General features: G+C 44.6%; 1 protein-coding gene across 3 annotated transcripts; it reads right to left on the bottom strand.

The window, feature by feature from the left end:
• Positions 1–31,514: 31,514 nt before the first annotated feature.
• Positions 31,515–68,607, bottom strand: Bach1 (BTB domain and CNC homolog 1). 3 transcript variants are annotated; one of them, XM_052741085.1, is made up of 5 exons: positions 68,476–68,607; positions 50,049–50,342; positions 45,593–46,939; positions 43,180–43,386; positions 31,515–35,407 (listed from the first exon to the last, which is right to left on the bottom strand). In XM_052741085.1, exons 2-5 carry the CDS (start codon positions 50,280–50,282, stop codon positions 34,961–34,963), a joined length of 2,235 nt encoding a protein of 744 aa, XP_052597045.1. In that variant the 5' UTR covers positions 50,283–50,342; positions 68,476–68,607; the 3' UTR covers positions 31,515–34,960. The 3 variants fall into 3 exon arrangements, with proteins under 3 accessions (XP_052597045.1, XP_052597047.1, XP_052597046.1); XM_052741087.1 differs by lacking the exon at positions 68,476–68,607 and adding an exon at positions 61,203–61,581; XM_052741086.1 differs by lacking the exon at positions 68,476–68,607 and adding an exon at positions 54,199–54,380.
• Positions 68,608–72,089: the final 3,482 nt, after the last annotated feature.

Here is a 72,089-nt window from a genome sequence, read left to right as displayed (position 1 = left end):
GTGTATGTGTGTGTGTGTGTGTGTGTGTGTGTGTGTGTGTGTGTGACTGTCTGTCTGTCTGTCTGTTTACATGTGTGTCACTGCACACATGTGGCAGCCAGAGAACAACTTACTGGAGTCTGCTTTCTCCTGCCAGTCATGTGGATCCTGGGGAGAGAACTCAGGTCATCAGGCCTGCTGGCAGGTGCCTTTCCTGCTGAGCCATCTTGCCCACACCCTCTTATCCCATTACTGCATACAAAGGACTCTTCTTCTTTCTTCCCCTCTATTTTCACCGTTTTGTCGACGGCCTTTATTATTTGGATGATCTGCACAGGACGAAAATACTTTTTGTGGCACGTGTAGCCTTCGCAGCTGCAAAGGAGCCAGTCATCCTCACCGGAGTTCCTCCTGAGGCAAGGGCAGGCGCAGGCATGAGGTGGGCTGCGGAGCGGGGACATGAGTCCTGTGCACACTCTCATTGGAGGCCATGTCCAGGGGACGCTGGAGGCACCCCACTGGGTACCAACTGGGCACCCCACTTTCTTTGGTGGCCCAGAGTTGGAAGTAGCAATAAATTCCCGAATTTTTAAACTCAGAGGAAGATACTTACCTCTGTGGGCATAGGTCCCAAACCCAGAGAACCTTTCACATCATCCCCCTTGTGTGAGGACCTGTACAAGTGGAGACAAGCTGAAAAAACTGAGACTGATAGTCCCTGGACAGGAAAAAAAAAAGGTGAGGGGAGGTGGGGGGCTGTAAACCACTAAGCATACAGATGGTCTTCACTAGCAAGGGGATCAAGCAAACAAGGTCCACCAGCTCTAGGAAAAGAAGATAACAGGGCTGGGGACAAGAGAGTGCTCTTACTGTGAAGGAATCCCGGCACAGAGGCAAAACCACTGTGAGCACCAAACGAAAACGTTTTCCAAGGAATCTGATCCGGGAGCCAGGATATTCATGGCCCCGGCCACTCTGCCATTCAGTCAGTAAGCAACGGTCAGGCCACACCGGCCGGAGAGTCACCAATTTTATCGTGATGCCCAAGGCACAGACTTGTGAAATATGCTCTCTTGACGTCACCTCACTCTAAATTGGGAGAGTTGGGATGCTCACAATTCGTGGCTGCCAAGAATGAGGGATTGAAATGTAGTTTTGTAGACATGCCGATATTTACTTCCAGGATGGTCACTGGCTAAGCTGGGTCAAGCTTTATCTGAGCGCATGAGAACCTTAGAGAGGTGAAAGTGCTCCTGGTGGGACAAGGATCTGCTTTCCCTGACAAACAGATCATCAAGGAGCTGTGGCTCCAAGTCTTAGTCCACATCAGGCACCCAGGCAGACCTCAGGAAGGAAAGTCTCTCAATGCATGTCTTCTGCTCTAACAAAATGCCACCTGGAGCGGTACGTGTACAAACCACAGACATCTATTTGTTACCATTCTGAAGGCTGAGAAGTCCAAGTCCAAGGTGCTGGCAGATGTAGTGATATTGCATCCCCCAAAATATTGTGTTACCCTAATAAATTTATCTGGGGTCAGAGAACAGAACAGCCACTAGATATAGAGGCCAGAAAATGGTGGCGCACACACCTTTAATCCTATGTGGATCTCTGTAAGTTTAAAGTCACACTGGAAACAGCCAGGCATGGTGACTCACGCCTTTAATACCACGAAGTGATGGCAGAAAGAAGGAATGTATACAAGGCGTGAGGATGAGGAACTAGAGCCTGGTTAAGCTTTTAGACTTTTGAGCAGCACAGTTCAGCTGAGAGGCATCCAGGCTGATGAACAGGATCAGCTGAGGAATTGGCGAGGTGAGGTGGCTGTGGCTTATTCTGCTTCTCTGATCTTTCAGCGTTCACCCCAATAACTGGCCTTGGGTTTGTTTTTATTAATAAGACTCTTTCAGATTCATGCTACAGGCAGATATGCTACCTGGTGAGGGCCACCTTCCTGTTTCTAAAACAGAGCCTCCCGCCTAGTCCTCACACACTGGAAGGGAGGAGAGAACAGGATGGAAGGCAGAATATCCCCCCTTTTATCTTTCATAAGGGCAACACCCACACATCCTAATAACCCCCGAAAAGCCTCAGTTTCCAACACCCTTGCATTGGGGGTTAAGCTTCAAGGTGAATTCTGGAGGGGACATGGACATTCAAACCACGGCAGAAGGAACTGCCTCAGCATGGGAGTTGGAGACTCTCCAGAGGGACTAGGAAAGACAGAGACAGCCCGTGATGTTTGGTGCTCAAAGGATGGTCAGGGGGATAAAGAAGAGAATCAACTTAATTTCTAGTAAGTTCAGGAAAACGGGCTATTCATTCAGTGTCGGAGCTCCCCCACAGCCCAGCTAAAAGGCCATGAAGAGGAGGTCTCTGGGACCATTTCAGAGCAGGGATACTGTCCTTGACACTTCATGGAGAAGCATTACAAACAAAATGTCTCCTTTTGCTGCCTTCACCGCAGGACAGCTCCTCTCTATCCTGTGCATCTTTAGTTTCCCCTGTTAAACTTGAAGATGTGTCTGCTGGGGAGCAGCAGTCTTACAGCTGGGCTTTAGGCCAGATCGAACCTCTCTCTCCCATCCACTGGGGTCGTCCATCCTGAGAGTGTGCTCAGTGTGTCTGCAGACATTTCTGAGCCTTCTGACCCAAATCTCCCAGGTTTAGATGAAGATAGAGAATATAACTCTCCTGTCCATATGCAGTAATACTGTATGAGAGTTGTTGGAGGCAACAGAGCTGCCGGGGTTCAGTCTACTAAGCTATCTTGGAGATTAGGAGAGAGAGGAAAGACCGCCTGTGTGCCTGCATCATCAGTGGGGTGGAGAGCAAGTGAGAACAGGGACTTCACAGACCTCGGGGTGTAAGGAAAGAGGAGGAGGCATCTGGGTGGAGCCCCGCTCTTGTGTCCTGCTTCCTAACACTATTAAAGTGATGGCTTTACATTCAGTGACTCGGACAGTCACTGTCAGCCTGTCCATTGTGTGATATGTCAGCAGCTGCGTGTGAGAACACTCCTCCGTGAGAAAAGTGGCCAATGAAATCTTGGTCCTGAGGTTTGCAGAATTGGAAAACACCGTAAGGATAGTTGATTAATATCCATTTACACCATCTTGCCACAAGCCTCCCTCCACCCCATGAGAAGGCACTTACCAGTCTGCTATCCCTTGTTCCCTAAATCACTGCTACAGCAAGAAGATTCATTGAGAGTGAGAGTCCCCACCACGTCCCCACCAACTAGTTTGTTGTACTAAAGTCTCTACCACTGCCTTGCCTTTTGAACAATGGGGTCACATCATGTGGGGAGACCACTGAGCCTATGTGCAGTAACACAACCATCTGCTTGTGAAGCAGGCATGTGTTCATCTTCCCACTCCTTATGGCTCCAAGCAGGGGGAATAAGACCTTAGATGGCAGGAAGGACAGCTGAGGGGAAGACAACCCTCCCGGTGTTCGTGCAGTTGGGAATACAGCTTGGGCTCAGGTGCACAGTACACACCACAGCAAGCTTGAGCTATCTTGTACCTGAAACAAGGTCACCTCTAGGGCAGGAGCCTGAGCTACAGGAAACAGCAGGGTATGTTACTGATGTCAACTGCTTTTCAAAGAGTTGACAGAGTAGATCTCCCATGTTAGGGAACTGGATAGAAATGGGAATAAGCCACACTCTGACCCCAAATGGCATATGAAGAGCTCACAATGAACTCCAAGGAGGAGCCACCTGATTTCTCTTCCATTGCTGGGAATTCAATCTAGGTCATCACACATCCTAGGGAAGTGGTGTACCTCTGAGCTACATCCTCAGCACTCTTTTCACATTTTATTTTGAGGCATGGTCTAAGTTGCCCAGATACTCTGTAATCCAGGCAGGGTCTTGTAATCCTCCTGCCTCAGACTCTGAGCCACCAGCTCAAATTTGACTAGTGCTTGCTTTTTTTCAATATGCAGTGGTACATTTTTTAATTATTTCCATTATTGAATTCTATAGATAGAAACTAAAATTTCTACAAAACCTCCCCCATGAATAAACATTTGTCACGCTAAATTTGGGAGAGACTTTCTTCAACAAAGGATGTGGTCCTCAGGTCTGGAAGCACAATCATAAAGCCAAAGCACCTAGGAGGGAGGTCTTGTAAAGAGTGACATTCCAGGACAGTTTTCCCTTCAGGCTCAGAAGAAGTTGAACAAGGGAGATTTGTCAGAATTCATTCTTTTGTAGCTTCTCAGATATGCCAGTATAATTTGTATCAACTTGAAAATAGATAAATTACAAAATAAGAGAGAGAGAAGCTTTCCCACATCCAACCTGCCACCCTACTCCCATCCTCACCTCTGTGACTCTACAGCACCCACTGGATAGGCAGCTAAGTGTTACAGAGCAACCATGTCTCTCCAAAATCCATATTTTGAAGTCTTAATGCCCACAGCAATGATGGTTGGAGATGAATCCTTAGAGATGTAATTGGGTCCTTGGAGTAGATGGCTTATGGTAGGAGAGAACTCTGTCCCATTTTTTCCATGTGAAGGAAAGACACAATAAAGAAATGTCTGTCTGCAACCCAAAAGAAGGCTTTTTGGTTCACCTTTGGTTTGGTCCAGAAGCTGACTCTACTACCATACTGTCCCCTGACCTTGGCTTCCCAGCCTCTAGAGCTATGAGAAATAGTTTCTGTGGCTTATAAGATACTTGGTTTAGGTTACTTTATAATAGCAGCCCAAACCAACTAAAGGAAGGAAAGGCAGCTTGCAAAATCATCTAGCAAGAGGCCAAGCAAGAGCAAGCATGAAAAACCCCATCATAATGAAGACACGGGATCTAGGTTTCCAAGTGCTTGCTACCAAGACCCATAGTAAGAAATATGGCATGCCATGACTCTGTGGGCATGGACAAGTACAATCTATTAAGGTTTCAAAAAGCAGGATTTACTTATGGTGTGTAATCCACATGGATAGTTTATATTCTGTTTTCTCAGTGCTGGTCCATGACCCATATAAATTGATTTCTGGACCCTAGCTGTCTACAAACAGCAGGATAAACAATTCTTATGAAAAGGAGATGACCCATAAGAGGGAGGGAGCATGGGTCTCATATGAACTAACAACATGGCTTCTCTCTATGAAATATGACCCCTGTGCCCACAGTTCCTTCTTTTCCATAGCTGGGAATCATATATCCCTGACAACCTACATGACATAAGAGTTATTACCTCCAAAATTCATACTGCATGGCTTATCTTCTCTACCTCCCATGCACACCTTCCTAACTCTACCCATTTAACAATTACATGAGGAGTGGTGTCTTTATAATTACCCATATGCCACTGTGACCAAAACATTTCCCGAAAACACGGCCAAGAGGGAAAGATTTCTTTGGGCTCACGGATTCAGAAGTTCCAGTCCATCATGGCAGAAAAAGCACACTGGAAAAGCTGAGACCACACAGATGGGGTGTGTGGCAGTGGCTAGTCTCACCACAGTAGACTAATAAGCAAGAAATGTGGTAGGATCCACCCTTCAGTGGCCAGCCACCAGAAACCCACCTCTGTCAGCCAGGCCATCACATCCTAGAGGTTCCACAGCCTCCCAAAATAATAATATCATCTAACAAAACTTAGAAGAGACACCCCATGATGGCATGGGCATTTGTTAACTATCTCCTACCACTTTCGCTTGACTCGTGAAGTTAAGATCTTGGGTCAACTGAAGTATTGCTGAAGGAAGACCTTTCAGAAAGCATGTTCTCATTGGTATGGAGTCCTGGTAGCCAGGTTTGCTAGTTTAATATGAATGAAGTAGTCTTGAGGAAGACATAAATCTTGTAAATGTAACAACTGTAGGACAGTAATGGTATTCTTTTATATCCCACCAGGGGGCACCATGCACAAGGCATTCAATACCAATGACATGGTACAGTTTAGCCAAAGTTGGTGGCTCTGAAAAACGGTCATGCATCAAACCATCTAGCACACCTCAATATCAGACACCAGAGAAAAAGAATTATTTGAATTAATGTTTGTGAGTTCTGAGTGTCTGGGGAGTTCAAGGTCATGCTGGAAACCAACACATCAGGTCTTCCTTCTAAATGAATGAAACGAGCTGTGTTGTCTTTACGCGTTTCTCATTAATCTTTAGGTGAGCATGCGAAGGAATGGCCTTCACTGTGGCATTTCACTCGCTTGTGTCATCTGGTTCTTCTCGTTCGTCTTCCCTCACTGCCCTCCCTGGTGAACTTGCCTCCCCTATTCTCCAGTCGTTACCTCCCTCCCCGCAAATAGTTCCCATTCTTGTTTTCATGTCACATCTATTCCCTTACCTTCTCTTCCCCCGACTCCTTTCAATCTCCTACTTCCTCCTCATAGCCCTCTGTCTAGCTCCATAACCCAGACTCAGGGACACACATACATATTTCAAATCTGGGACCCACAGGAAAGGCCAATAGTGTGATGCATGTGTCTGAGTCATGCTTCTTTCACTTAACATGACTTCCAGTTGCAACAACTTTCCTGTCAATATCATGATTTCATTTTTTTTATCACATAATAAAATACCATTAGTACAAGCACCACATTTTCTTCATCCATTCATCTGTTTACAGACATCTATGTGGGGCCCATCGCCTACCTACTGTGAATAATGAAGCAATAAGGACAGGTATGTAAATATTTCTATATTATGTTGACTTAGGAACTTTCAGGTATATTCCCAAGAGATATCTAGCTGAGTCATAGGGTAGTTCTATTGTTAATTCTTTTCGAAACCTCCACACTGATTTCCACAGTGGCTTCACTGGTTTACATTTCCTCTCGCTGTCCCTCTCACCCCATTCACCGGCATTTATGGTCCTTTGTTTGCTCAAGGACAGCCATTCTGTCTGAGGTGAGGTGACACCACAAAGCAGTATTAATCTTCATTTTCTCATAGACTGAAAATGTTGACCGTATCTCATGTACTTATTGGCCATGTGTACCTCTTTTGAGAACTGTTTATTAAATTCATCTGCCCATTTATTGATGGTTTTGTTGTTTAATTTTTTTATAATTCTTTATATAGTCTAGTTATTTTTAAATTACTTTTGGATTTTTGTAAGTTTGTGCTGATGATTGTGTTACCTCCACATATGTCTGTGCACCACACGTCTGCCTGGTACTGACAGAGGTCAGGAGATCAGAAGAGGGAAATGGATCTCCTGAAACTGGAGGTACGCATAGCTGTAGCTACCTCTCTGTAAATGCCCCCAGGCACATCTCCAAGTCTTGTTTCAGAGGTCATTTTGCTATTGTTGAGTCTGTATTGAGAACTAGCTGATGTCCACCACAACTGTCTTCACTTTGGTATTTTCCTTCTTTGCATACCAGCTCCCTCTGCTATCCACACTTGGCGTTGCAGTCTGCGGGCTAGGCGGACTTCCCTGGTCACACTCCTTTGGGGTAACTCATGTTTTGGCTGGCGGGGAGAGGAGGCCTCCTCCACATGGGTTGGTAGTGTGAGAAGGAGCCAAGTAACTGAGATTGGTACCGGAAGAACCTGTCTACTCATTCCGAAGACTTGCTGAATGTCGGTCACCCTGCAGGAGGGATGAAGCTATAGACGCCGAGTCTACCATCACCGGAACTTGAACTCTCAGGTTCTATAGAGGTGAAAGGCAGGTTGGTAGTTTCAGAGACTGATCCTTGTAGCATGAGTCTTAAAAGTTCTTATTAATAAAATCAAACCTGAAGCCAGTTATTGGGGTGAACACTGGAAGATCAGAGAGACAGAACAAGCCACAGCTATCTCACCTTGCCAATTCCTCAGTTGGTCCTGTTTCCTCAGACTGGAAGCTTCTGTGTCCTCATCCCAATGGCTCTCAGCTGAACTGCTGCTAGAAGCCTGAATGCTTAACCAGCCAAAATGCTTAACCAGGCAAATGCCTCTAGTTTCTGGTCCTCACGCCTTATAAACCTTTCTGCTTTCTACCACCACTCCCTGGGATTAAAGGCTGCTTTCTGGGATTAAAGGTGTGAGTCACCATGCCTGGCTGTTTCCAATGTGGCCTTGAACTCACAGAGATCCAGAGGGATTTCTGTCTGGAATGCTAGAATTAAAGGCATATGCTAACATTTTCTAGCCTAACTATCTTGTGGCTTTTCTGTTCTCTGACCCCAGATAAGTTTATTAAGGTACACAATATTTTGGGGAACACAATACCACTACAGATCCTCCCAATGAACTCAGGCTCAGAGATGTCACACTCCAGGGTTCTTCTCAGTTGATGAAGCCTGTGCCCAACCGTGTACTTCCTTGCCTGAGTCAAGCCTCTTGCCACCTGCAAACTTCAAGCCTCCTGCCACCTGCAAACTTCAGCTTATCCGTGGGCTTTCTGCTCACACTCAGGCTGCAGCCTGCTAAGACGAGATCTGCTGCCCTCTGGTTGTTCTTTCTTCTCAGCCTCCCTTCCCATCACCCCTGCTAGGTCAGTTTTTCACAAGGTATCTCTCAAGATGGCAACCAGAACAGCCAGTGACCTCCAAGGCTTATAGAATGACAAAGGGATTTGTCTCCACTGCTGATCCATCTATCAGATCAGCAACTAGATTTGAGGCCTGTGGGACTGTTCTGAGGGCAAGACAGTTCATGTATCACCTAGTGACTCCTGGTTTGTCCTTCCTGCCCGGGCACTGCACAGCTGATGCTGTCTCAGCCCACCCCTGTGCTGTGCCATCCCCTCCACATGGAAGCATCCTTCTGCTGCCTTCCTCGATTATTGAGTCTCTCTAGTCCATCATCTGCTGGTTCAGCCCATCCCTGTGTCACGTCAGACCCTCCACATGGAAGCATCTTTCCAATGCCTTCCTGGATTACTGAATCTCTTCCTCTAGCCCATCAGCTTACACTAAGGTTTCACAGCCACATTTTCAGTGGTGTGCTTTTCAGGGACTCCCTGGTCTCATTTGCAAAGTGGTGGAGGAGAGGGTCGGACCTGCCTTGAAGGAATGCATTATATAGAATGGAGTGAGTATCCTCTACAGAAATGGACGCAGAGCAATGTTCTTCCTTGTCCTCAGCCACAACTGGACTCCTTTGCCCACCCTGTAAGGGTACAGTCCTCATCTCACACCAGCATCGTAAATACGAGCTGCTAGACCCTGTGATTTCTGAAGTTTCACAAACAGCTTAACAATTTCACAGCAGTAGCAGTTTTGGGGTTTTGCCATGAACCAGTGGGAACAACGTGGCTGTGAGATCTGACAGAGCGGTTTCAAAATCTAGATTGATGAAGTTGGGGAATTCCTATGAAGCCTTCCACACCAGCTGAGAGCATTTGACTTGTCGAAGTCGCTTCTGCGAGCCAGATCAGATTCCCGCTGACACCGGCAGGCCAAGAATAAAAATGGTTGCCTGGAAAATTTAGAGGAAGTTCTCCACGTTACCTGCTACACATCGATTTTGTTTGTTTGTTTGTTTGTTTTTAATTATCTGGGTAACTGCCTTGGTTCCTCTGCTTGCCTTTACCAAGAGGCAGAAGAGGAAGGGACGGTATTTATGGAGGCTGCTTTTCCAGCGCAGCAGCTTCTTCAGGCTGACCTCACAACCCCCTACAGCAACTGTTATCTGTCAGTGGCTCCTGCCCATCAACACCCAGTCGGCTGCAAACTAATGAGGCCTTTCTAATTGATCTGGATTCCTGACCTTGTAGAATTGGAAGGATTGTTTTTCATGCATTTTAAATGGTCAGATCTCCTCTTTTAAAAATACAATAAGCAGATTAGCTTCCTAATGTAAAAACTGGGGAGTCTCTAGGGCTGGAGAGATGCTCAGCGGTTAAGAGCACTGGCTGCTCTTCCAGAGGTCCTGAGTTCGATTCCCAGCAACCACATGGTGGCTCACAACCATCTGTAATGAGATCTGGTGCCTCTTCTGGCCTACAGGGATACATGCAAGCAGAGCACTGTATACATAATAAATAAATAAATCTTAAAAAAAAAAACTGGGGAGTCTCTAAGACAGAGGTTTTCAGGATTCGCCAATGGTACAATTCTTCTCTCAAATACAGTTCTTGATAACCGTGTATAAATCAAGCCAAAGTTCATCAGATAAACTCTCTAAATTGGTGTTCATAAGCCCAAGGGCAGATGTCGCCAGAGTCTCTGGACATGATAGTTTGAAAAATGAAGAGGCAAAAGTTGAGAGTGAGGCTGTTGAGAGAGTTAACGGATATTTATAAGGCAGAAGTGACGTTTCAGAGGACCATAAATGAACTAATTGGCAGCAGCATGAAACCTCCAAGAGCAAGTTCAAGTTTAACAATCCAAAGGGTCCACAGATCTTAAGGAACTCCCTGCTGGGTGTCAGTCAATACAGTGTTTAGTCTTCTGTACTCTGTATCTTCGTATGCTGGGAAATCATGACGTATACATCAAGACAGGTCAAATTACACCACAGTAACAAATGGGCCCAACTCTCAGTTGCTCACAGCTGCACAGGTTTACTAGTGTCCTAGGGTGTTCCAGAAAAAGAGTCAGAAGGCTTTATCGGTTATCAGCACAAAAACTGAGCAAATAGCTCACAGGACTACGGTAACTGGGAAGTCCTTTGATCTGCCACATGCAAGTTGGAAACACAGGGAAACTAGCTGGGTCTGAATCCAAAGGGCTGTGAGCCAGTGGAACCAATGCTGTGTCTGACTGAAAGCAAAAGGCAAACAACGTCTCTATGGAAGTGGAAGGAGGTGAATTCTCCTTCCTCCACTTCCGGTTCAGTTCAGAACATTGGTGGACTGACTGAATGACACCCACTTAACCAGAGAAAGCTGTCAGGTTTACTGAGTCACTCATCCCAATGCTAAGGTCACCTGTAAGTGTCCTCACAGACGTACACAGAAACAAAACACAGCTGCTGATATGGTCAGAACTTGAGCAAATGTAAATGACCCATAAAATTAACCATCATATCCATACCACATGCCAAGTTAAAGTGTCTCTGGCTTGTATAGGTGAGAAAGAGGGGACAGAGAAGGACAGTGTAGTGCTTCTTGGTGTGTCTGCCCAGGATTTTTCCTGCCTACATTTCATTATCGAATTCTAGTCAAATGGCCTTTGTTGGGTTTAGCAGAGTAGGAAAGAATGACCCAACCTATAGCAAAAGATGTTGGAAAATTAAAATGCTGTGGATATCGCTCTGTATGCTGTGAATGTGTTGCTCTGATTGGTTGATAAATAAACGCTGATTGGCCAGTAGCCAGGCATGAAGACAGGTGGGATAAGCAGACAAGGAGAATTCTGGGAGGAAGAAGGCTGAATCAGGAGATGCCAGCCTGCCGTCCAGGGAGCACCATGTAAAGCCACAAGTAAAGCCACAGAACACGTGGTGACATATAGATTAACAGAAATGGGCTGTGTTTAAGTGTAAGAGCTAGTCAGTAGTTAGCCTAAGCAAATGGCTGAGCAGTTTTAATTAATATAAGCCTCTGTGTGTTTATTTGGGTCTGAGTGGCTGTGGGACCTCGGGACTGTGGGACCACAGAAGCCAGGCCGGACCAGGAAAACTTCAGCTACAATAAAATACTCAGCAAGTACAGATATTGTTCACCATACCACTAGTTATTCTTAGTCTGAGCCATTGCTTCAGAGATACCAGGTCACCCCAAATCACTGTTACCACCTGTCTATACAATCCAGGTTCTGGTCTACCTAAGAATAACTGGTCCCTCCCTTTATTCTCAAAGTACAGAAAATACTTGGATGGTCATGTAAAACAGTTAACTAAGGGCTTGATTATAACAAAGAGAATTACAGTAGAGAACAAGATAAAATACGGCACAACCATCGGCCATGCCCCTTTGCTGCCTTTAGAGCCATTACTTCCTCTAGCCCAGTCATGGCCATGTGCCACCACTGCACACTCCCCAATCCTCCTAATAATCCACCATTTTCTCACCCAGAGGCAATTCCATCATAGCAATAGAGATGTGTAATTCTTCACAGAATGTGCTCAGTCCTAGAAGGCTTTCTTCAGTTATTTAACATGTATGGATTAGCTTGATTCTAGGCGGGGACTTTGGCATCATGTAAACAAAGGACTCATTGCACGAAGGATAATTTTGCTGAAAGATAATGAGTGCCTCCTATCTCAAAAAGAACAAATTATGAAATGGTCTAAAATAATATTTTTCTATTTCGCACAAAAAAGAAGGGAGTGATGTGTGTTCTATGTGTGTGTGTGTGTGTGTGTGTGTGTGTGTGTGTGTGTGTATATATATATATAAAATGAGTATGTTTGAGGAAGAATCTCAAGATATAATTTGGCTATTCAGGTAAGTGCTAATTTACATTATGCCATAGGGAGACTTCAATATTTTATGTAATTTCTTAATTAACATAGTTAAAGATGACATCTTAGTTTGCTGACATAATTTGTTACAGCATTCTCTTCAATTGACTGTTTTCCCTTTACTGTAATGAATGAGGCTATGAAACTACTTCATGCATATGGATCTTGCCTCTATTAGATTATTTTACGGAAGCAAATTCTTAAGGATAAAATTCCTGGGTCAAAATTATGATTATTTTTACCTTGTACTAATGTAGTTTATATCTCTAGCCCAATTTATAACAATCATTTATAAATATATAATAACTAAATATTATGTAACATTTTTATTGTAAAATATTAACCCAGTTTAATTGATAACTAATAGGTAAAATATGGGTGATGTTTTCTTCTAACATGAAAAATTATTTCCCCAAATAAACTTAAAAGCTTTGCATTAGGATAAGGAAGCTTCCTTTTAATATCAAAGGGCTATTATCTAGAGGCACAGTATGCATGGGTCATAACCCTTTGTCTGCATTTATGCCAATTTATGAAAAAAATAGTCTCCTTTCATCATTAGCTTCAGCTGTCAAATTGATAGAAACCTAGAGTCATCTAGAAGAGGGAACCTAAACTCAAGAATTTCCTCAATCAGATTGGCCTGTGGGTGTCTGTGAGGTATTCTCTTAATTTCTAATTGATAAAGGAGAACCCAGAGTACTATGAGCAGTGTCATCCCTAGGCAGTGGGCTACATAAGAAAGCTACCTCAGCAAGACAGAAAGAGCAAGCCAGTAAAGCCGCCCTTCTATGGTTTCTGCTCCAGGCTCCTGCCTCATTCCGGTCTTGGCTTCCCTCCATGATGGACGGTAACCTGTAAAATGCAATAAACCTTGTCCTCTCCAGTCTCTTTTGGTCATGTTGTTTAACACAGGAATAGAAGTCAAACTAGGACACCCATCCCAAAGCAAAGAACGGTGATCAATTTATACCTCAGAAGTAGAGCTGACCAACTAGACCTTAGAAGTGAAGCTGTCTGAACTCACCAACAGTGTTCACAGAATTGGAGGATTATCAGGATTACAGTCTCTCCTCCATCTGCTTCTCTCAAGCTTCAGCTTTAGGTTCTCCAACTGCACACAGTATGTATATACAGAGTTCATTCCTTACAGCTCTGGGTCTAAGGAAGGGAGCTACAGAAACTTGGAGGACTGGTACCAATGCCTCCATCCTTCCACAAGGCTACACCCTGGCCAGAGCCTTTGTGTGGGTGCTATGAATGTCTGCCTTGGCATTAAATTTGTCTATATGACTCATGTCAATGACACATGTAGAAGTCATGATATGTCATGGTAGGCTTGGCAAGTTTTCACAGGTTCTCAAGGAACACACCCTAACCAGTCTGCTGTAGGGTAAGAGGACTAGACAACACATACACAAACCTCTAGTGTAGACTACAGGCACAGACAGCCTGGCTTCTGCAATACAGCTAAGCCAACCTACTGTCACCTTAGACACATGTAAGCAGCATTGCTGAGGCTAACTCATCCTGGAGTCTGCTGACAAACCGCTAGACCTGCAGATACAAGGCTGACACCAAGACCAATGTAGTGTGAATGGGAACAGAACCCACGGAAATGAAGGTTCCAGGAGGGAATGAGATGCCAGCCCCCGCCTTAGGAGAGGGCATGTCAGTGAAATCTGAACACCCCAGAGGACTAGGTAGAAAGAGCCTTGGTACAGTAACTACCCTGGCACCCTGAGAAGAAAGTCGGAAGATCCATAACTTTCAGTTAAAAAACGAACAAAAATCATTGCTGCATGTCATTATCTGGCAAGGGGTGTTTTATTGATACACAGTCCCTATAACCTGTTCCTGGTCCCAGAATGATTTTACATCAACCTGAAGATAATTGAGAACTGAGTAGGAACAGCTAGGTTAGATTTATCACAGAACAAAGACTGAAAAATCCTTTAAAATTTAGCTCCTAAGAAATAATGCTACATCTTTATAACTATGGGCATATGTTGATCCAACTTTTTACATCTGTAGTAGGAAATGGGGTTAAGTGTCAAAAATCTTCCCTTGTTTGTCCTGTTAAAAGCACTTAGGGCAACGACAAAGTGATTCTACTTTCTTTGAATTAGTAAGAACAACAGGCAAGTTCCTGTGTGTATAGAAGGCTTAAACCTGCAAAGAGTGTGCAAAAATGCATATTGAATGAGAAAAAATATTATTTGAGAAATGAAGCTCTGTCAGGCTTGGCCACTCTACCAGAAAGTTTTCCATTACTGCCATAAATGCCTAAGATAATCAGTTTATTAAAAAGAAAGAGCTTGAAATCAGGACCTGAAGAGATGGCTCAGTGGTTAAAAGAACTAGCTGATCTTCCAGAGGATCCAGGTTCAATCCCAGCTCACACCCATCCATAATTCTAGTCCTAAGGGATATGATGCCCTCTTCTGGCCTCATGGGTCATTGCACATATGTGGTACACATACATACATATGTATATATCCCCATACATAAAATAATAAAAACAGTTTTGCTTTGTTAAGAGAAAGAAAAGTCTTTGTGCTGAAGAGATGGGTCAACAGATAAAGAACTGCACAGACACCCGAGTCTGAATCCTCAGAACCCACACAAAAGCTGAACGGAGTAGTGGATGTACCTTTAATCCCAGTGCACTCACAGGAAGCTGGGAAGTGGAGACAGGAGAATCCCCAGAGGCTTCCAGTCCAACAACTTGGAATACTCAGCACACAACAAAAGAGCCTGTCTCAAATGAGGTAGAAGGTGAGGACTGACGCTGGCGGCTGTCCTCTGATCTCTTCAAAAATACAAATATTTACATTTGTATTTTTACCAATATATATCTTTTAAAGGTTCCAGTATCTCCCAGTCACTCTCTGAGGCTACAACCAAGCCCTAGTGGCCTTTAGGGTTTTGAAAATTCAAACCATAACAACATGCAGCTCATACTTGAGGCCCACTTGACATTTCTGCTGGACAAAACTTGTTGAGAATCATACGTTCACTGAGCCCTTGACACCTGTTCATTTTATGAAAATGGTTTCTGGGCTTTCTGCATGGTTCTCTGACAGTGGCGAAACTAACTCTGCAGCTCACCTAGAATGTGGCATACAGATAGAGTAAATCCCAAACTTTGCACTTGCATACCCTTAACAGAGCAAAGTTTCCTCCACCTAAGAGCCAATCATATTTAATGGATAAGATCTTACTTCAGCTTAGAACAGGGCACAATGTCATCTTGAAAGAGTGGCTTCTTTTTACAATAATTACTTTCACTTATCTTGTGTGGAAAAACTGAGGCAGCATATGGAAAGCAATCTTTATTAATAATTATATAAGAAGAGCACCAGTCCTGAAGAGGACAATTTTGCATATGCTCCCTGCAGATAAATCACCAGTTCCACAGTGAAACTACGTAAGTATAGCCAGGCTTTAATTTAATAAATTCACTGAGTTATAAATACCCTGACCTTGTTTATAAAGGAAGCTAGTTTGTTCAGTTAATGAAGACATCAATTTGCCATTCAGCTTGGACTGATTGCTCATTAGCTGCTTTGCCCTGACCAACAGCTCTGACTTAGCAACCCAACCTCTGTAGACGATCGTAGGTAGTGATGTACTGCCACCTATAGTCATAAAGAGAAAGACACTGCACTGCACCTTCTGTTCGGAGAGCCACAGCTATCGACAAGAATACAGTACAGGATGCTGCTGCCGATGAAGATGAGGATAAAAAAATAAAATAAAAAATACAATCCCAGGTTCATAACTGTGGTCCTTCCACCACATTAAAATCAGTGTAAGAGACTAATTACACGTGAAATTGAACTAAGCAATATCGTATTACAGCTGCAAAGTCTTAGCCCAATGCCCAGTTGGGACAGGTGCAAAAGGACCATAGCATTGATAACTGATGGCACAAGATCTGCTTGAGTTTCTCAAGTAAACTCCTGCTTGTGTTTTCTCTGAATTCATGCCAGGGATTTTTCTCACTCTCTTTACTGTTTTTTCCTATTCTAGGATGCCACCATCAGCAACATTGTGCTACCTAGTGTTATGTCAACTTGACAAAAGCTAGAGTCATCAGAGAGAACCTCAATTGAGAAATGCATAAAATCCGCTGCAGGGTATTTTCTTAATTAGTGATTGATGAGGGAGCATCCAGCCCTCTGTGAGTAGTTCCATGCCTGGGCTGGTGGTCCTGTGTTCTATGAGAAATCAGGCTGAGCAAGCCATGAGAAACAAGCCAGTAAGCAGCACTCCTCCATGGCCTCTGCATCAGCTCCTACCTCCAGGTTCCTGCCTGTTTGAGATCCTGTCCTGACTTCCTTCAAAGATGGATTAAGGTGTAGACATGTAAGCTAAATAAACTTTTCCTCCCCAAGTTTCTTTTGGTCATGGTGTTTCATTACAGCAACAGAAACCCTACCCAAGACAAACATTTACTGCACTTTTTTGAGACTTTCTTGAGTTCCTGGAATCTTAGATACCTGAGATGTAACGTGGATGAAACAATTATCTTGCCTCTGAGATGCTTATATTTAACTGTAGTGAGATAGATAATACACATACTGTGAACTGTACAAAATAAAACAACCCCAAAAATTAAAAAAAAAACCCACCCTGATTCTATAACATGCAGAATGGTGGCAGGTGCCACAGAAAGAAGTGTATGGGGCTGGAGACAGGATAGCATAATGGATGCAGGATGGAGTCCTAAGCAGCTAGCCAGGAAAGCTTTACTTAAAAGTGACAATGTGCAGAAGTCACCTGGAAGGTAACAAGTGGGTTGAATCTGCAGGAAAGCTGAAGGCCACTGGCCAATGTCCCATAGAGAGATGGTACCCAGAGTGCTGGAAGAGCCTGGAGTCCCTAGAGGCACAGGCTTGAGGAGCAGGGAGGAAGCCCATGGCCTTGGAAGCTACTGTCAATGTGTCAGCTTCTGGCTTAGAGAAATGAAGCTTGCTTTCAGATACAGGCAGATGTGGCACCTATAGCCTTTTCTCATTTTTTTTTTAAACTACGTGGCTGATTTTATCATGATATCTCAAGAATCACAAGCACTCAGAGCAAATATTAACAAGTCACTTCACTTTTTGTGGACTTCACTTCAACATTTTGATTTATAGATTGCTTTGAATGTACCTGATTATAAACCACCCTGGATCCATAAGCCTCTGGCTTTTATAGTTAGCATTTATCACGCTCATTTATGAGCATTCCAATGCTATTTTGTGTTTGTCATAAACATTTTGTTGGTTGCCTAAGACTCTTCAAGAGGGGCATTGGCCTTTGATGTTATTGTGAAGATTGAGTGAAAAAAACAAGTAGTAGTTGAGTACGTTGTCCAGTACAAGAGGAGCACTCGATAAGCTATCACACTAAGTAGATGGAGAGTGATATGCTAAAAGTTCATTCATGGCCATCTGCTATGAAAAATGATGTGATAATGAAAGTCTTGGTAGAAAGGCATTTTACTGACTACTCTTCAATTAGACAACTCCGAGGATTACGATTACTGGGTCAAGGGTTGTGGTAGTTATATTAGTTCACGTTTTTTGTGGTTGTGATAAAATACCATGACCAAAGCAACCAGAGAGGAAAGGGTTGCTTTTGGGAAACGTTTTGGAAATGTTACCGTTGCAGAGGGTTAGGGTCTATTATGGCAGGGATGGCATGGTACTGCAGTAGGAAAGGGAAGCAGGGTGGTTACATTTTTCTATGCATACTGGAAGCAGAGAGAGAACAGGAAGTGGGGTGAAGGTACCTCGAAGCCCACCCCCAATGATGCACTTCCCCCAGCAAGGCTCACCTCCTAAAGGTCCCACAGCCTCCTGAAACAGTGCCAGAGGCATGATGTTCTGGAATTTTCTCTGCCAAAGAAATCACTCCAGTACTTTAAATTTAGCCTCAGGCAGGTTCTCAGGACATGGGCAGAACACATCAAAGTATCACACAATGGCCTCTAGTACCATCGTTACCAGAGTCCTCTTTCCCTTTGGAAACCCCATGAGCCTGGCCTCTACTTTCTGCACTGCTCTAAGGACTACTGTCTTCCAGGCTTCCACTAGAACTGATAAATGGGATTATCAATTCTACTGAATCTGAAACGCTCCACATGAGGGGGAGGAGGAATAATCACTGGAATTAGGTAGAGCCCACAGATGGGAAATTGTCTTTTCAAATGTACATATACGACAAGGTATTCATGTCTAAGATGTATACAGAACTACAAGGATGTGGGAAATGGCAGAGTCAGTTAGTGTTCTCCATGTAAGCCCAAAGACCTGAGTTCAGATCCCCAGCACCCATATGAAAACAAGCTGCTGCAGCATCTTGTAGTCCTGGCACTGGCAGGAAAAGACAGGAGGATTTCCTTGCTGGCCAGCTGCTCTAGCCAAACTGATAGGCTCCGGGTCCAGTGAGACTTCCTCAAAAGACAACGTGGAGAGCAACCGAGGAAGACACCCAGTGTCAACTTCTGGCCTCCATCCTCACATGAGCACACATTCATGCCTCCACACATATTCACACATATGCATAGCCACACACTCACCTGAGTATAGACAGAGAGTGGAAGAGAGCTACAAAAAGTTAACATACAAAACCCCAACCAATCAATCAGTGAGCTAATGAACTAAATAGGAAGTTCTCCAAAGAAGAAATACAGACAATAAATACTTTAAAAACTGAAGAAAAAAAATGTCATGATTAGCCATCAGGAACACGCACATTCAAACTGTTCTGATAATCACTGAGAATTGCTATCATCAAGAAAGCAAATGACAACAAATGCCAGTGACTGTGTGGAGAAAGAGCGACTCTCCCTTACCACTGGCGGGAGTGTAAACTGCACTGAGGAAGTCAATGAGGAAGCCCCTCAAAAAACTCAGTGGAAGTGCTACTCACCAGCTGTACCACTCCGGGGAACTTACCTAAAGGATTCTAAGTCAATGCATCTCAAAGATGCTTGCACATCCATGATTACTGATGTAGTATTCATAATAGCTAGGAAATGCCAGCAGATTCCACCAGCAGAGGAATGGATAATGAAACTGTGGACATATACACGATGGAACTGTATTCAACCGCTAGGAAAAATGAAATCATGGTGTTGGCAAGAGAATGGGTAGAACTGGAAATCATTATGTTACGTGCAATATGCCAGATACAGAAAGACAAATCCCATGTGTTTTCTCTTATATGCAGAATCTAAATTTAAATAGTGTGTGTGCGTATATATATGTGCACATGCGCGCATTTGTGAGGAGTGTGTGTGTGGTGCATGTGTGTGTGGGAGTGTGTGTTGTGGTGATATATTTGTAATCTAAGAAATAAAGCTTACCTGAAGGTCAGAGGACAGAGCCAGTCACAGAGCTAGCCACAGAGGTCAGGCAGTGGTGGCACACACCTTAAATCCTAACACTCCGGAGGCAGAGGCAGAGGCTGAGATCCATCTGGATTTCTGTGAATTCAAGGTCACACTGGGCTACATGAGATTAATCCAGTCTAAAAGAGAAACAGCCAGGCAGAGGTGGCACACACCTTTAATCCCAGCATTAGGAAGGTTGAGACAGGAAGCGATATGGCTGGGCAGAGAAAGGAATATAAGGCAGGAGGAGACAGGAATTCACTCTCTTGCAGAGGCTCTTTCAAGCTGAGGAGTTGGTAAGGTAAGAGGTGGTGACTCTGGTTTGCTCTGCTTCTCTGATCTTTCAGCTTTCACCCTGATATCTGGCTCTGGGTTTTTAATTATAAGACCATTTAGGATTCAAGCAACAGTATGTGTTTGCATCTGTGTGTGCAAGTGTGTGTAGGGGTGCACATGAGTGTTATAAAAGTATAAAGAGGGCTATGCATGGGGAGGAAGAGATCTCAAGGAGATATTGGAATAAATATTACATAGACGCAGACTGATTGTAGGGAGAACCAAGACCAGCAAGAGTAAGTGTATTGGAAAATGGAGCTGTAAAAGAAAAATATATGAATATATTTGTGTATTAAAATGCCATGAGGAAACATCACTTTGTATGCTTACTTAAAAAAAAAAACAGCAAAGAGGAGGCTAAGTCTGGTGTGACAGGTCCATAATCCTAATACTCAGGACTCTGAGGCAGGAGGATTGTAAGTTTAATGCCCGGATGGGCTACAGGGTGAGTTCAGAGCCAGCCCGAGCAGCATACCCTCTCAAAAGAAAAGGAAGAGAAGAAGGGCTAGTGATGAATCTCAGTGGTAGGGCACTTTCCTAACACACAAGGCCTGGGTCCAATCCCCAGCACAGAAAAACTCAGAATAAACTAGTCATGAGGACTGGGAGAGAAAAATTAAAACCATAAAGAACATTAAGACACATTGTTCTTCAACATTCCGTGTAGCCAGGCATAACAGTCAAATCTCCATACTTCTGAGCAGAAGGACAAAGGGGGCTCCATCGCCACGTAGCGGCCCCACTGAGCAGCACTGCGCTTTTCCACTCTTCACGCTTCTGAACTCTCTCCTCCCACTGCCAAGCAGTGTGCCTCATGCAGCCACATAAAGGGGCACAGAGAGCTCACAAAAGGACCACTGTGTTATTTAGTCATGACTTAAACACGTTGACCCTTCAAACAAAAGAACTGCAGTGTGTGACAGAAATCTTGGAGCCCCAAGCAAAGAGCTCAGCTCTGAATCTTCAAAGGGCGGCTAACATGGTGGACACGCACATAACCACACAAGTTTCTCCGATGTGATAGTTTTACGGCAGCTTGGACCCACGGAGAGCCAAACCAGCCCTACAGAAAGGATTCTGTTGGAATTTCAGCTAGTTACTACATACATAGATCATCCTGTCCATGTTTCACTTGCTTTCTCCTGGGATCCCGCAGCGGAGTCCATCCCATCAACTCCCTAAAACCACAACTCAATAGCTGTATGCCCATCGCTTGGTTCTACCAGAGTTCCCTGAACCTTTGCCCTTGTGAGTCACCATGGCATTCTCTCACTCACTAGCAACATCCTCCACTCTGTTAGTCAGGAAACAAAGAGGATCCTTGCCCACTGACTCCTCTGTTATTTTATTTTATTTATTTATTTATTTTCTAGCCAGTTTTTCTCCATTCCTCAGATCTGTCATTCCTACATTTCATAAATCTAGCCTCCTTTGCAAGCACATCTCTACTCCAGCCTACCACAGCTTTGGCCTGACCCTAGCCAAAGCCTCTCATGGGTCTCCCTAATTCCATTCATTCATTGTACAAGCCACTGCCCTCTAAATAGCCAAAGAAATGCTCAGAAACTCAAAGCTGGTCATGTCACACAGTTTGAAAGTTTCCCCTTAGAATGAAAGAGATTCAGAGTCTACACAATACCTAAGAAAATTCAACAGTGGTGCCCCTTCCTCGGTTCATGCATCCCACTCCTCCATTCTGAAGCCATGCATACCTCCTCTCGATCCGACATACACAGCACACAACCACAACAAACACCTTTCCTCCCCGTGCTTGGTGAAACCATCTTGCCTCTCTCAGCATCTGCATATGCCTTTGCCTGGGCTCTGAAAGCCAGTCCCAACTTTCTGCTCATCTCTTTGAATTCCATGTACTTGCACCCCTCATCCGTCCTAAACTTGAACGTCAATCTCAGCTTCTTGCTTTCACTGCTCCCTCACTCCCCAGAAGCCCCCTATGTGAAACAGAATGTAGAGGCGACAAGGAGTCCAATGAGGAAGTCCTCTGGGCTCAGTGGGGAGACGGAAAAAGCTCAGAGGGGAATCTGGGCATCATATAAGGAGCACGCAGGCAGATGAAAGCAGTTTTGTTGTAGAACCAACACACAGTGCTGGTATTTTGGAGATGAGAGAGGAAGTAATGCGAGAGATGACTCCAAGGCTTTGAGTCAGCAAAGGAATGAATGAATGGTAGTACAATTTGCTAAAATGGAAATGACTCAAAGAAATGCAGGATTTACATCAGGAAATCTTAAAAAAAAAATCTGTCTTGGTTAAGTGATGGGATTATTACACATCTAAGCAGAAAGGCAGAAAAGGCACCTGGAGTCCAAAGTTGTGATGTCTTAACACCTCAGACAACTACTATGTATCAAATCATTCCTGAAACATGGCCCTATAACAACAAGGTTAACTTGTTAATGCTCATGGACTCTGACCTATGTGACTGGTCTCTGTCCTGTGTACCTGAAGCTTCAGCTGGGAAGACTAACGTGGTATGGTGACCGGGGTTAAAATTATCTGGAGGCTTTCACTCAAATAAGAGGCTCTGAGTTGGAAGCCAGGCTCAGCTGGTATTGTCAGTGGGTGGGGTCCACACACATGGCCTTTCCACAGGGCTTTCTCATAGCATGATGACCTCAGAACATCCCTGCTTGTTCATGATGACTCAAAGTTCCAAGAACAACTGTTCTGGAGCCGAACAAAAGTACAAATAACCTCTGTGCCATCACTTCCATAGAATAGCACCCTACTGATCAAAGCAGGAGTGAGATCCCCAGGTTATAGGGGAGAGAACGGCACCATTGCCTCTAAAGACTTGAAAACATCAAGCTGGTGAGGTTCAGACAAGAAGACTAGGAGTTGAAGGCCAGCCTGGGCTACATGCAACCCTTTAGCGGGTAAAAGAATCTAGACTTTCCCTGCATGTGATAAAGAAAATGGGAAGGAGTTTCTGAGTTTAAGAGGCCTGCTTCATGCTCAGCCTGGAGGTGCAGCCCACAACTCCAGCTACTTAAGCTACCGAGGCAGGAGGATCATAAATCTGAAGCCTGCCTGGGCTACATGGTGAGTTCAAGGCCAAGCCAGTCCACTTAGTGAGACACTATCTCAAAATGAAAGCTAGAAAGAAGACTGGGGATAAAGTTCAGTGGAGTGTGTTTGCTTAGCAAGCAAAACCCAGGGTTCCAGGCACAGTTCTGCAAGAGCTGAACAAGACAGGACAGCGGGGAGAAGGGAGGGAAGGAGGGAAAGAAAAGAGCAGCTTCCTATGAGAAAGGTCAGGCGGAAGGAGATGAAACACAACTTTATTAGCAGCAGCCTCAGGCTAACAGTGACTGAAAACAACTTTGGCTTATGCTACATACCTGGTGGGTAAGAGCAACCAAATGCAGGCGATACAATGAGGTCGTGTTTTTGTAGACAGTCCCTTCCTGACTCTCGGGGTGGGTATGGCTTCGGCAAGTCTCAGAACCCCAGCAGCAGCTTTTGCTAAGAGGGTAAGGACAGTTGTGTTTTCAAACAGTTAAAAACACAAAACGGAATGTTTAAAATATTCGCTAGTTTGGGAAATTGGACCGTGTCCCACGGAAACTCAGCACTCCAGCTGCCTTTGAAAATCATGAAGTACAGCAGATAGCTGGAGCCTGGCAACACATTCCATATTTCTGTTTGTCTCACTTTGTGAATCTCGTTCACTCCTGCTTGGTCTCAGGGCCCTGGGATCAGCCCCCAGGGACGGCACATGGTTATTTCTTTCTATCCCAGCACCACAGACCCCCTTCACCGGTCTCATAGTTTTTTATGCTGTGGATCCCTCCTGTTGAGACAAGCCATGAAATGACACCCTCTGCTGCAGCATGGAGAGGCATCTTGTAACCGACATCGGGCAATGGCCGCTCCACCCAGGCTCTTCCCTGTACAAACACAGACTTTGTCCCTTGTCGTGAAGGCAGGTGCTTTATATGGCTTTAGACTGGCTGACCCCTGTGGCATACTTACAGTTCACCCCTATGTGGGCACCTCCAGAGTGTGATGCATGACAAGGTAAGCTGCTTCTCCACCTCTCTCTCCTCCACCTGTTCTCACGGGCAGCTCTGCCAGCCTCTTTGACATTACATTTCTTCAAGGAGATGCAGAATTCCTGGCATGGTAGAGACCTACATCCCAAATTACATATCAGAGGAACTAGGGAGATGGTTCGGCAGGTAAGAGGGCTTGCTCTGCAAGCATTAGAATCTGAGTTCAAATCCCAAACATTCACATAAAACACTAGGCATAACTCTGCATGCCTGTAGGAGGAGGAAGGGTAGAGACAGGCGAACCCTGAAAGCTCATTTGCCAGCCAATCTGAAACCCTGAGCTTCCAGTTCATCAAGAGGTCATGTCTCAAAAGAATAATGGAGGGTCATGGAAGAAGACACCCTACGTCCTCCCTTGGCTTCACACAAGAGAGGAAGATACTCTGTGTCCTTCTCTGGTCTTCGTTTATGCATGCCTGAGCATATGTACATGTATACAACACACACAGATATACACACAAGCTAGCATGCACATGCACACAGATGCACACACCATACTTTCATATGCACATACACACCTTGCTTATGAACACACACATACCCACGCCCACACACCCCCAAAGGACTCACATATTAGCCTCACCCAAGGACCACTCAAAGAGCAGAAAGTTCACACAAGTCTAACAAAGGAGTAAGATGTCAGTTTCTTCTGCCCCTTGAGAAGCCCACCTCTATAAGGGGCTCCGTGGAGGTATCTCTACTTGATAATACTCCACAGTACTCTCCACTCCTAGGAACCCACTTAAAGAATCTGGATTCTTGATGAATCATAGGGTCCTATATAGACTTAGAACCAGAAACAACCTAGCCAAATGAAGAATTTCAGTACTGGTTTCAAGTCCTGTATTTATCATTGTTGATTCTGTCTGTCTGTCTGTCTGTCTGCCTGTCTCTCTCTCTCTCTCTCTCTCTCTCTCTCTCTCTCTCTCTCTCTCTCTCTCTCTCTCTTCCTGTCTCTGTCTCTCCTGTGTCTGTCTGTCTGTCTGTCATCTCCCTCTCTGCCCTCTCCTTCCCTTTCTCTCTCTCTCTCTGTTTTGATTTAAGATACGGTCTCATTCTGTAACCAAAGCTATCTTGGAACTCTCTATGTAGTCCAGACTGCCATGGAACCTGTGGCAATTCTCCTGTCTCCATGTCTCAGGTACTGGGATTGTAGGTGCACACCACCACACTCAGCTGACATCTCTAGTGTGGGGGGACACTTGTCTCCTGTTATCCAAAGTTTTGAGGCTTGCACTGAAATTCCAAGGTGGCAAAGCACACCCAGCACACCCCTATTCTAGAAACAATTACATTTGCCTTAATTTATCAGTGCTACACATTCTAATCAGTGTTGCCAACAGAGCTTACCACAACAATGACAGCATTCTAAGTGTGTGGTGTGGAAAGCAGAGCCCAGCAAGTGCTTGAAATACAGCCAGTGACATTAAAAATTTACATCATGCTTCCAGCCTTCATTAATATAAAAAAGCCACATGTTTATTCTTCTCATGCCACTTTTATCATCCAGTATGTGCATGTTTATGACTGTTGGTTTTTCATCTATCTCATTACAGCGTAAGCTAGGCAAAGGCAGAGATTTTGTCTCTTTCTCTCAGGCAGTGGTTCTCAACCTCGCCAGTGCTGTAACCCTTTAATACAGTTCCTCATGTTGTGGTGACCCCCCAACCATAAAACTGTTTTCATTGCTACTTCATAGCTGTAATTTTGCTTCTGTTATGAATCATAATGCAAATATCTGAGATGCAGGATATATGAGATGTGACCCATAAGGAGGTCACACCCCACAGTTTGAGAACCACCGCTCTAAGGTATCTTTAGAGCCCAAAGCGTGTGTGGCTTTTCCTGGGGTGTGACAGTGTTTTTCTGTGTGAACGAATGAGTTACCTTCTGGATTAGGCAGGCACTCCAAGGAAGGAATGCCATGTCCTCTGAACCCTGAGTGGATTTATGAGTGAAGGTCTGAAGCCAATATCAGAGGCGGAGCCTGAGGAAGGTTGAACTGTGTACTGCAAAGAGAACCGAGCAATGCCCAGAAGAAAAGGGGGAGGTGCCAGTGTGCTGGCACACGGCGAATGCAGCATGAGCTGGACAGACGATGAAAACTCCCGGAGGCAGCATTCCGTTTGAAGCTACCTGTGTTGCTGACATGTAAACATAGCATCGCCCTCATTTCCAGTCAAGTCTAGTCAAATCATAGATTAACTTCTTTACTTACCTAATCCGATGGCACTCAAGCAAGTGTTGGAGAGGCATGCCCCCACCAATGTTAAACATAGAATAAGACAACTGAGGCGCTCAAAGCGCTTGACGGAAGCAGGCACCCAGACAGCGTGACCATGAGACTCTAAGTCAGACAGAGTAATAACACCCACACAGGCCACAGAAATGTCACCTGCCCTGACTCAGGCACATGTAAGGAAACCATGTCCAGGAGAAATGCGTTTTCTTTTAGCTGTCGAGCTGTCAAGCATCAAACCCAGGCTCCAGCACCCAGTGTCTCTTATGACCAGGACCATGCATTTTTATTCCTCACAGTCCCTTTCATGAGGGCTTGGATCTGTGCCTGAGCCATTGCCTAAATCTGTGTCGTTTCTTTAGTTCTTGAGGGCATACTTCATCCTGATGCTACTCCGAGCATGCCACAGCCCTCTGCCCTCCCCGACTCCGATGAACACAATCTGCTGCTACGTACTTTGGCTGGCCCACTTCCCCACCTTATCAGAGCAGCTACGTGCTCCTCTCCTCGTTCCTATAAAATCGAAACTCCAAGCATGGCTCCACATGGAGCTCCACTCCCACATGCGACTCCTCTGTGCAGCTGAAACAGAGCAGTCTGAGCAGACAGACATCCTGCTCTCGAGGAAAGCTGTGGAAGACGTCTTGGCAGATTAAACTTCCCACCGCGCCCTGAAAGACACCCCTTAAGGACTGAGCACTTGTAAACACCAGATAAAAAGCTCAAACAAGGCCAAAACATGGCTTACAAAAGTGACCTCCCTCAGAAAACTTTCTGTTAAAGGCACTAATGGGCTAGCCTGTATCCAACCTTTAAAGCTACCGTTTAAATCAAGGCCAATGAAACCTTCTGCATGAGTATATCACAAAGCAAGATTCCAGCAGCATTTCCTTTCACACGGTGAATATCATATCCGAAGCCTGCTATGGAGATAGCAACTAGAAAATTGCTTGGGTCCCGGTGTTCAGAAAGGAAATGAACTGTTCAGGAAAGTGCTGACTTTCTAAGAACAATTAAAAGTAAACTTAAAGCTGAAAACAGTCAACGCAGAGAAGACGGCTGTTTAGATGAAGAAGGAATGCACTCTGCTTGGTTCTGAAACCCTCTCTGATCTTTTCATTTAGACCCGAAGAGCAACATACATAACAGAGATGAGGGAGATGGAGGAAATGTCTCAGAAGCAAATACTTTGATTTTCACCCTGGACCTGTGTCCCTTTTAGAAGTGCTGGAAAGATGGGAAGGCAAGTTCGGGGCTTTTATTGGGGTCTATCCCCCTTGAGGGTACCCTGCTGTCTCCCTCAAACTTTTCCACGTAATTTCCTCCACATCTCCCCCACAACAAGCTTCTGATAAGTTTCCCCTTAACCTCACTCCTCACTCCAGCCCTTGAGAGGTGGAGTGCCTTGAGTAACCGATAAATTAGGGAAGAAACCTGGTAGCTCTCACTTCTCCTCAGTCACCTTTCTCCTCGGAATAACGTTCCCCACCCCCCATCAGAAGCAGTATAGGCCATGCTGTGCTGATGACAGGAAAGCTTCTCTCCATGAAAATCAATGTAGGGAAATGATTTCCTTCCAACAAAAAGCCAACTGCCATTGAACGTCTGTTTGCCTAATTCTGGGATCTACCACTCAACACTTCACCACCATCAATGGGTTTAATTTGGTTTCCCTTCAAACATCATTTTCTTTCTCTAATTTTAACTCCAGGAGTGTGAAAGGCATTTAAGAGGCACTGTAGAAAGAAGGTGTGAGAAGTGAAACATACGTGTTTATGATCTCTGAGCCACTGCGTGCTGCACAGGCTCAGAGAAGGCATGACAAATTGCTTTGGTAGTGAAGTTGGTCTAGGTGACCATTTTTAATCTGGAAGGTGGCCAGAGTGTAGTGTTTTAGCCAGCAAATGTGACTTCCTGTTGTGTGATATTTTGACTGTGTTCTGACAAATAAAGCTTGCTTGGAGTCAGAGGGCAGAGCTAGCCACTAACTGACTTAAATTAACCATAGAGGTTTGGAGGACTGTCGACAGAGAGGAGACAGGAAGTAGTAAGGCAGGGCAGAGAGAGGCTCTCAGCCCTTTTGGACTGAGGAACGGAAGAGGTAGGAGGTGACTGGTGGTTGCCCCCTGCTTCTCTGATCTTTTAGGTTCTTACCCTGAGATCTGACTCTGGATTTTTTCTTGATAAAGATTAATTAGATTAACACTTCAATGGCCTGTGGTAATCCTTTCCTCCCTTCCTTGAGCCTTAGAAAGGACCATTTAGAGACTTCTAAGCCAATGCCACTGGAACCTCAGCAGAAACATGGTCATCACTCACAGGGGAGTCCTTCAGGGAGTCTATCATATTTGGCCCACTGCTAAGAGTCTAAAGAGACTGATAACAATGATACACACACAAGATGATCACAGCACTGTGCCACCCGTGTTGAAAACACGCAAATGTGCAGGGACTAACAGCAGTTATGCCGGAAGAAGTGACTCTACCAGAGTGCAGCACCTGGCCTGCTCAGGACTCTGTAGAAGACACTCGGTGTGTCTGCAGGAAGGAAGGTCAACCATTTCATCAGCCTCGCCTTGACTTCTGCCAGTCACTTTCTTTGGGGAATCTACTACCTTCAGAAACCGACACCACCACCACCACCCCTCCATCTCCAAACCCATGGGCTTCCCTTTGAAAGGAGTGTGCAGTGTGACTAAAGTCAAAATGTGAGCAGTGGGCTTGTGGGAGTCCTCTCCAGCTCCAGCAGCTGTACAAGGCACAGCAACACCCCAGCAGCAAGCTTTGTGTGGGGGGAAGGAGCTTGGATGCCGCAGCTGCAGTCTTCAGTGAAAAAGAAATTGTATAAGACTTTAAAGTATAAATGGGAAGAATATGTTCTGATTATTCCGTTTCCAAGGCAACTGGGTTCCAATGCAGAGTACTCTTAAGGTTCTAGCTTTTGAGAGAGCATTCCAGGCGAGTGGGGCACACCAAATTTCATACTATTAGTCAAGGAGTGAACAGTGGAGATTCCAGCCTTGAAGACAAGTGGCTTCTCTTCAGTAGACTTGGTGTTGTTTAAACCTACTTAAGAGAGCAGCCAAGCCCAGGGGCAGCAACTTTCTTAGACTACCTCCCAGTGGCCCTGGCCTGATCACATCTGTGCTAGGGAAATGGGCTTCACGCCCTCAGGGAGCTTGCTCAGGCCCCCTCAATCCCCAGAACTGTCCTGTTGGAACAGGAAGTGTAAATCAAGGCATCATACAATGGTGGGTTTGTCTCCCACCATGCTTACAGTAAAATCCAAGCTATAGCTAAGTAGTCCCAATAGAGATTCTGAGCACAGGTTGTGAGTTCCAGAACAAATGAATCTTTCAGAAGTAGAAACCAGAACTTTTTTTTTTTCAGATATCACTGAACTCTCTTATTACATCGGCAGTACTAGGTACTAAGTTCAGGGACTATAGCTGTCTAGGATAAATGATTGACAGCTCGGGACTTAGCTTACTTCAAATAAATACGGCTGTGGGCCACACCTGCGATAATGGTATAACCCCTCATAGTCTAAACCAATGGTTCTCAACCTGTGGGTCATGACCCCTTTGGGGTCAAACACCCCTTTCACAGAGGTCGCCTAAAACCACTGGAAAACAGATATTTACATTATGATTCACAACAGTAGCAAAAATACACTCACGAAGTAGCAACAAAATAATTTTATGGTTGGAGGTCACCAGAACAGGAGGAACTGTATTAAAGGGTCACAGCTGAGAACCACTGGGCTAACCAGTGATCACACCAGACACCCAACCTTAGCCTTAACCCTTTCCAGGTTCCTCCAGGAGCTTCCACAGGGCAGCAAAGCTAAGGCTGTCCTGCTGTGAGTGAATGAATATCCGGGCAGGGCAATTTGAGGTTCTGTTTTTAAGTTTTTGAACTCGGAACTCAGGTGGGCAAATTAATTCTTTAATTTTTTTAATTATTTAATTCTTCTGGACTTACATTTTAAGCTCTGGATTTTAACTTCCCAAGGGACTGGATCTTTGAATTTGTTCCAACTAAAAGCTGAACAGACTTTTGTTCATCTGCAGAGCAAAACCGCTGTAGTCTTTCAGGTGCACCTCTCTAATGGGCATCTTCCTGCATCGGCATTCATTTGCTCCCAGTGCAGAATCTCTGACATGCTACTCATGAATGGAAGGGGCAAAGAGAGAGGAAGGAATTATGAATGGAAGGGGCAAAGAGGAAGGAATAATGAATGGAAGGGGCAAAGAGAGAGGAAGGAATTATGAATGGAAGGGGCAAAGAGAGGAAGGAATCATGAATGGAAGGGCAAAGAGAGAGGAAGGAATCATGAATGGAAGAGCTGAGATTTCACAGATTGGAGTACACAAGGAACTTCTGGGTTTATTTAGTTACTACTGTGTTGTTGGATCCACTTCAGAGCCTTCTGAAAGACCAACTTATCTACCAGCCACCCACAGCCCAGAACATGACATCAACCTGATAGGGGAAGTGGCTTCCTCCTCCTGGGTGTCAATGAGAATTCCCAGAAAGTAGCTGTGTCTGCAGACAGACTGATTAGAAGTTGGAATGTTACAGGTTCAAATGTTAATTACCTATCTCAGGCTAACTTTTTACTCCTTTGGATGGCCTCAAAACCAGGCAGGTGCTCATAGCTCAGAACTCAAGGCCTTGTTGGAGCAACAGATTTGAGAAATCTGTGCGTGCGTGTTTCATGGATAACCTAAGATGTCATTCCTCAAGATACTACAGTGTCTCACTGGCCTGGGACTCACCAAGTAGACCAGGCTGGAAGTCATAGAGCTCTAAGGATCTGCTAGACTCTGCGTCTCTCAATGCTGCCGTCACTAGGCACCCATGGTTCAAACACCCATGGCTATGCTTGACACTTTTTAATATGGGTTCTAGGAACTGAACTCAGGTCCATGGCAAGCACTTTACCAACAAACCAATCTCAGACCCTTTACATGCACCTAATTCACTGAAATTAAGTAAATCAAATGCAAGGCTAAAATCTGTGTTCAATACCAGAGCACTGGGGGTCTTTTTTTCAGACATAAGATAATCAACTAATCAAAAATTCTCCCCTACCAACACATAAGCTGACTTGTAGTAACTGATCAAAGGATTAACATTCGGAAGTTCACATGAGTAGTGAGACAGGGAATGTACAACTCTATTCCATTAAGAGCAGTATTAGGAACTTTATTTAACTGTTGGTCTACCATCAGCGTCTAATACTTATATTTTGACACATTTAGACAAGCATATTAGGAAGAAAATGTAAATTAAATATTATAAAGTGTACTTCTAATGAAACATGGGCTTAATAGGACATGAATATATAAGTTCAGTGGTTTTATTGCAGTTAGAAAAATTATATTATGAAAGATACAAAAAATCAATATTATTATTTCTGTTTATTTTACAATCAGTATGCCATCTTCTACCATTATGGCTTTAAATTTTCATTCTACCCAACAGGTGCCAAAGAATAGTTTAGTACATGCCTTAATAAAACAGTTAAAATATTTACAAATTCAAAATAGATGTTTTTGTAACTGAAAGGTTCACCTGAGAATTCACTGTAACATCGCGTTTGCTTCTCTTTTTTTCCAAGTTGTTAACGTGGCTGAGTGTCCTCACGCCATCTCCACTATCCCCTGTATCATATATATTGAATTCCTAACTTAAAACTGGCTAAGCATCAAGCTACAGTAAACTGTTATAAAGCCTGCAGGTGGACAACCAATGTTATATCCATATTTATTTTGAATATAACAAGTTAACAAAGTATTTGCTTGTAGCTATACGATTCAAATAAGGGGCAAAAATTTAAGATGACATTATTGTACTGAGTCAGACATGACAACTTTAAAAAAAAAAAAAATCACCAGGCATTGAGAAGGCTGGATCATACAACAAGGAGCAACGATTGTGTGAGTAGGCAAAACACAAACTAAAAACATTGTCAAAACACTGCATGAAGGAAAAGGCATACGTTGTACACATATCCTATCATTTGTCTTCGGTATCCCCCCCCCCCCCACAAAAAATATTGCCTTAAAACAAATTTTCTTAGAAAAAAATGTCTTTAAAAGTTCACGTTAAAATAGGCATAAATGTGTAATGCTATGCAATATACAGAAAACTTACCCACCTTATGGCCAAAAGACAAAGGTAAAATCTTTCCTGTCCATCTAATACAACTTGAAAATCACATAGGTATGAGGTAGTGTAGTTACTTGTATTATATGCTGGCTGTTAAAAGTAATGCTAAATTTTAAAAAATATTACACTTGGCCAATTACCAAACACCATTAAAATTAACCCTTAATGCTAAACTGTTCATAGGTAGAGAGAAATTTAAACCAAGTGTCTTAAAAAAAAAATCTTTAAATTGAGGAGAGGGCTGGGTTTTATCATAAAATGTTAAGTAACTTTCCAAAGCAAACATTTACAGTTACATTTAAAGCAAACAATTTGTCATATGTACACACAAAAACCAGTGGCGGACAGCCGAGTGTACAGTGAGGTAGGAAATCAAGGATTCCATTGGCTTGTATAGGATTTTACACTTTGTAAACCAGAGTTGTTCTCATATTATTTTGTGTTAAGTTGAAATCTAAAATTACAAGTATCAAACAGCTGCGTGGGGACATATACATATGTACACAGCTCTTTTGTAACATGGGATGCACTGTCACAGTGAGCTCTCTCCCAGAAGAACTGAGTGGACTTTTCAAAGTTTCTAGAAAATAATCCTTCCAAACATAAAATCCACACTACCCTTCCTCCCTCCCTGCACCCCAAGAAAAGAGAGCATCATCCGACAACTATGAAATTATGAAATAATGGTGCTGGTCCCCGTAGCTTCTCAAGCAAACATCAGCTGGCTACCGACCGGATACCACACTCAGGTGGCTCTCCGGTGTGAGTGCCCCCCTCCCCCTCATTAGATGAGGCAGACAGTGAAGGTAAGTCTCTTTCAGATATGTGATTTGGAGAGATGAAGTCCTATTGACTGTTCCCCTGTTCTTTCAAACAGGACTCTACAAATGCTTCTGGAAGCATCCTGAGAGACTCCCTAATCAGAGGTGTTTGAGAACAGAGGTGTTTCACACTTCAGATTTTTTTCCTACTGTCAAATATCCACTTCTACAGAATGTTATGAGATAGCTTGAAGATTAGATCCTCCCCCAAAGTCTTAATGAACTTCCTATGTACCTTTTACATATAGCTTAAAGAAGCTCTCAGAAGATTTTGAATATCCTGTTTTGACTGTAACCTGCCTCATGAGATCGGGATTGGAATATCCCACATCTGCTATCAGCTCGGTACTCAGAACATTTCCAATTTTAAGGCATTTCACATTCCTGGAAGAGGGATATTGAACCTATATATACAGGTTCCACTGCTGAGGTCTACAGTGTGAGATTCCAGAATGGTTAAGAATCACTGCAAAATGTTATGGGGTAGATGCTCAGATTATTATAAATTCATTTTCTACCAGCATTAAAAGAAGCACAAGACTGACTTTTCAATGTCCAAGTCAAAGTGATGTGTGTGCCTTTACACCACACCAAATAAGGGGTGGGAAAAAAGAAAAGGATTCAATCTGCTTCTCAAGTGCAAACCCATATTGGACTGAGACCGAATTCCATGGTTTCAAACACCAGCAGAGCTGTGGATCCACGTTTGCTCCAACAAGGCTTTTTACACACCACAGCTCTTCATTAGGATGCCAATGCCCTCTTGGGCATCAGTGACCTGCGACGAGATGATGTACAGCCTCTCGCAGTGTGCAGCTTTCCAGATCTGTGGCAACTATGGTTCTGGCCAGCTTGTGCACTCTCATACCATTCAGCCTAACTCCCATTTCTTCCTCCAAGGGACAAGAAGGGAACAGAAAGTTCCCACCTGGCCTAGACATGGCAGAGACTGCAGAGGAAATGACATGTATCTACTGTTTATGCAGCCAGAAATTCTAGTCAATACTGAGGAGAGGAGGTCTCCAGCTCAGGCCGGCTGTGGCTCTTCACTAAGTCCTGCCAAGGTAGCCTCGGGGTCACCAGGTCCAGCCCATGCTGGACTTTGGTAGAAGCTGAGGAGTGGAGCGTCAGAGTTCAAAGATGATTTCTTTTCCACGTTACAGCTCTACCGAAACACTCTCAGTGCTGATGATACCACCTTCCTGTCTACAGGAGTTTGGGATGAAGGCTCCTGAGTGACACTACCACCCAGCTTGGGGAGGATTTTTCTTTTTGATCAATATACTGCCGAAAGGTAGATGCTCGAGCTTCCGCAGGCCAGGCAGACCATGTGCACATGCTTCGAGCTGTTGAAACGGATACAGTTTTCATTGTCGTGGTTACTTTTGAATACTGGGAGATTATTACTCTCTATTTTCACATGTGATTTTTCAGCATCCAAGAGGTAAATCATGTCATAGCTCCTGTGAAAATCAAGGAGAACTCAGGGTCACCTCAAAAGAGAAATTCCCTCAATAGGAAGATACCAGGGGGAAGCAGGGCTACTAAGCAAGAAGACATGGCCATATGCAACTCTCGAGACAATGCCAACACTTCAGTAGGAAAACCATGGGCTGAAGGGTGCTCGTGCGGTTTACTCATCAGTAGTACACTTATCAGTCATCTGCTGACAGAAGTCTGAGATCCCGCCACTTTGCCGACAGGGTTCCAATAGTGTGGCCTGCTCCAGGGCAGCTGCAGCGGCTGGCGCTGTCGTCGTCGGGGACTCCTGCGCCAGTTCCTGGCCTGCCTTGCTGCTCCCTGGCCTGCGGGGAGGTGGTGCAGCCGGAGGCGCATCAGACAGGCTGAAAACTGAAGGAAAGGCAAGTTCACCATCGGGAATGCTTTTTCCTTTCTCAGAAATTAAAAAAGAGAGCGGGCAGTCTGAGGCCGAGTACTTGGCGAGGATCTGAATCTGCTCTTGACTCAGCGCGGCTTCCTTGCACACTTGTTGGCAAAGTCCCGTCAGGTTCTGCTTTGTTTCACCCAGCGTTGACAAGATGTGATCTCGTTCCTTCAGCAGGCTCTCCTTTTCGCTTTGCTGTGCAAAGGGAGAGAGAACACAGTGGCTTGTGTTTATTGGGTCCACTGATACTTCGAAGGCAATCAAACATTCAGCATCTACCGTGTCTTTACACGGCACGCTTCCCTTCAATCAACTCCAATACACATCCACGTCAACTCACCCCAGAAACACTGGCGCATCAGGTTTTACGTGCAGCACTACTCACAGGAGCTAAGTCACAGGACTGACCGAGGTGTTGAACCACAGAGGAAGGGATGGTGTGGCATAAATACACAACGCAAGTTTTTCCACCACAGAGAAATGAAGTTATGTGACTTGCAGAAAAACAGATGCAACTGAAGTTTGCATTAAGTGGCTTAATGCTACAAGCCACAAAAATATACAAAGTGGGATTTCAGCTGATTATGACAAAGCTAATACCTGGAAGAAGCCAAGGGCCTTCCAGAGGTCAGGCTGAGGCTCAAGGAGCCTTGGTGATATTTATCTTTTGATTATCAGACATTTCCTGCTATGAGTTTCTTGTGTGCTATTGTAGCTTTTCCATCAATTACTGGGTACCTTATCCCCTCTACTAAAGGAATATTTAGATAACCTTGTGCACTGACAGCTATGCACGGCCAGAACCCCAGTTCAAGCCTCCCTGTAATTATCGTCATTGGCAGCATCCGGCCAGGTCCATCCCCAGACGGAGGAAAGTACCTTATCAGAGATACCTCTGTACTAAGAACAGACTTAAGTGTCCAGACTACCTTTTTGAGAAGGCCTGGCAGATGTGCCAATTAAGCTTAACTACTGCCTTTCCCAAATCTTTCCTCTAGTTCCAGATCTCCCTTTAACTATCACCAGAGGCACCTAGCTGTAAACAGGTTGCCTAGCGACCAAGCACACTTTCCCCCACCCCGCAGAAAAATGGCAGATAGCTTGGACAGATAGGAGCTACAGGAAAAAAAGGCAATTTTATTTTCTCCCTAGCAACTTATAGATTCTTAACATTTTCTACCAATCACGTTTAAGACTATAGTGGAGCAAATAAGATCCCTCTTCTTAGATATTACCTGAATTTAGCCTTTAGTTAATTCATTTCCCCATTGGTCACTTCCCTTTTGGGTTGCAAATGATAATTAACAATTACTGCCCCTCTATGTGATTCTTATCACCCCTCTGTTTGACCCTGGAAGCCTGGCTTTGCACTGCCAAGGGATTACTGCTTATAAGTGTGTGTATATATACTGGGACTCCCTGGGCACAGGAGGACAGAGAAGATTTGGAAGAATAAATCACTGGACAAAGAGCCCTGTGTGCTGAGATTCTACTTCCCAAAAGTAGTCCTCGCCGTTTGTGGTTCTCTCTCCTGAGCCCCTGGGATGTGCAATATTAAGGCTGGTCCCTCTAATATTATACAAGAGATTAAACCAGTGTTTGAAACACAAATGTTCTCTCTCGTATGTAGGTCCTAGATTTTAGATAAGACACATAAAAATCACATATGATATGAAAGCAGAAACAAAACAAGCCTAGAGAAACAGAGGAGACTCGATGAGTAGGGGGTGAGAGAGGGGACGGATGCAGTGTAGAATATGCACTTGTATGACAGCATCCTCATGTAGTGTGGTACCATGTACCAGGAATATGTAAAATTTAAAATTGAACACACACACATACATGTTAAATACCAAAAGCTCAGGATCCTTCCTCCAAAACTCCTACAGACAGGCCTATGTTGGAATTCATAACTTTTCACATTATAGAAAGATAATATAGGTGTGTACACAAGTGCTCCAGTGTGTGCGGAGTTAGCACCCATCATTAAACATCTTTATACTTTTAAATAAAACACTGAAATATCAAATTAGGCAGAAAGTACGGGGAAACTATTTATAGCTGGTTATCAGATTTAACTGGCTTCTAGACAAGATGCTAAGACAAACCCACTGTTCTGAGTGTTTGAATTTGAACTGTGGAAAAGTGTGACCTTGACACTGTGCAGACACCCACATGGTGTTCTTAGTTTAAGACTCACCCCACTGTAAGATTCAGCTAATTCCTGCTTTCCTGTGACTGTGAGCCCAAGATTATGGTCAATGTTTTTAAATATGCCATCTCAGCTATATAATCCACACAGTGAGTTGGTAAAGAAGGAAGACTTTAGCATATCCATAGATAAGATGGTTGGGAAGCGAGTTTCTATACTATAAGGAGTGAAGGGGTTAAGTTTTGAGTTTGTTTTCGTTAGTGTGGTTTTTTAAATCTCTACAAGTCCACCCCAAAATGTTTTCAAGTTTTCCTGGCTCTGTCCCTTCTGCCCACATCAGGTATCATCACCACGAACAGCATGCCCCTTCCCACCCATATCCTGCCGCCTCTTTCACACTCCACCATTTCACTTCTGACCTAGAATGAGCTGGGCAACCTCATCCTCAAGCTGCTTGTAAAGTAAGAGTAAATACCTGTTAGCAGACGGCCCAAGGTTTCATCTGTGAAAACTATATGACTCGAGTCTGAGGGAACCAGGGGCCACCTCTGTCTCCTCTCTGCTCAACGGCAGGTTCTGGAGAGCAGGCAATGCTGGGGAACACTGAGATGAGGTATTCACAGGGATAATTTCTAACTGTAACAGTGTATGTCCCCTCGGGCACAAAAACAGTTTAAAAGGTAGAAAGAGCTTTGCTGGGTGCATAAGTACTATTACACCTTCACACATAAATAGCTCTACGAGGCTATGTGAGAATTCAATTATTAGTTGTTTTTTTCAAAATATTAAGATATATAATTTTTAAAAAGAAATTTCTTTGTTACAAACACAATATAAATTTTTATAATGCGAAGTAATTCTCCAATTTGTTCAGATTTCTAGGTTTGTTTCAAAATAAAAATAAGAGCGGGTCAAGAATGAACACGTGCACACTTGTGTGTCAAGAATGAACACGTGCACGCTTGTATGTACGCTAGGTCCACATTCAGCCACTTCCTCTTACACAGAATCTGTCAGTTACAGGCTTCAGATAAAATCAAGCTGCAAGTGTGAGAAAAAGTACATTTAATGCCATTTGTACCCTCTCTTTTTTGGACCTCTCAGAAGCTCATCTTAATAGAAACAAAAAACAAAGACCCCAGAAAAAGATGAGAACCCTCTTTTCTCGTCTCTTGGTTCTTCTGTCAAAGCTGAGATGAAGCCATTCTAAATAGCAACAGAAAAATGCCAAGCGATGTTGGTCTTTTAAATTAGGAAAGATTAACTTTAACAGTGACCATTTGGGCTTCCTCCCACAAATAGGAACCATTGCTTAGAGATGGCACAAAGATCATAAATACTATGTAATTTCTGTATCTTCATGCAAATATCTATCTATATGATCCCTCCATATTCACATTCCTCCTGCCCGACTAAGTAAGAAATGACTCCATTCATTAAGAAAAATCCAAGAAGAGTCTGGGGAGATGGCTCAGTGGGTCAAGAATGCTTGTTGCCTAAGTATAAGGACATGAGTTCGAATCCCCAGAAACCTCGCAAAAAGCTAAGTGTGGCCATACACTGCTGTGGGCCCAGTGCCGGGGTGGAGGGAGGACGGAGGACTACTGAGGCTGTGGCCAGTCAGTCTAGCAGAAAAAGGGCAAGCTGCAGGTCTGGGAAAGACCCTATCTCAAGGGGGAAAAGCAGAGGGCAATGGAGAAGGGCACCTGGTATCTTCCTCTGGCCTCTCATGAACACATGGGCACACACAGCAAACACACACACATGCATTGAGTGCACATGCACACACACACACAAAACCAGACAATTTTAGAAATAAGAATGTCCCACAGAAGATGACTTGTGCCCAGAGCTCCAGAATCTCTCGTCTGTTCCTCTCACTCCAAGCAGCTCTTACATGGCCACATCTGTGGCGGTTAACTGGTGTTTCCATTCCATTCTAATTTTAAAACGTAAATTTACCATGGCAAGTCAGAATAGTTGATAAGTAATAAATTAAAGGAATCCAACATAATCACTTCACAGCATTTATTGTCAGCACCTCCCAAACAAAGGAGGATCAGGAGTTCAAAGCCAACCTAGGAAACTTAAGTGAGACTCTGCCTCCAGACTTTTTCAAAACGGGGGTGGCAACAATTCTGTGCTTACTTTTAACAAGCACAAGGCCCTGGGTTCAATACGGGGGAAGAGGGGGGATGATGTCTAAGTACCCCAACCTCAAAACGCAGTCTAACTCCTTAAGATTACAGTCATGCGTGGTCTTTGACAGGAACATGTTCTAAGACATGTCTTAAGAGGCAACCAGGCCACTGTACAAACATCTCAATGGTGCCACCTGCAACACAGCTGGGCCGAGATATCGCCTGTTAGCTCCCGGGCTACAAACTTGAACAGCACGTTCCTGACAGAAGCCGAAGGCAGCAGCACACACTAAGTGTTTGCGTAGCAGCACCTATCTAACACGAGAAGGGCAGAGTGAGGATACGGCTCAGAAGATTAAGAATGTACACTTGCACGGGCCTTGCACAGTGCAGCTGCCAGGCCTGGACACCGCTCTGGGTGGGAGGGCGGGCCGGTGAAAGGCCTGGGAACAGTACCGCATACACCAGGACCCTTGCAACTACACATTCGGGCTACGCCAAATGTTTCAATGTTGGGTTTTTTCTTCAGTAATAAACTTAGTTTATTATAAATTGTTTCCTTTATACTTTAATTTTTTTTAAACTTTTGACTCTTTTGAAATAACACTTAGCTTACAACACAGAAAAAAAACAAAATCAAAAGGTGATGACAGGGAGTTCCGGGCTTGTGCCTAAAATAAGTACAAATACTGTGCAGCTATACCAAAGGATTTCTCTGTCTTCAGCCTTTCTCTATTTTCATTTTTCCTTTACTTTTCAAAGTGTTTCATTAAGAACTAAGACACATACACTGGCCCAGCCTGCATCTGTGTCCCCAGATGACACCGCCACACTTTGCCCCTCTGGAGGGTCTTCAGGGGTGTGACACACACGGACCTGCCCCTGCTGTCAGAGCACCAGGTCTGCCAGACTCCTCCTGAGGCCCTGCCGAGGCTCTGCTGAGAAGGCTCGCCCTGCAGAAATCAGTGCAAGGTGGTGTGCTTGTCTCCGGACTCCATCTTACCTGCAGATGAGTGGGTAACGAACACTCCTCTCCGTGAGGGATGCACTCCGGGGTGGGCACTTTTTTTTTTTATTACTATTACATGTATTTACTTGGAGGGAGGTCACATGCCATGACACATATGTGGTAGTCAAAGAGCAGTGTGTGAGAATCCTCCTGATCCACGGTGTGGGTCCTAAGGGTTAGACTCAAGCCGTCAGGCTGGGCGCCAAGCTCCTTCCTCACCGAGGCAGCACGTTAGCCAGGGAGCTGGGAGCAACCCACTCATGGGTTCCTGGAGGCATTGCGGGTTCTGGTTCTATGCTATTCACAAGACCTGGCGCCTTTCTCTGGCCTCCACCACCGCAGCTTATTCCATCTCCTCTTCAGACGCTTCCTGGTTTGTAGCCAGAGTCCAAATCAATACCACAGGTAAACGGGAAACCAGCCATTTGGGTTTCTGAGTTCACAGAAAGGTCTGAGGAACTACCAGCCTTGCACTGGAAAGCAAGGATCTTTCTGTTGACCAGATGAAAGGAGCCCTTCTGAGCTGAGAAGATGGGAGGGGAGGAGGGCCTACTGGAGTTCACAGCTGTGCTGGTTAGCTTTTTGTCAATTTGACACAAGCTATCGTCATCCCAGAAGAAAAGACCTCAACTGAGAAAACACTTCTGACTGGCTGGCTCATAGGCAAGCCTGTGAGGCATTGTCTTGATTAATGATTGATGTGGAAGAACCCCGCCCATTGTGGGCGGTGCCACTGGTCTCCTCTGCCTCAGCTCCTGCTTCCAAGTTCCTTGAGTTCCTGCCCTGGCTTCTCCTGATAATAGACTATGATGCAGAAGTGTAAGCCAAATGAACCCTTTCCTCCTCAAGTTGCTTGTGGTTGTGGTGTTTATCACAGCAATAGAAAGTGAACTCAGATGACAGAAGACATCAGGAAGGAAGCCAACAGAGGCTGAGAAAACCAAATGTAAGTGATGATATGGCCATACCAGGAAATACTACTATTTACTGAGTGCTAACTCTACAGCAGGTACTTGTTGGCAGTTCTTCTGACACATTAATCCATTTGCTCTTTACAAATGAGCATCTTTTTTAAAAATTTTATTTTATTTTATAATTTAATTTAATTTTACATATCAGCCATGGATTCCCTTGTTCTCTCCTCCCCCCCCCCCTTCCCATCTCCTCCAGGGCAAACAAATGAGCATCTTAACTGTAAAGTGGGAAGTAACATTATCCCACCCACATCCACACTTAGATTGTATCTTCTATCCTCCTCATCACCCCAGATATATGGTCCAGCAACCCAGTTTCTGTATTGGCCCCCAAATATGGACCTTTGAGCCAGGCAATGGAGAATCGCCAAGCTACTTTCAAACACACAGCACATTTCCTGTGCATAAAATAAAGTAAATCTTCATCAGTCTTGCTTATTTTTAGGAGAGTGAGAAAACTGGGTAAATGCTACAGATGACTATAAATTATGACCACTTGAGGGGGTGGGGAGACAAATGTAGGAAGCAGCAGAGAGCACTGTAGTTCAGTCCTACACCAGCTTCTAATAGTTGCATGTGGACCAACAGTGTGAAATGCAGCTATTACAGTAACTAACAACAAGCGACACTCTATAAACTCATCCACCCAGAGAAGCTGAGCACTGAAGTGGGATAATAGGAAAGATTACAGTGTGGAAAGGTATGCGTAGGCCAGCTGGCTGTGTGAAGCTGTTCTGTGGTCCTAGGAACTCTGCATTCTCATCCGATTTTTCCTTATCTTTTTAGTTATACTGTACCCTTTCCCTAAAGTACATGCATAGTATATGCATAATAAAATTTTATGTTTCCACTACTCTGAAAACCACAAAGACATCTTTCCCATTATACTGTTTCTAGTCTCACTCAGAGCTACAAACGTTCATGCTTGAAGACTAGTTACAAACACAACTTTAAACTGTCACCCATGATTAGCAAAGACACAAAACTGAGTATTTGAGGACTCTTTTGATTGCCTCCGGGCTGCTGCCCTGGTGCACGGCCCATATGTAGCCCTCAGCTGGCCTGGTATCAGTTTCCTCTCACACAATACTTCCACCAACCACAGGAGGGAAACAGAAATGGGAGCAAACTAATATATCTTCCAGTTAATTTACATTTTGATGCTGGAAGAGACAGGTCCAATAAGCAAGCACTCCTCACACCGAAGAGCTTGCTGTATCTCAGAAGTTTCTATTCAAACCACAACTTCACCTCGGGATTTTTCCCTTGGCAGAGACACTGGCTCATCTGCTTGGTTTTGGTATCAACCCAAACAGGTAATTCAGGTCCACAGTTCTACCCAACTGGAAAACAAGCTTTTATAGACATCAAACATCATAAAGTACTGTATAATTACTTTAATCTTTATCCAACCACTAAGGATTAGAAAGAAGTCATTAAATTGAAAAATCATTAAAAAAAAAAAAAAAAACTACCCAGAAAGAGTTTCCCACCTCCACATTTGAGTATATCATGCTAGAAATGTAGAATGCATACATAATCAAATAGTCACTAAAAACCTTATTCTACATCTTCTAATCTTTCTGCACACCTTAATTTCTCTTAAAATGGTATTTGGGATTTCAATAACTATTTATTCTATAAAATCAAAGAGCTGGGATTTAATAGTATCAAGAAACCCACCCACTCACCAGCTTCTCAATCTCTGACTCCAGGTTCTGAATACAGTCAAGTTTCCTCTTGCGACAGCGCTGCGCGGCGATTCTGTTCTTACTCCTTCTGCGGATGTCATGGATACAGTCCAGCTGCTCTGGGGTCAGCTTGTGCATCTTCAACAAGGACTGGAAATCATTCCGGGAGAGCGAAATGATTCGTTGAGCATTAAATGGCAGTTTTACCTACGGTGTGAAATAAACATTAGGAACTACAATGAAGACATGTATTACACATTAGCTACAGATGAAGACATGCATTATGTTTTTCAGGGGGTTTAAGACGGTACCAAAAACACACAGCCCTTGGGGCTGGAGGGATGCAGAGGTTCCGAGTGCTTACTGCCCCTGCAGAAAGGGCTGAGTTCTACGCCCAGCCACCACGTTGGGGATTCACTACTGCCTCTGACTCCAGCTTCAGAGAGCTCCTACCCTCTGCTCTCTGGGGGTACCAGCACACATATGCACATACCCACACAGCCACACACATATGCACCTAATTAGAATAAATCCTTAAAAAACAGGCCTCTGTTTTCCAATTTCTACCTAATCCACCCCATAAGAACTAAGAGTTCAACTGAAAACTCCTGCCCTAGGAAAGCGGTTAGAAGTCAAACACTTCAGCAAATGAGACGTACCCATCACACAGTACTGCATTCAAATTGGAAGTTATCTTACTATTCTGTATTAACATGGACTTTACTATCTACTATGTTAGCAACTTCTTTAAGTTTTTGCCTAAAGTATTTTTAATATGTGCTCCTCATTTCCCCAAATAAAACCCATTTTATCTTTGAATATTACCACACAGCAATGACACTAAACAGTACTGGAATAATTATGCTAGACATTGCTATAGCACTTCAGAAAATTTCATATGACTTATTGAAAAAGCTATACATCTCACTTGCCAATGGACTATTAGGACTATTTTCTCATCTGCCTGTTTTGGTGGACCTAATGACTAATCCCTGTGGCCTTATAATCCACCTCCTCCCAAAGCCAGAGGATTAACACCCTCTAATTACTACAAAGCAAAAGACCATGAATGGGACATGGAGAAATGGGTCCTTTGTACATGGCCGGTGGGAATCAGTAAGCTATTATGAAAACCAGCATCAAGCTTCGGAGAAAATTAAAACCCTGTGCATGCCATGGAGCTCGTCATCCTACTCCCAAGAGTTTGTGCAAATGAACTGAAATCAGATCTCCAAGTGATGTTTGTCTACACTCACTGCATCATTCACTCTCACAATGGCCAAGACAGATAGACTGCCTGAACATCTACGCACAAGTGACTGGATAAAGAAAATGTGGCATACATGTACCCTGTGACATATTCAGCCTTATAAAAAAGAAAACCTGCTTTTTTGAAGAACAGTATACTAAGTAAAATAAACCAAATTCTGGAGAGTGCACCCTACATTATCTCACCTACTCTAGGCAGTAACTGTAACAGCAACCTATAGCGATAGCAGAATGGTGAGCCACAGACTGGGAGGTGGGGAATGGGACCCAGGGGTTCAGTGACTTTTCATTACAAAAACAAGGTACAGAGATATGCCGTGTTAATACAATGGCTAGAGCTAACACTGTGCTGTGCACTTAGGAACCCTCCCAAGGACAGGCCTCGTGTCATCACAAACTTAAAAAGCAAAGAAAGCACACAAAAAGCAAAGGGTATGATTTAAAATTACTTAGAAAAGCAAAGTGAGAATTGCCACTGTAAAGAGAATGCTGACTTTTGCAAACTAAAGAAACCTAATTCCTAATGCATGGCTCCCTACTTACTATTACTGAAGCAGAATCTTATACAAAACAGGTATTAAGTAGTAAATAGAAACTTATACACACCGAATGCACAGGTCAAGCTTGACATGGCTAATATCAAGTCAGCAGCTACACGTAACTCATGCTGAATTATTAAGATATTCATTAAACTAATGCCTAAGATGGCTAAAGAAAAATAAAACAAAATAATAAACAAAAGCAATAACCATGAAAAATTAGGTCTAAGAAAACTTGCCCTACATGCCACAAGCCTGCAGCTCCTCACAGCCAACCATGGCTCACATACCACAGACTGTTCTCAGGTTTGACAGACTATGTGATGCTTTCATACAAAAGTTACCACTAACCACCAATGACAGAACTGCTATCCTTTCTCCCTACAGAGGCATCTGATCACAGCCCGTGTGGGGGTGTCCTCCACGATCTAACATACACCCCAATGTGAAATACATGCACATGGCAGTTTTTCAAACGCCATGCATTCCATACCACCACTCTGGCGTCAGTCACATGGTCTCCTCCTTCCTCCCTCCCTGCGCCGGGCACAAGTGCACCTCTTGACAAATGGCTGTCTCACCAGTGAGAGCACACTTCCACTCACCTCACACTCTTGCTCCCTGGCGGAACAGGACTCACTGTCACCTTCTGTGTCGGTCTCCGAGTCATCACCCAAGCTAATCACACAAGCGTACGGACAAGGCTCCTGCTGGGGCTCCGAAACGTAATCGTAGTTTCCAATTTCCAAGTTGCTGGAGCAGGCTTCGGAACTCAGAGTACTTATGAAAGGGCAGTTGACGGAACTGAGAGTTGTGAAAGTTCGCTGGCCTGGCTCTGGGCTCTCGCTGATCCTGATACCCAACCAGGGACACTCAGACCGCCTCTGTGGGTAGCCCTGTTCTGAGCCCTCTTTGGCCGCAGCGGGTGACAACTGCATTTGGCAGGTCGCCTCCGTGCTGCAAATGTCACTCCAGAAGCCTTTGGCCAGGTGCTCTGCCACCTCCCGCTCCACACTGCTCCGATCACCGGATGCAAGGCTGCTGCTGTCTTCTTTGGGGCCCGTGTCAGATTTCAGGTACAAATCCTGATTTTCACCAAACGGCTTCTCTTCCTGGGCATCTGGACCTGACAAAGGCTTTTCTGTTTTCACTGTTTTACTTTGCATCCCAGCAAAGCCCAAGTCACCAGACTGGTCATATGTGTGTAACAGTGAGAGGGAATAGAACCCATGAGGGTCTGCAGAATTGTGAGGGAAAGAAGCCGCTTCCGTCTGCTCTGCGGGGCACTGGGAAGTGGGGTCTTTGCGCTTTGTCTCCTCACTCTCCATGGCTGGCTTCGTTCCTTCACATTTTAAAATCACTTGTAAATCTGCACAGCCTTGTGCTCCCCCTAAACACTCAAGTTCAGACGTCTCATTTGGTTGGACAGAAGCAGCATGGACATCTTTGATGCCCGATTCTAGAGTACGGATCTTGTCAGTTCCAAACGCTTTCTGGAATTTTCTGTATTTGGGGCATAAAGATGGCAACGCCGGGGCTCCATCCTTCTCCAGGCACATGGACTGGCACGTCTGGCTGGCACTGTCCTGGCAAGAGGGCGATGCTTTCACGTCGCCCTGACACCTTTGGGGGTCACACTGAGGAGTCGGAACATTCTTCTTTTCCAAGAACTCCTCTGCTTCATCGATTTCGAGATCTTTCTGGTCTGAAAGTGAAATTTTAAAGTCCGCTTTCTGACAGTGTGAAGAGAAGCATTTTTTTCTTGCACATTCTTGCTGCTCTGCAGTGGAGTCCAAAAACTTAAACTTGAGAAACTGAAAGCAGGCTTCCTCGATATTGTGCACGCTCAGAAACTCCACACACTTGCACACCTCCTCAACGTTGTCCTTACTTAAAATGAGTTTGGCAGTGTAGGCAAACTGAATTAAAGGTTCAAATCCTTTAACTGTCACCTGTTAATACACAAGATTACACAGACACGTCATTTAACAGCTGTCTGGCCACGACAACAGTAGAGAGCAACAGGGAGATGCCAGCTTCTCTGTGATAACCGAATGGGTCCTTTAGTTTGTAAGAGAAGTTCACCCTCTACGAAACGCACAACCCAGGGAGACTGGTAAAGCGGAGTCCACTAAATTCACCGGGACTAAAGCTCCACTTCAGGCACTCCACTCCAACACAGTTTACTCATGAAGACATCATCTATGAAATAAAGCAGGACAGACCCACCCACAGCCCTGCTATGGCTCTGCCAGCTGTCTGAGGTTAGCGCAGCTCCCAAAGGCCAAACAATGTGAACAGTAATAAACTATAGAGTGGAATTTTTAAAAATGAAAAGTACTTATAAAAATATCTTAACTATCAAAAAAAGCGCAATAAACCGAAGTATTGGCTAGAAAGAGAGGTCAGAGATTGTGGGCACTTGCTGCTCTTGCAGAGAAGCCTGAGTTTGGTTCTCGGCACCCACATGGGGAAGGCTCACAACCACCTGTAACTCCAGCTCTGGGGATCGGGTGCCTCTGCTAACACCTGCACTCACATCATACACACACACACACACACACACACACAACTAAAAAAATAAAAATGAAACAAATCTTTAAAAAAAATAGTAAGTACTGTCTTGTGTTAAATATTTCTAATAATAAAATTTTTAATGATCCAGATTGCAAAGGTTCTAAATCTCTGCCTTTGTACTGCTTCAGCAAAGACTCAAGAGCTCTGGGCAGCAACGCCTTTAGGCAGACACCTGTGAATTTATACTGAGACTGTATTTGCAAGGCTGGGGTGAAAGAGTCTGCAATGTGCAAAGAACGTTCACCCTGGGTTCAAAATACAAATTACACTTAAAACTTCGAGTTACTATCAAACTGACCAAAATACTCGGACTCTTCTAAAACATGCTAATCTCACAGCATTTAGCTTGAAACTGCTAAAATAAACACCACCAAATTCTTCAAGAGCAATGAAACTGAGTCATTTCCAATGCTGGGAGCGATATCAAATGAGCACCCACCTTAAAAAGTCACTAGGTAGTTTCTTATCAAACTAAATGTGCAAAACGACCTTATGACCAGAAATTATACTTCCTTTTTTTATCCCTAATTAATGAACTTACTTTCACAAAAAACCTATACCAACTTTTATCTGTAGCAGATAAAAACTGAAACTAATCTCAGTTCCTTCAACGATGGAAAAGGTTTTAAAAAGGGAAATTAAGACATAACTATTATAGTATTCATGAGCAACACAGAATAAACTATTGGTACGAGAAATTGGAATAATATCAAGGAAATTATCCTAAGTGTGAAAAAGGCAACCCTAACGGGGCACATAACACTGCACTGTCCCACTTATGGACGATTTTGAAATGACAAAGCGTCACACAGGGACAGATAAGTGGTTCCCGGCATCCAGAGACAGAAGAGGGCAAGGGAGTATGGGGCCCAAGCGTGGGAAGGAATTAGAGTAAGAAACATGCAGGATCCTTGGGTGTTCCAGATCCTAACCGGTGGTGAGCAGAAACCTTCCCAGAACCTCCAGAACCTAGTTAATGCATGTGACACTACAGCCATCTGATCACCAGGAATGGATGGTGTCCACATCAACATTCCTGTTGGAACACTATTCATTTTTCAAAACATTATCAATGGACCACTGAACAAAGAGTAAAAGGCAATTCTGCATTACTCCTTAAAACTGTACTGAATTGATAATAATCTGAATAAAAAGTTCAATTAAAATTTCCCAAAATATGCCAAATCAACCAAATAACATATGCAATGTTTTCAACTTGTCACTGTGATGAAACAGTTCAAATATTTGAAAACTTATGATTTATACTTCATCAGAACAAATATAAAACATCCAAATATACACAAAATACATATGTATGTATATTGATATATACATCATCTCTTAAAAATCCATCCAAAAGACATTGTTCTACCTGTAAAGCCTCATGAAATAGTTTGAAATATGAACTGTAGAAAGCATGCCCCACCATGAGTCATGTTCTTCTATAAAATCAATGATCCGGTACCCTTGACTCACACCCCAACACTACAGCCAGAGTCACACACGAGGTGCAGCACCAGCAACCAGCTCCACTATGGATCAGTTTGCAGTTCATCCGGTTATGCCCAACATCACACAGTATGTCATACACAAGAAGTTCTACACACTTTCTCCTCCTCTCCTTAAAACTCTTTGTGTCCAATGTCAAAATATGCTAAGAGCAGTGACTGACCAAGCACGTGCTCCAATAACAGAGTCAGAAAGAATCAGTGTAAGCAGCCCACCCCACCTAAGACAAGCCCCTTGAGGCTAGCACAAAGACAAAGACCCTAGTACTTACACAGACTGGGGGTGGAAAGGTGTATGTAAAACAGGGCTCTACAAGCAAGACAACAAACGACTTTGTTTTTTAATGTTTGTTTGTTGGGTGGGTGGGGGATGTGGGAGGATGTGTGCCAGCATACATGAGGAGGTCAGAGGACAACTTGCAGGATTCAGTTTTCTCCTTCCACTATGTGAGACCAGGGAATCGAACTCAGGTCAACAAGCTTGGCAGCAGATGCCTTTATGCTGAGCCATCTCACTGGCCAAGACAACATACCACTTCTTTCCTCCCAAAGTATAAGGACCATCTCAAGAAAAAGGAAACCAGGGAGAAATACACTTGCAGAGTGCCTGCTTTTCATGGGAGATGTCTCAGGAGAGAGAGTGCACACAGCTTGAACCTGTCACGGTGTCCCTCAGAAGGGCAGAGTCACACAGCCAGCACCCCCTAAGCCAGAACCCTTCCAAATGCCTGTAATCTATCAGGTGGACTAAGATGCAGGTATTGTATCCACATATTCCACTGCTCAACAAGTATTAACATCCAAAGCAATCATTTCACATGTAAACATTCCCGTAACAAAAGCTAGAGAAGGGTTGCTACAGAAATGCTCCTCGAGATGCCCATCTCCTCAGGGAGACTAGAGTTTGTGTTCAGCTTATAACCAGAAAGTAGCTAGGTAACAACAGGTTGTGATTGCCAGCGCTGTGGCCCCTCACCTCTTCAGGCAGTGTGATGGTGAGCTCGGCATCAGTCTGGCCTACGATTCTCGAGTGGAAGTAGCTGCTGCATGCAGCCAGCACCGAGCGGTGGGCTCGGAACCGCTGGCCCTCCACCACGACAGTGACATCGCACAGGACATCCTTCTTCCGCTGGTCATTGAGGCTGAGTAAGACGTTGGTGCTGTGCACAGAAGACTCATAGGCAAACACTGAGCTCTCACTCACAGACATCCTGGGTGGCAAACGGGATCAGGGAGAGCAGTGGAAAGCATGCTTCTAACTGTCATTGACCTGCAAAGACACAGGGAAGATGTCACTTAACAAATCCTGTGGGGAAATGTGTTTTAAACAACAAACTGTCAGCATGAATTAAAATACATACTTGTCACCAACACAAAAGTGGAGACAAAAGTCTCCACAGGGACAATGTAGATTCATTCAACAAACCTCAAGTAAAGCAGGCTGATGATAGTAATTCTAATTTCAAGGCAAGGATCTTAGAGAGAAAGAGTAAGAACTTCCTGAGCCCAGGACTTCCTAGATGTCTGAAAGTAAGTTCACTCTGAGAAGAGGTCTGACAGGAGCCACGGGCTAGCCCAAACCTTCAGTCCAAATCCCACCCTCTACTTGAAGACAGTTCACGGCTATGGCCAGGGGAAGGTCACATTGGGATGGGGTACTCCACCATTCTCCATGTCCTGTTCAAAGGTAGAGCTTCCCATCCAGAGGCTCCAATCAACACAAGGTCAAGTTCATTCGGAAGCACAGGAAGAAAAGGTTCCCATGTGTCAGGACACATTTTAGAACTCGCTTTTCACATGCTGCATTCTGTGAGGCCAAAGTCAGGCAAAGCCACATTATCACCAAGAGCATGGTTTATCATGCGCAGAAAGCCTTGGTTTCCTCAAAACACTACAAAGTAAGTCAAAGTCATCATCATTTGGACATAAAATGGCTTCCAAACATTTTTGAGCACATGCACAATACTAGCAGTCAAAGAAAGGAGGCACCCCTACACATATGCATATTATCTCTGACATGACTATTCTGATACATACACCCTGAGACACACAAGAAACCCTAAGAGTCTGAGTAAGGGATGCTATTTTCCTGCAGTCCCCATGGTCTGCGCTGAGCACTTCCAGTAGTGCGCACCTCGAAGGTGAAGCCCATACGCCTGCTGTATCTTTCATTCCTTCTGACAGCTAATTCACTGTCTGATCCCCAGAGGGTCTGTGAAGGAGACACTGCTGTGCCTTCAGATTTGATACAACACAAGAGAGGAGAAATCAGAACTACTCAAGTCCACTCAGACCACAGATGGGTTCCACTTCAAAGTTCTGATGTTTTGGCTGCAAATAAACAAATCAATCCATAAATTCTCTTATACTTTGTGTTTGCTTTCACACAGGTAAAAGTTAAACTCCACAGAAGTGTAAATGGAAGTACAATCTTTCAGTAAGCTCTGTCTCAGGTTAAGGATCCAGCCTTCCTTTAGCTGACCCAGCATACCACATAACATCATTGGTGACTTCAACATTAAATGTGAAGGTGAATGGAACTTTGGGGCTATACTCTTACAGAAGGAGCAGTCAGATTCTTCTTAAAATGGTTCTTCATGATTTAGTTATCAACAAAAGGAATTACTAAGAACTGCTAGGAACAGTAGAGATGAGCTTTCCAAAATCCTGTTATCTCCTATAGGTGGGAATTCAGGGGCCAAGAGTGTCCTCCTTCAAGGCAGCTGTCCACACTGGCCTGCCAGCCAAGGCCAACGCCAAAGCTACCACCCGGCCCATGATGGCTCTCACCCTTTCCAGCCACCCAGGTTAAAACCTTTAAAGTGTGTTAGTCTTATACTTATCACTGTCGTTCTAGTGAACACCACACAGCCAAGGGAAAGTATAAAAGCTTAGAGACTGAAGTTGCCAGCAGTGTGTGATGTTGGGAGCTCCACCTGTCCACCAAAGTTCTATACATGCCCTTCTCTCGCCTCACAGTGGCTTTCCAACTTGCCATGTTTCTCTTCTCCTTGGAAAGACAAATGGCACACCATAACCTAAAGGTTCTTTGGATCCCCAAGGTGACTCCAGCAAAAGCCACCCCATCACTGGTCTGGTGGCCCCTTGCTTCTCTGAGGTACAGTGGGCCACAGCTTACTTCAGACTCAGAGAGAATCACATCTGGTTTATCACCTCTGCTCAGGCATTTTTCGGTAACAGATTACGTCATGGGTTCCCATCCCTCGGGTAGGATGTGAACATTCACACTGGTAGGATGCCAACCCCAGGTGCAATCAACCGCAGCTGAGAGCAGCTAGCATCGGGCACCGAAATAACGTGAGGACCCACTAAGAAGGACCAAGGACAGCTCACATTAGGAATTCCACTGCTCCCACGGAACTCTGGGACCCACTCCTCACACTTTTCTCAGCCAGGTACACATATACAACTGTACAATTCTATGCTGAGTCCTGGGGCCTCTACCTTACCACTGAGGGCTACACTTCTCTCCAGCTCTAATCCAAGCACTCAAGTCCTACTTCTACAAATGTTTATCCTTCTACACAGCTCCCAAGTTTACACATGTACCAATGCAGTTACATAAAATTAAAATATGAAAAAAAAGCTTCATATATTAGCATTTAATCCTTACCCCATACGAAGTACTCAGGTATTTTCTACTTTCAAAAAAAATAGTCCAAGGGACTGGAGAAATGGCTCAGAGGTTAAGTGCTCTTGCTATTCTTGCAGGAGCCAGGAGTTTGGATCCCAGCACCCACTCTGGGCAGCTCACAACTGCCTGTAACTCAAACTACGGGGTATAATGCCATCTTCCAGCCTCTGAGATCATCTACACACTGGTGTGCATACACTTACACAAATGCCCACACACACAAAAATAATTAAAAATCTAAAAAGTAAAATGATACCAGTTGTGATCTGCTCAGTTTAAAGATTCACAGATGGCTGGTACTAACAGCTTGGGACTGAGAATCTGAGATTAACTGGGATCGAATCCCAGCTCTACAACAGCTGCATGGCTTGGACAAGCTCATCAATGTGCTGTAGCCCAGCGCCTGCATCTGTAAATCAGGGATGATGTCACCACCTCCCTGAGAGGTTGGGATGTTTCTGTGGGGTGATGAACGAAAGGGACTGAGCTCACAGCAAGCAAACAATACACATTAGCTGTTCTTTAGGAAGACTTGACATTAATGAAGCTCACACCACTCAAGTAACCCTGTTTCTAAGTGATCTTCCTTGCTGAAAACCTTAGGATAACTCTTCAAGTTTATCAAAAGTATACCTAGTTCCTTCACATGTTCTTAAAAGTCACGTGGTTGGTGGGCCTCCGGTCTATTCACCAGCCCTCCCCTCTCTCAAATCATTTTTTCTTGTCTGTGCTATGCTCCAGTCACACACCCCTTCCTGCCTGCCACACTAACACCCTCCAGACCCCAGAGTCCTCCCTCTCAATGTGCCTGCCACTTGGATGACTTCAGGCAGCTGACTGGTCACCTTTCAGGTCTCAGTCTAAATGTCACAACTTTGCCTAGACTGTGCTCTGCCACAATCCAAGTACTCGGGCCAGTACTTTACCCGGCTATGAGTACTTGCTGCCAAATGACTTGACACTTTTAATACAATCCAAACCCAGATCATATACATTTTCCAAACATTCCATTTGTGGATGGAAACGCACTAATCAGGGCTCACAGCATGAAGAACTTAGGTGGCTTTTCCAGAACTACAAAAGGCCAGACCTCTTGGAGCTAGGAACACTGCAGAAGCGGCTGAGTCAGGGCCGCCAACTGTAAACACCATCAGGACAGTGACTTGAGCAACAGAGACACCTTGACCTCTGTCCTCATTACAGCCGGGCCTTCCCAGGGGTGTTCTGAACTGAGCAGTCAATAATCCTTTTTACCCAACACCTTAACTACGCAATGACTCTGCACAGCTCCTATCCACATCCACCAGGCACGGTCTCACACTTCTCAAACCTAAAAGCAAACTACCGCACCCCAGCCGCTCACATCTGTAACCGTTAATTAATTAAACCCAAACTTAGACTCACTGCACTTGAATGGTTCTGTATTCTTGGACAGACACCATTGCCTCAACTCAAGCCAAGGTGTGCTGACCTTCACAAACTGCTGATTCACTCCCTCGCGCTGACAAAGGATGAACATGCATTTTAGAGCTTCCTGAAGTTCAGATTCGTGGTGTTCTGTTCTCCACCCATGATGGACAAGTTACATTTTAATACAGTTACTGTTTCGCTGGTGTTTTCACCTTCAGAAGGACACTGAAAAATAAGACAAAAGGCTGGGATTCGTTGCACCTTAATAACTTTTCAGATAATTTACAAAGGAGAGAACTCAGCCTGAGATGACCTAAGACGGCAGGGCCAGGTCTGTAGGGTATGGCTTTGCGTGACTATAAAGCCGCAAGGGTACACAGAACTACTTGCTACACGAATCTCAAGACGACGATGTGTGCTACGTCTCAGTATGGGGGTACAATAAACAAAACTACCACCCAAACATTCTGTTGTCACTGAACAGTGACACAGGTTCTTTGTACGAGGGTTCCCTGTGTGTGCCACCCTATGCACCAACAGCCACAAGAACACAAACGAAGGGAAGGCCCATTCCAGAATGTGACTTAGACGCTCAAAATGAGAATGAGACCGCAGGGTAAATAAGGCGGCAGCAGTCACCAATTCACACAAGACACCCAAAGGTATTTATATCAAAATATATCAAAATAAAAGCTGGTCATTTTTCATTTAATCGTACTATTTAATTAATGAGAAACAATACTGTCTAAGGAGTTTTATTAATCCTGTGTCTGTCTGTCTGTGGGTGTTGTGTGTGTGTGCATGAATATCTGTATGTCTAGACAAGTACTGACCAACAGACATCAGAAATCATATTTTAAAACATTCATCATGGCTTTTCTTTCTAAGTGGAACCCTGGATCTACAGCTGATCCCGTCTCCTGAACATGTCTCCTCCTTTCTGGTAGATTCTTCTCAAGGCTTCTGCCTCTGCGGTCTTTATCACCAGTGGTGACTTCATGTCCACCTACCTGGAATGCAGAGTTTTGGATGGCAAACTCCTGGACCCATTATCTTTCTTGATCTTTCTAATTCCCCAAGTCAGTTCCTGTATTCCATACCGAGTTACCCAATGTGAGTGTCCTGAAATCTGGTAGTCAGCCTTATCATCAATCTTTCAAGGAGGTGACAGACAACTGACACACTATGGTATGTACACATTTAGTCCTTTGCCTCCAGGGCCTTTTTTTCTTTAAAATGTTAAAAATTAAGATGAGGTAGCCCATAGAAAAGAATCCTCAACAACATGATGTTTTCATTATTATTCTCAAGTTTTCAATAAACCTTAACATCAAAAGCTTTGTGGAAATTTAAACCAGCACGGTCTTCCAGAGCCCTTGAGACTTGCCTCACTGGCCAGGGAAAAGCCAGAAGGAAGAAGAAACCAGTAACCGAGAGCTGCTGTTTCCTTTAACCTCTTGGAGGCTTAAATATCACAGGTGTTCAGTCACCCACACCTACAGCACATCTCTGAGGTCAGCTCCCTTAGCCTCAAGGAAACCTAAAGTAACTTTTTTTAAGCCCCAAGGAAGAAGAAGGGCAAAGCAGAGTTGCCCACAGCACCATCCAAAGGGGCTCAGGAGAGCCTGGAGAGAGAGCTGGAGTCAAATGTTCTGCAGCTTACAGGCAGAACTTCTCTAAATTAACACTGTACGTCAGCATACAAAGCGGTAGGCTTCAGCACAGCCCTTTCAAACACTTGGTTCTAACTGGCCCCACGCCCTCCCCACACCCCACCCCTGTTGCGTCTTCCTGCCCCCCACCCACCTGGCCCTGCTTTTGCAGCACTGAGGTGCATCTTGACTCGGGCTTTTCCCTATCTTAACAATTACGTAGTTACGTAATGCCGGCTTTGTTAGTTTTGTTCTCTTGGGGGTTTTCTGTTCGGGTTTTTGGTTTTTTTGAGATAAGGACTGACCTGGAGCCCACTCTGTAGACCAGGCTGGCCTTGAACTCGGAGATCTGCCTGCCTCTGCCTCCCAGATGCTGGGATCAAACATGTACACCACCATGCCTGGTCTGTCATGTGTGTACTGGATTAAATGTTGTATTTGAAATTTTAAGACAAAGTCAGGCTTAAAAGCGAGGAGCTGGAACTGTTAGAGAACCTGAAAAAAGTTGTCTCCTACTCAGACATCAGCAACAGAAGGTTCTTCATACACTAAATCAGCAAATCTATCTTTGCTTGTTCAGGTTCCTAAGTTTGGAAAAGCCTGGAAGGCAATTCCAGAACAATACTAAAGAAAACAATAAACATTAAAAACAAAAATAAAACAAAACCAGAGTTCAAGCTGCAGAACTGAAAACAAAAGAAACCACTACTTTACCTGCCATCCTCCCTCAAAGAACTGTAGAAACAACTGGGCCTTTGGTTTGCCCAATGCACTGACCAACGACTTAAAGTTTAAAAGGACTGTTGCATCTTTTATGAAAACACGCACTAGCCGCTCGAACTGGTCCATACCGACAAAGCATCCTTCCTGAATCCAGACTTCTCATCGAGCATCATTAGTCACCGTTATCATCTGTGGGCTACACATGACACACGATGAGCTGCCTGTGTTTGAGTTATGCACTACAGTGAGCTTTCACTTTGTTAAGGTTGGTTTGTTCAGACATGTCTCATTATGTAGCCCAGGCTGGCCTCAAACTCCAATTCTTCTGCCTCAGCACCCCAAATTTCAATAAGCTTTGAAAACTGCATATACACATGAGAGCAACACCAAGGCATATGGGTTTCTGTCACTCCTCAGAATCCACATGACTCTTTCAGTCGCCTCCTCTGTACGCCTCTGGCTACGGGGAGCCAATGATCTGTGTCTATCACCATCACAGTACAGTAACATGAATTTCCCTTTTGACATACAAATAGATTGTATCATGTACTCTTTTTTAAGTTTCTTTCACTCAGCTCAGTGGTTTCAATACACACTGATGCTAAGAACATCTGATGTTTCTTTTTTGTTGTTGCTGTTGGCAAATATTCCATTATACAAATATGCAACAATTTGTTCATCCCCTTAATTGGTGATAAAGATAGATAACTGACCTAGTCACAGCTTGGGATGATACTAAAATTTTATTAAACAGCTGCCTGGACACACACTCACTCCACGTTCCCAGGGTAATTACCTAGGAAGACAGGAGCTGAGTGATATGGGAGGTGTATGCTCTTTAGCAATCACACAATAGTTTCCCAGATGGACTATATCATTTCGCTTTGCTACCAGCAGTGTGTGGGTCCATCCATACCAGCTCTATACCAGCACTAACCCTTGGCGCTAATCCTCTGAATCTTGGCTCTCCCGGTGTGTGCAGAGTATTTCACCGTGGTTCTTATTTGTCTTCCTGGTGCTAATAACACTGAGCATCCTTACATGTGCTTGTGTTGGCCGTTTTTCATCTCCTTGTGTGAAACAGATTAATTCTTCCTAGACATTTTTTTATTATCTTTGAGTTGAAAGAGCTAGTAGAATTATGATTAGGGTTGCAATAAAACTATATTTATTTAGGGGGAACAGCTAACAAATCGAGCTCCCAGCTCATGAATAGGGCTTCCCTCTCCATGTTCCAAGGACTTCTTTAATATCTCTTAATGTTACGATGATGCTGTCTAGAGCAAAGGAGGTTTATACATCTTCTATTAAATTTATTCCTACGTGTTTTACGATTTCTGTAGCACTGTAGATAGATTTGCACTTTTATGCTTTATTTTACAGGTTTACTACATAATTGCAACTGTATCTCTGAGATATGAACCAAAACCCAACAACAGCCTGAACTAATTCATTCATTCTGGGGCTTCTTTGTAAACTCTTTACTGTTTTTTCTCTGTGCACAATCACGCCATCTGAAAACAAACGAGTGTGCTTCTTCCCGCCCTTCCTTATGCCTCCTTTTCTCCCCTCACTGCAGTGACTGACCACGAGTGATGTCCCGACTCACTCCCTTACCTGGAAGTGTGCACTGCCCGCCTCCAATGTGGGAGAGCTATAGAGTTTTGGTTTTTGGTTTTTTAGATGAACAAGTAATGGGCAGAAAATGACCGCCCCAGTTAACTTAAGGCTCCCACAAGAAATTCAAAAAGGGGAAACTGAAAAATCTCCCAAAGAAGTGAAATTCTGGGTCACTCTGCATCCCCAAAGCCTGTGTCATGCCTAAGTACGCCCTTCAGACATCCCAATATCCACAACCAGATGCCACTAAAGAGAAGGCAAGAGGATTCTTAGAAAGGAGTGAGGACCCTCTCAGAGTCTCACATGTGGAACGGCAGCCGCTGGGGGACAGAGTAGTGCTTGAAGTACTCGGTGTCTCCCCAGCCCACTGAGCAAGCCCCTTCATGTTTCTTTCTCTTAAAAACAGTCATTTTTCTTGGGAAAAAGAGAAGGTATACTTAATATGTTTAGGAGCACCTGGCATATGATTTTATTTTTATGCTATAAATGTGTGTTTTTAATGCACAGGGTGACACCAAAACAATTCAGAAAGAAACGCATTACCACATAGTTTGTTCACACTCAATATTAACACAGGTAAAAATCACATAAACATTGTTAATTGGTTCTCAGAGAATGGCATCACAGTTATAGGACAGAATGAAAATTATTACCAGCCTTGACAAAACCAAACTTTTGCTAGGGGATGGAATCCAAGCAGGCAGAAAGAGAGGTAGTATTTCTGCATGACTTATAATGTAGGGTTCAACTGGTCCTGTCATATTAATGAGCCCAAGAAGACAATAAAAACACATTTAGAGTTGAGTGGGAGAGGTTCTCAACAGCAGAAACAAAACTAACCTGACTATGAGGGGGAGGGGAGAGAGAGACAGGAAATCAACAAAGTCTCAGATTGACACACAAACATCTTACAGACCCAGAGGTGGTCACCGAAAAGCTCAACACCAGACAGGAGTAGATTCTGCATCTCCGCAGAATTACAGCACAGTGAACCAGGCTGGTCCCTCTAACTTTTTATTCATATTGATTTCACTAGAAACAAACTTGAAAGGTGTTCACAAAAAGAGTAACAAAAAACAATCAGATTCAGTTCAATAGAAATTGCTGGTAAATTGGCTGTGAGAACTGATGAAACTTCTAAAGATTTTTCAAATAGGAAAGGCGTCTAAAAGAGAGAAAAATCAATCTTAAACTACGATCCTAACAAAAAGTAGATTTTAGCAAAAATGAGGAGTTAACGGAAGGTGGTAAGATACCGTACAGGGACCAATACGAGGATTCCCATCATCACAGTATAATATCCCTCTCGAAATTTCTTGACACACACCGCCACACCCCCCATCCCCTTTGTGATAGCTGGTCAACCTGACAAGATCTGGAATCACCCGAGGCAAGCCCCTGGGCGCACCTGTGAGGGCTCTTCTCCATCAGACTGACTGACTGCAGTGGGAATATGCCCGTCCTAAAGTGGGCAGCGAGCGCCAGCCGGCAGCAGCCGCATCTAAGGAACGGCTTCGGTGCTCTGCCCGCTTGCTTGTGTGTCTTACCAGCGGCTGCTACCACAGTCACTGTCTCTCCCCTGCAGCCATCCCATGCAGGTATCAGAGCTCAGATTCTTCAGCCTTCCCACACGGAATGAAAACCAGCTCTGGAGGAATCCCCCAGGGCTTCGGCACTCGATTGGGACTGCTGAGGCATCCAGCCTGGTGTACTGAAGAGCTCTGGTTCTCAGCTCCACCTTCCCCTCGCTCAGAGGGCAGGCAGGCAGTGTTGGCCCACCCAGGCTATATCATGTAAGCCAATCTAATTAACCCTCTTACAATATACCGCATCAGCCCTGACTAATACCCACGGATACCTACAATCCTCCTCTTTTCTTCCCCAGGAAGAGCAATGCACACTCACACTGTCTCCACTTCTCCCTCCGCAATTTCATGTGAGTCCACCAAAGGGCAAACTGTCAGTTTTCTTGCAGTTACTTCAGCAATATTCAACAGCTTTTTCATCTTCTCCCTGCAATCCTTAGGCTTCCAGGATCCCACAGCTCATGGACTTCCAACCTGCCCTCTGGCATCTCAAATTTAACATGTACAGTAATACTGGGTGCCAGCCATCACCAACCACACTCATTAGGATAGTCATCAAAATATTGAGGTAATTTTTTTCTTTTTCTTTCTTCGGTTTCAGCATTCAAATTGTCAGCTATAAACACATATTACCTTATAAATCTGAAGCAATAACTATAAGCATAAAAGTATGCTTTGGTTAAAAATGTAGCTCACGTTTATTTTAAATGTCGATTAAATTAAAGGACAAATAACATTTCCGTCTTCACAGTGGGATTTTCTGCACCCACCAACGAGGATTCCATCAACACTGGAAAACCCACCACTGACTTTAAAACACAGAAGCCCACGGCTATCGCCTCACCATGACTACCAAAAGTTTTACTTTAAAAAGTGGCTGGGGGCTAGGGAGGTGGCCCATGTTAAAGCAAGCATGGGGATTGGAGCTGGGGTCCCCGGCACCCAGGGTGACAGTTCACACTTAGGAGCCCAGCACCGAGTCAGGGGAGCAGAGGGAGGTGGAGCCAAACACATGTCTGGATTGTACTGACCAGCCAGGCAGGCCAATCAATAAGGTCCAGATTCACTGAGAGACCCGTATCAAAAAAGAAAACAAAAAACCAAGGGGTGGGAGTGATAGAGGAAGACATCTAGCTCCCACATACACAGATACATCATTAAAGCCAATCAGAGGTTCCATTCATTCCCCTTGACACTGACATCTCTATGTGAACGCTGGCTTGGGGGAACACAGACAAAGGAGAGAGAAGAGCTTTAGGGACAGTTTTACACACACATAAAGAAGCATCCCGTGGCAGGGGTGGGTATCATCTCCCTGCAGAGAACTGAGTCATTGAGATAAATGAGCTGGGGAAGCTATCTTGCCACTGGAAGAGAGCAAGTGCTGCCGCTTTCTCCAGCCTTGATCCACAGCTAAGCTTCTGCAGAACGTCTGACTTGCCAACGAAAGCAGCATCCTCCAGCAAACCACGCAGTCATCTTACCACTCCTAAGGCTCTTCTGACTTCTCCAAATTCAGGCTTCTCCTCATCTGCGATCCCCTGGCTCATTTCACTGCAACTGGCCATCCTATGACAGAAAGCTGGGCTCTTAAGGTGTAACTTCTAGAAAGTTCTGCCAGTGTCTAGAAAGGTTCCCGGTATATAAAGCCGTAAGTTTACGTTACATGTAAACCCAGTATCTGACAAGCTTTGATGTCACAAATGCTGAGATAAATTTAGCAACCCACCCTACTATCCTACAGACTCAACAGATGTGTATCTGTGTGTGAGTTTGGGAAGAGCAGCAGCATCCACGGGAGACAAAGAACAAGGCACCATTAAACCCAAACACTCATCACCCCCACCCTGAACTTCAGAGTGAGAGCTGCTGCAGTTAACAGCAGAGGGCTTGGGTGGAGGGGCAAGCTCCTAGCTGGGCTCTCCCACCAGGAACAACTCCTTAGGTCAACCTACTCCAGTGACTCGGTGCCCCAGATGCCTGAGGCCTGAACCCAACTAGACCAGGGATGAAAGGCAAGCCCTCAGAAACAAAACACACCTCACAGAAACTCAAAGAACTAGAGCTTGATTGGTGCTTGGGGAGTCCTTTACCACAAAGACATAACGGAGTACAGAAAGTCGCCAGTGGTCACAGTCTCGGCATCGACGGGAATTTCCTTGTATTTCTCTCAATGACAGCTACAACTGAAGGCATTGGTAAAGATGCCTCCTCAGCAGGACGACATGCTTTTCACCATTAAAAGTCTTGCTAAGAAAGACTAGTGGTGGTGGCGCACGGCTTTAATCCCAGCACTCGGGAGGCAGAGGCAGGCAGATCTCTGTGAGTTCGAGGCCAGCCTGGGCTACAGAGTGAGTTCCAGGACAGGCACCAAAACTACACAGAGAAACCCTGTCTCGAAAAAAAAAAAAAAAGTCTTGCTAAGCCAGGCACACCTATGACCCAGTGGAGAGGCTGAGGCAGGAAGATTGTGGCGTTCAAGGCCAGCAAAACCCTACCCAATAACAAAGTTTTTTACTAAAATGAAAAAACAATTCTTAAAAGAGCCATAAACTAGTTTGCTGATTCTTCTAATTTAACAGACGGCTCCTACACAGTGGAAAACTGTGTGCTGTGCCGAAAAGACACCCCAGGAAATACAGTAAATAAACATCAGTACCTTGGAAATGACACCTGAGCCAATACACAGTAACAGCTTTTCACAGCAAAACCAGTGCTTAAACATAAAATATATACTAATAAAATTACTGCTCTTACTGAAAACCACTTACTCTGGAATTACTACCTAATAAATGTATTAAAATGTTAATAAATGTTTATAGCTAAGTATTTTATAATCAACTCTCTGAACTGATTGAGCTGACTTCTAAAAGATGTTGGCATCCTTAGCAGAGGGAGAAGACATTAAGCACAGGAGGACACCGGCAAGCAGGGGAGTCAGCGGGTTGGGGGGAGGGGGGGTCTCCCTACTTCTTCAAGAGGATGATGAAGACTTCGCCACCTCAGTCAAGAGCACCTTCCTAGGGTATCCAGGAGGTAGACAGTCAGTTAGACAGATTAATGGAGAGGAGGGCAGAGCCCTCGCTCTATTATTTAATCAACAGCCTAGGAAATGGCCCATTGCTAATGTCCATGCTACAAAGGACAACCAGCAGAAAAGGGCTCTGCTATAAAGAAGGAAGGAGAGAGCAGAGTGCACCTCAAAAATGAACGAAAGTTGTTTCTTTAAAGTAAAATGACTTCATTGGATAGTTTGGTGGTTTGAATAAGAATTGCCCCCCCATAGGCTCGTAGATTGGAAGGCTTGGTCATTAGGGAGTGGCACTACTTGAGAGGAATTAGGAGGCGTGGCTTTGTTGAGGAGGTGTGTCACTAGGGGGTGGGCTGTGGGGTTTCAAAAACCCAAGCCAGTCCCAATGACTCTCTCTTCCTGCTGTCTGTGGATTCAGATGTAGAACTCTCAACGACTTCTCCAGCATCATGTCTGCCTGTGTGCCTCCATGCTCCCTGCCTTGATGAAAATGGACTAAACCTCTGAAACTGTAGGCCAGCCCCCAAATAAATGCTTTCTTTTATAAGTGTTGCTATGGTCATGGTATCTCTTGACAGCATTAAAACACTGACTAAGACAGATAGAAACCAGGAATACTTGTTACAAAAATATTCTTTTGAACAAAGACTATTCCAGGGCTTTTAAGAAGATGCATCTAAACTTCCTTTTAACAGAATATAATTTGCACACAACGTCAGTGCATTATGAACATGTCCCAACTGCCCCAATGCTGAGAAGGGAGCTTGCATCTGGCCAGCTTCAGGGCAGTCTTCTGTGCCCTAACAGCAGTTGGTTACTGGGCAGCCCCTGTTTCTTTGTTTCCCAGGTTTGCCTTGGGGCAGGTTTTAATACCCTACAAATGCATCCTAAACTCTGAGGTTCTGAGGAGAACTAAGAAAGGTCTATTCTGAGAGCGATGATTTGAAAGGAGGTGTTAGGTATACAAGATGGGTAACATCTCCACAACCCAAATGATATTTGCTCACTCCAAGTCACTGACAGGTAAAAAATAAATCCCAAGACCAGTTTCCTTTGTATCTCGAGGTAAATTAGAATAATGAATTAATTCCAGCTACTTCCTCAGTCATCACAATGTATGGAAGAAGAAGAAACTCAAAATCTGTTTCAACTTAGTATACAGTCAACAAGTGCACATAATACCCGCTCCTTCAAGCTGCTCCAAACTGCCAAGGTTCAAAGCCCACAGAACCAGAACTGGCCCATACTGGGTCACTCTGCGGCCATCAGTAGACATCTAGGTAAGCAAACACAGCCAAGGCACACTGAAAGACAGCTGTTCACCAGCAGGACACTCACACGGGGTTAAAAAGAAAATCCAAGTGTCTGACACACCTTTCTGAACAGAAACAACTACAGCTAAAAACACACTCACTGTCTTTGGGTCCCTAGCACGGGTAACTTCTCTACAGGCTCGCTGTCTAAAGACAACACGGGACTTACAAGCTGCGACTGGCGGGTGCATTACACGTGCTCCCCATAAACTGACAGAGTCCAGGAAGTAGAACTGAGAGGCCAGTTCCATCCCAGCACTAACAAGCAGAGAGGGAGTGGCCAGGCTGCTAAATCCAACGGGTCAGAGCATCCTCAGCTAGGATGCAAAGGAAGAGCCAGAGAGAAAATTCTAAGTACTTTTTATTTCTTCAAACACCAGTTACATTTAACTGGCAGGACACCATGGGGTGCTCCAGAGCTCAAGGCTGAGTCCATAAGCACCAACCTGAAACCCTGCTACCACCTTACCAATAGTGTCCATTTGAGTTGTATTTCTAGTAACAATACCTGCCCAATGCACGCCACCAGCTCATCTGTGGTGGTGGCTGCTAGTTCAGCTCCCAGAAGCTACCTAACGAGGCCCTGTAAGTAAGAACACAACCTGCCTCATTCTGGACATCATAAAATAAGACCTAATAATTTATGTCCTGACACTTGGTTCACAGTAACACACTAGATGCTCACAGCAATCTATGATACAGATATCATCATCATCATCATCATCATCATCATCACCACCATTTTTCAGAAACACAAGTAAATTAAGAGCTAGCTCCAAAGCCTAAGATGATGACTTAGGCAAAACCTGATCTTTAGCAATACAGTTCTACATCTCCCACTCAGAGTTTATAGCTTCTCTGTCAAATGTACAGGGACCCCAACTTCAGATCTGTTAATGCCATGCACTATGGAAGCCGGGGGTCCAGGGTGATGCAAAGTAGTAATTTATCTGCAGTTTTGAAGTTTACTCTCTGCAAAGGGCCTGGATTTAGGAAACAACACTCAAATTATCCACACTTTGGATATCAGTTGAGTCTCTCCTTTGGCATATTTTTCTAAAATCAAAAGGATCTCATAAATCATCCATCCCACCACCTAAAATAATCTTTTCATTTTGCTGGCTCTTCAAGAGACACAGGGTTCAGGGTTCACGCAAGTGTCCTACTAATAGAAAGTCAGAAAACTGAAGGGGGGAGGTGACTGTTAAAAACCTCAGCCATGGGCAGAGCAAGCCACGCTGTGAAGAGTCCTCTGCCATCTGGTCATGTCAACAAGTTTTGTAAGCGTTATTGTGAGAGTCACCTCCACAGTACAGAGGTACAAAGGCATAGGCCTTGAGGTAGGACTGAATGGCAAATAGTAGCCACACCTCCTGGGCCAGTGAGATGGTTCAGTGGGTAAGGGCACCTGCTGCCAAGCCTCAGGGCTGGAGTGTGATGTCCAGACACATGGGATGGAGGGAGAGAACCTATTCCCACAGGTTGTCCTCACACCTACACACACACACACACACACACACACACACACACACACACACACACACACACACCATGGTACCTGTGTGCCCATACACATAAACAGAGAGAAAAGAATACATTAAAACAAAAAATGTAAAATTAGTAACCCCTCCTAAAAGGCTGACATTTTAAGGAATACTACTTTCCCAAGGGATTATCTAAATGCACAGTTTTAATAATTCTCACAAGAGCATGAAAAAAGGGGGGGAACCATAGGCTCTCTTAGAGAACACTGTCACTTTAAAAACTTGGCTATAAATATTACACTCCAACGTGTAAATTATCAAGCAAGTGTTCCTGCTATCCCTTCTGCTACTCTCCAGATCACACACATTCAACCACCTACCCACTAGTCTTACCTTCAAATTCAATAAAACGTTATCAAATTTAACTATCATTTCTTATTTTGATCACTAACTTCAACAATGTAGCCAGAAATTACCACCGTCTATTCTTTACAATATAAAAACTACATATGAGGTGAAAATTAAATACTAAGAGTATTTTCAAGTAACTACAGTTCGCTGGAAGAGATCAGAAATTAAAAACAAACAAACAAAATAAAAAAACCTGTTGCAATTTTGGAGTAATGGTATTAGCAGTGGAAAGTGAATTGTGGCTCCCTCAAGAGAAAACAAGATAAAAATGCATATAACCACATTACTTAATACACAAGTCATAATGTCACTCTGCTTTTTTAACTTTTTGTCTTTTATTTTTAAGTATTTTTAAAAAGCAAAGTTTGGGTATTTTCACCTCAGATAAATCATCCTGTATACTACCTGACAGCTCCTAATATCTGAAAGATGCATGATTGATAATCCCTAAATCTAAAGCAACAAAGTAACTGTTTTCCTCCTACAAATGTTTTAAAGGAACTGACCATCCATAATAAAGAATGCATCATCATTCTTGGGCCCACAGAATGGCTGAGTGGGTAAAGGCACTTGCCACCAAGCTAGATGACCCGCGTGTGATCACCAGAGCGCACAGAATGGAAGGGGAGAATGGTAACTGAAAACTGTCCTCTGACCTTTGCATAAATAGATGCAGAAAGAAAGAATACATAAGTAAACGTAAAGAAAATTTACAGGGAAAAATTTTTTATTCTTTTGGTCAAGGGGAAAAAGCGAGCTCTCCTCTCCCTCATACACGTTTCCATTTCTAAACTTTGCACCGAGGACTGACTGGTATGGGTATGTGCTCGTTTTTTCAGGCAAAAAGCAATCACACAAGATCCATAAAATCAAGAGAGTGAGACAGACACATTCTGTCTTCCCATAGACCCCTCGCTCTAGGCTTGACCCAAGAGAACCTGCAGACTTCGTCCTTTACCACCTCTCTGACCCTAGGAACTAGTTATGCAGGAAAACCTAAAAACCCTGAAAGGAAATCCCCTTTGTGGCCTCATCAAAAACAAACTTTTACAAAGAATAACTTAAGCATGTCTTCACCACTCAGCATCAACACTAAAAGCGAAACAATTACTTAAGGACATCAAGAGAAGGGAATGTTTCGTTCCAATACTGTTGAATGCCTTCCTTCTATCTGAAATCTCTCCAGCACAAATTGTTTCTCCTGCAGTAGGCCACGAGGCTGCTGTTTAAACACCACCTCGGTGTTATACTTGGCCACGTCCTAAGCGTGCTCTCCCACGTCACCCACTGATTACCTGTATCAAAACACACAGCCCGCAGCGGGGGGCCCCCCCTCCGGCCTCCAGAAGCAACCCCTCATGTGTGCAACTCAGCCTTTTATAGTGGAGGCATGTGATGAGCGTATCTGCACCAGCTGTTCCTAATTACCTCTCAGACTGGGGTGAATGACTCAGCAACACAAACTCTTTTAAAGAGTCACCCTACCTTGTTATCCAACCGACGTTGCGAACAAAGGGAAGCCACTTGACAGATCCGTCGGTTAAACAACAATACAAGAGGCGATCACGCCTCCAAAGCCACCCAACTCCAAGATGACTCACCGGGAGCCTTTCCCCCCCGCCCCCCCCAGACTACCTTACGATGTCCAAAGCCAGAAGTGGCAAGCGCCTTCAAGCCCAGCCCAGAGCTTGAACCACTACCACCGCCAGAGCAGGAAGAATAGGCCAAACCATACCCCTTCCCATTTCTCCGAACGTGTGTAGCGTTCAAAGGCTCGGCTACAAACAAATCTAGGGTGTCCATCCTTTAATCTTTCTGAACTGCCTTCCATGTAAACCCAGCCGGCTGAAAGGAGTGCTCAAAAACCTAAACAAAGACCCAGCAGGGGCATCCTCCACGGCGAGCAGTCACAACTGTATACAATTCTCCAAAAAGAGCAGCATCCTGCAAAAACAGCCTTTGTTCTTCCAAGCCTGTCGCTGGAGCTGGATTTTCCCACACACGTTCTTTCAGAATTACTACGTCTGCCTTGACTCAGCCCATGCTGAACGTAGAGAGCTCACTACATAAAAGCCATGGGCGCAATTCCACCAAATGACACCAAAGTGCCGGAGAAGAACGAGCGAGAACGCGCTGGCCCTGGCGCTACGGGACACGGACACAAAGCTGGTGTCGTTATTATCATCGAGACCCCACTTCTGCCCATGCCGTGAAGAGTCTAAATCACAAACGTGCGTAAAGCTGCAACAAAGGGAAGCCCGGAGACCGCAGGGTGCTCCTGGCGTCCGGGCTGGCTCGGCCTGGCCCCCCGCACGCCAGCAGAGCGGGACGCGGCCCGCGCGGAGCTCGGTGCAGGGCGGCGCCGGCTCGGCCGGTCCGGAGAGTCCGCGCAGCGCGGCGTAAACAGCGCGCAGCCTGCCGCCCCCCACTCCCAGGCCCGCGCGGCCGCCCGCCACCAGCCTGGTTGACCCCGGGGAAGGACGGAAGGACGACAGCCCGCACCGACCGAGCCACTCACCGGAGCCGAGGCGCGGCGCGGCCCGACTGAAGGCTGCAAGCGGCGGTCAGGTGACTCACTCCCTCCGCGCGGCCGGCCGCCGTCCCCTCCCCTGCGCTCCGCTCCACTCCGCCACCGCCGCCAGCGCCTCCCGGCGCTAAAGCCCCGCCCCGCCCCCAGACTCCGCCCCGTAGCCGAAACCCCGCCCCTTGGCTGAAACCTCGCCAGCCCCCCCCCCAAGGCCACGCCCCGTTCCAGGCCACGCCCTCCACTGGTAAGAGCCTCCCAGTCTCTCCTGGAGCCCGTAAACTGTTGCGTTCTGGAGCTTGGACCTGACAACCAGGCCTCCAGCCCTGTCTTCTTACCTCTGCCTTCCGTGGTAAGGTGATAAACCACCGAGGACCACCTCCTCCTCACCTGCTGAGGGAAGAAAAGAAAGGCTGACGCCTCCAAACCCCCAAGGGTTGTTGCATTGCTCAGGGAACACCCCACCACCACCACCACCACCACCGCACAAAAGGTCAGATAAGGATCTTCGGCCCCACGCCCCCCAGAAACCGTGGAAGCTCTGTTCAGCCATGCTCCTGGGCTGCTTTCCAGTGGGGGTGAGAAAGCCTGGTGTTTGAACTTGCCGGAAAGGAAAGGGGTGTGTCAAGAACTTTGTCAAGCGCTGGGCAGGACTTTTAGGAGTAGGTTTGAGAGGAGGTGGCTGCCGCCCATCTCAGTGATCTCTAACTTCAAGTTCTGTCCGATGAGGCCTTTCCTTGAAAACCACAAGGCATGTGACCTGGGCTGTACTTTGTTCATTATAACCCACTAATATGAAGGACTCCTCCGATCAAATCCCTTTGCTGCGTGCACGCCACACACACTGATTTGAGAGTTATCCCTGTGCCCTTCCGACTTGCCTGAGTAATCTGCACTCTTTTTCTTTTTGTTTTTGTTGGAGTTGTTCTTGTTTTTCAAGACTGAGTTTCTCTGTGTAACCCTGGCTGTCCTGGAACTCACTCTGTAGATCAGGCTGGCCTCAAACTAGCATATCCACCTGCCTCTGCCAGGTGCTCGCACTAGGATTATAGACCTGCGCTTATCTGCTTGCTGTGGTCGGCTGCATTCACCAGGGAGCAAACACATTGTGCTCGACTTCACATCCGGAATATGCTGCAAAGTGTCTGGCATCCCCTTCCATGCTGTAGCTGCCAGGAAATATGGATCCAGTTCCAATGGCTGGTGGTGTCAGCCCTCTCCCCTCACGCCCTGGTCATGCTGTCATCCTCAGCTGCTTATTCAAGCACTTATCCAATTGTTCTTTAGTTTTTATTATGTTCACAGTTGTTCAGAGCAGTGTCTTTCTGTGAGGCTGCATGCACATGTGGCAAAGCTTACTGGTCTGTGGAAAGAGTGGGCTGCTCTGGCCAACCTGATTAGACATAAAGAAGGAATCACCACCCCTAAGACCTGTAGGCCCTGAAGCCTGTAGCCCTGGAGGGTTTGTGGAAGGGAGTCATATTGCTGGCTTCTGAGTTCAAGTGGAAAGATAGAGAAAAAATGGGTGGCTAACACACCAGCAACCCCCAAATGTATGTACTCCTTAAACACAGGCAGACAGCCCAGGGGCTCCAAGAGAGAGGTTGCTACCAAATAGTAATATCATTTGCATGATTGCATCTGTTCAGTGCAGAAACCCTTGTGACTTAAGGACATTCAGTTACCTCCAAAATAGGTGAGAAGATGGCATGAGTGACCGGAGATGACAATGTGGGTGTTGAAGTGATGGCTTCATGAGGAAGGGACAGCAGAGCAAAAACCAGGCCTTAGTTGAGATGAATGTGGTCCAGCAGGCTATGGAGGGATCCAGAGATGGAGGTAGGTGGCATTTTCAGATGCCTGAGTTCATGATACAGGTATTTATTTAGTGAGAAATGAGGGAAGACACTTAGGGAGAGACCATGCAAGAAGGATGAGGGCTCTTATAGACACTCCAGAGTTCTGAGACTTCATTCACTCTCCTGCCATTCTGAGCCAAGGGAACTATAATCTGCCTTCTTTTCACACCTCTAGCATGCATTGCTTTGATAACTGCCTTATGCTGTATGGTATTAGCTCACCCAGAATCTCCCTCCAAGCATGCTTATCCTGACTTGTCCTCCAAGAACACCTCTCCTAGCACGGGCTGCCCTGGCCCCCAACTCTGTGGCAAGGAGGAAAGAAAAGGTTACTATTGCTTCTCCTGTGATATGAAAAGATCTACTGCTGTGGCATAATCCTTCTGTACACTGTGAAGATGCGTTGCTCTCATTGTTAATAAAAAGCTGATTGGCCAATGGCTAGGCAGGATTTATTAGGCCGATAGAATGCTGGCTGGGGAGAAGAAGGACAGAGTCGGAGGAGACACCATGAGACTCAGAGCCAGCAGGATGAGAAGTACATACATGAGGTAAATGAGCCTCGAGAAGCACATAGATTAATAGAAATAGATTAATTTAAGTTATAAGAGCTAGCTAAAAACAAGTCTAAGCTATCGGTTGTGCATTTATAATTTTGTAATAAGTCTCTGTGGTTATTTAGGGAGCAGCTGTCAGGACAGATGTAGATGGAAAACTCCAACTACAATTTACAGTGGGAAAAAGAGAAGAAGTTCAGCCATGGGAGTCTCAGTCATGGAGAGAAGGCTCAACTGGGAACTCCAGCTGACTGCTTCAAATTCTGTAGTCAGGTTCTGTTTGATGTTGTAAGAGCCTTTTTTTTTTTTTTGGGTTTTGGTTTTCCGAGACAGGGTTTCTCTGTGTAGCTTTGCACCTTCCTGGAACTCACTTTGTAGACCAGGCTCGAACTCACAGAGACCCACCTGCCTCTGCCTCCCAAGTGCTGGGATTAAAGGTGTGCACCACCACCACTGCCCGGCTGTAAGAGCCTTATTTGATGATGTCATCTCTAAATGTTATTGGTTTTTCTTTACTTAGAAGGGACACTCTGCCTGGGACTCTTGATGGGCAACTGCAGATATCTGCCTTAAAGGTGCTTGCCTGGTCTATTTCTGTTGAATGTTTTGCATACCCAATTTTACGATCTATTAATCAGTCCATTTACCCCTTGCTATTTATTCTTTTACTTTGGCTTCTGTATACTGAATAAATTCACTCATTCCAAAACAAAAGTATGGCTATTATAGATGATTCTCCAGACAACACCTATGCAGTCTTTCTCTGGTGGGGGTGCACATTCTTCTCTCTTCTAGACCATGACTTTGATGCATTCTCACCTGATCATGATGGTCATGTATTCTGATCAATCCTATGGAACTTCCCTACAAAAGCATACCGAGATGTTGAGGCTGTCGGGACTGTGAGGAGCAACTCAAATGTCAGTGAGTAAGAATTATCTACAGGACATTAAAATGCAGACTTCTGGTCCTGCCTCCCTGACATTCTAATTCCATAGGACTCAATGCAGCTCAAGGATCAGCATTTTGAATATTGAGGCAGGTGGGCTTCAGGTCACCATTGAGAAACCCTAACAGAGAATGAAAGAAGTTCAAAAATAAAAGCCACACCAGTGGGAAGGACCACGCACTGTGCCGGAAGCTAGACTTCATCCCTAGGCTGACAAGAAATCTTTAAGTCATGTATTATTTA

This window comes from Peromyscus californicus, unplaced genomic scaffold (assembly GCF_007827085.1).
Source record: "Peromyscus californicus insignis strain IS unplaced genomic scaffold, ASM782708v3 Scaffold_16__1_contigs__length_79575227, whole genome shotgun sequence".
Lineage (NCBI taxonomy): Eukaryota > Metazoa > Chordata > Mammalia > Rodentia > Cricetidae > Peromyscus > Peromyscus californicus.
Note: the sequence above shows the minus strand (reverse complement) of the source record. Positions and strands in the feature narration are given on the sequence as shown.

Excerpts from the sequence above, each read along its gene's own strand:
- Bach1 (XM_052741085.1), bottom strand. The coding sequence starts at position 50,282 with ATGTCTGTGAGTGAGAGCTCAGTGTTTGCCTATGAGTCTTCTGTGCAC. Across the intron at positions 46,940-50,048 it reads CCATCACACTGCCTGAAGAG|GTGACAGTTAAAGGATTTGA; the intron begins GTGAGGGGCCAC and ends GTGTATTAACAG. Across the intron at positions 35,408-43,179 it reads AGTCAGAGATTGAGAAGCTG|CAAAGCGAAAAGGAGAGCCT; the intron begins GTGAGTGGGTGG and ends CCCTTTGCACAG.